At 39.2% G+C, this 72089-nt stretch overlaps 1 protein-coding gene across 1 annotated transcript; it reads right to left on the reverse strand.

Moving 5' to 3' along the window:
* Positions 1–13107: 13107 nt before the first annotated feature.
* On the reverse strand, positions 13108–57308 carry ARSJ (arylsulfatase family member J; the record flags this gene model as incomplete). The annotated part of the gene is made up of 2 exons (XM_080344155.1): positions 13108–14509; positions 56932–57308. 2 exons carry the CDS (start codon positions 57306–57308, stop codon positions 13108–13110), a joined length of 1779 nt encoding a protein of 592 aa, XP_080200281.1.
* Positions 57309–72089: the final 14781 nt, after the last annotated feature.

The raw sequence follows: 72089 nt of genomic DNA on the forward strand, positions 1-72089 counted from the left end.
CTAAACCTTCTCAGGACTCTTTTAAAAGCTGTACGAAACATTTAGTGTAGATACACTTTCTGTACAAACACTTTGTAGAGGGAAATCATACAGGGAAAAAAACTCCCCGCAGGCTGATGTAACAGTGGCAATGAGTACAAAGATGAGAGGCTTTGGGAGATGGCATCTAAGGTCTGCGAGATACGCACAGAGTTTTGCACAATCACCACGTGAAATTACAGGGCAAGCAGATCAACACAATTCAAAGGCGAGAGAGAAGCGTTGTGATGGTCAAGCACTTTCAAAGGGTGCAGGAAGGATTCTCTGCCTTCTAGCAAGCATAATTCAAATTAAGGCAATTTGCCCTATGAGAAGGTCTGTAAAGAAGCCCATGTAGGTATATCCATCTATATTCTGTGTGGAAGGGAGGAAAAAACTATTGCAATGTTACTATAAAACACCTTTCCATCACTGTAGAAGAGATCATGGATATGATGTATTGGTTTAATTACACCGGTGCAAAATCACATCAGCAAATTACACTGATACAAAATATACATTTAGAATGGGTCTAACAAGTACAGTCTAACTGATCACGAGGGAAGAGTGGAGAAATTCCTCTCCTTTTATTTAATGCAAGCATATTATGTATGCCTTGGCTGGATGAACATCTGCAGAATGGCAGTGAGCTATATAAAACAAGAAAAACCTCCCATTTTCATTTCTTTTGATGCTTATTTTAAAACAATATTGTTTTTAATTTAAGAATTTTATGAGACTATTTGAATAAAGTGCATTTGGGTAAAAGTTACTCTGGTCATTCTGGAGAGAAAATATCTTCAAGAAGATAAAAAGGTAACCTAGCACCCTTCTAAACTTGCAAAACCTTTGAGGAGAATGAGCTAAACGCTTTCTTTTTCATAAGCAGTGCTATGTGTGGGCCTGCATTGTGATGACATGCAACAACAGCTGATGACGAGAAGGGATGGGAACCAAAAATTGCAGGGGTAAAGTTATGAGGAGAAGACCAGCACATACCATAGGATTTCAATGAGGAGTGTTCAAATACCTCCCCACCTCAGTGGATCTTGGATGAAGAAATAAATGCAGCTGTCTCTGGAAACACAGCAGAAACTTTTGTAACATCAGTTAACAGTGTTTACCTAAGTCCATTTTTCACTGACTCATCTCCACACTGTGTTGCTGCAAGTTGGCCTCTGCTCAGAAAGACAGCTTGGCAGGAAAAAGATTCCTCTGCTTGCTCAAGCTCTTCTTACTGACTAGCAAGGGTCAAGTTCTTTAGCGAAGACTGAAAACGTGCCAAGAAGCGTAACTCTGTTTTTCTCTTCTTTCTTGGTCATAAAAAGGAGTTGCTGCCCTGCGTCACAGAAGATGCAAGTTAGGACAGTACTATGATTTGGACTGGGTAGGCAGAGGAGAAAAGTACATGCTGGACGCAAAAGGCATGCTGGCCAAGGCAGCTAGAAGAAACCAAATGGAGAATGGATTGCTGACAATATGAATGGAAAGGAAGCCACTCTACCAGAGGAAGGGAAAGGAGATCAAAGCTCCACAGAGTAACTTACCACTAGTAAGGACTTCCCCTGACACCCCAGCCCAGAGCTCTGTTTCCTTCTCCATTCCCCCCATTTAATTTAAAATAAAAAGAATGACTTCACTCTTTCTTTGGAAAAAAAAAAAAATCTACAAAGCACTTTAATGACAAATCCTTACTGAGATGAGTAATTCTTTTTTGGAGAAGGCACCTGAAGTAGGAGTTTTTGTGTTTGGTCTCAATTTATGCACACCTTCATGGGCAACACATAAAGAATTACAATATGATCTGAAGGCTAGACCATGAAATTATAAAAACAGATTAGAAAGACGGTGCACGCTTTTAATGATCTGGGTAATTAAACATTGGAACAATTTAGCAGGATTTGGGCGGATTTTCCATATGGTTTAACATGTTTGTACTTAGACTGCTTCATAACATGGTATCTTGTAACAAATTTATAAACACAGTTTGGTAACAGATTTTTGCTTAAACTTGAAGCAAATGCATAGATAGATTCAAAATCATTAATACGAAGGCTAATAAAAAAAATTCAATAAGACTATCAGCCACTCTTATAATCCCATCCCCATTTGAAATAATACAGGGAGATTTTGAGCAATCTCCAAAAGGCCAGATTGGGTTAGAAAAGAAGAAAATAAAAATAATATTCATAAGAGATTTATAATTAAAGCCCAAGATTCATTTCCGTTTGAAACAGATGGTCAGGCAAAGGCATTCTGGATAATTTAGCAAAAGCCTGTGCTTCAACTAGCTAACAAAAGCACCGATTTAATCTTCCATCTAGTTGCACAGGATAACCTGTTTATGGCGTATTACGGATCAGGAAATATCTGCATTGCTTAAAAACTAACATGCTTACAGGACCAGTGCAGATCCAGAATTATGAAGAGCGTTACTGCTTTTAATGAAAATAAATTAAAATTGCAAGTGAAGAGAAAGACAAACAAGACATTAAATTCTAAGTAAAGAATGAGAGATTGAGGGCTGAGTGAATCCAGGGAAACCTAATGTGATTATAGTGAATGGTAGAGACTTAAAAAATCACTGAGATGTTGCAGCAGAAGTAGTGTTGGGTAAATGTAGTACATTTGACAGACAATAAGAAGTTTTTCTTTATTTGTTTAAGGTAAACTAAGGAACCTTAATATGACACAGTTATAGTATTACATTGATAAATCTCAACAACAGCAACACGAACATACTTTTGTACCTTGTGAAGTCTTCTATCTCAGAAGAAAATGCAGAGGAGAGTCATTGACATGTCTTTTCCTCTGGGAATAAAAGCCAGTGTTAGTAACATTGCACCTATCGTGTTCTTTCTTCCATCTACTCTCTCCGTAATACACAAATTGCAATTACCTTAGTAATTCACAAAATGCCCACTTAAGCCAGTAAGTATTAACAATATCTCACCTGGAACTCTAAACAGCAGTAACTGTGATAACTACAAACTCTCTGTCCTGCCTGTTTTCATTATTAAAGCTGTTCATGTTTTCCAGCAGTACTGATGCCATTGCAGTGCAACTCTACTTTTGTTCAGATTTTCAGAAAGTACTTGGTGGAAGAAAAAAGAAATCTCTTTTGGGAAATCACATCACTAGGCAATTACAGTCTGAATACATTCTGGAATTAGATGACAGTTTTACAAATATCTTTGATACTGTCCTAGGGAAAAAAAATTACTCATCTTGTATGACGCAGCAAAATATTTTAACATGCAAGTCATCAAGTCCACCTGAGTCTCCTCCCAACTGAACTGTGAGCACAGGTAGGAGCTGATCTTGGAATGTGACCTTCGCCTCCCCAGCCCATTGGGATGGTAGTGAGAACATCCAAGTCTGCTCTTCATCTCCAAACCCAGTATGCAACAGCTAAACTAAGCCTTCAAGAGGCTACCATGGTACTACTGCCCACTGATTGAACTGCAGCTGCCACAAAACTCCAGTAGAGCACACCTGATGAACTGTTTGAGGAATGAGGACCTTATGGTTTAAACATTAAGCTCCAATTCAGGATATCAGGGCTTTTGCCAGCCCTTGCCAATGACTCCCTCTGTTATCTTGGAACAGCCTGTGAGTTATTTTCTATACATAAAACAGGGACAGAAATAATGCCCTGCACTGAAAACTGTGATGGTAGATTTAGTACATGTACAGAAACAGCTCAAAATCAAGAGTGTTAAGTAAAATACTGAAAGAAATAACTAGGCATTTATATCACGGTACTGTATCAATCAGATGGAGTGAGTTTCACCGTTCAGCAGTGGTAAAGCAGCAGGTTGTAATCAGAACCAGGAAAATCACCATGAGGATTTGTCTGTGGCGATGGAAATGGAATAGCTGTTGTATGCATTGATTACTCACCTAGATGATCTTCAACATGTTCTGTGGGGAAAATGCAACCACTAAAACACTTCAGTTCTGCATGCTACCATGAAGGTTGTATCTGAATAAATACGATATTTCTGATTTAAATAAGTGTGCTTTAAACAGTGACTACCCTTGGGAATCACGAAATGTGCAAAAGTGAAAATCCACTCTTTAGAGAAAGACTTCCATATTTTTCCTAAATTGGACATTATAGGCATGGCTGCTGTTAGTATAATTTGGGATATAAAATATAATTAGAGCGCTTATTCTGCATCCTCTTTATTTTATAAGTGTTCAGCCTCTGTTTTGCACAGGGGACTTTTAGAAAAAGGCTGTAGAAGTTGAGACAGAGAACAGAATCAAATACTTTTTACAGGGCAGTTTCAAACTTGATTTAGTTTTGTTTCTTTTTCCCCATATAAGACTAAACAACACCTAAGGGGTAAGAGATTGCCTCACATGAAACAATCAAAATAAACACAGTCCCAGGAGAGTGTGATCCTGAGACTGAGGCAGCAGGGGATGCTCTATGCCCAGGGCAGAGTCTGAGCACTGCAGCTCCCTTCCATCCCACCACATTTAGCCTTTCAAGACTCCTGGATGCCAAACTGTTTTGCTACATGAACCAAGCAAGCAACAGGTTAAAATAACTCAGTACAAGCAGAGCGTGCAGCAAATTGCATTAGGAGTGGCTACCCGGTAGGCCTCCAATGTAGCTGGCAATGAGAAATCATCATTGAAAGAAGGTGCTTTCCTGGCAAGCAGTACTGGGTCCAGCCCTGCAAAATGACTGCAGACAAGATTTGCAGGTGACACAAAGACTGCTGGAGAGGTGTGCAACAAGGAGGAGAGGGCAACCACAAAGTGATGCAGATTACCTGAAAAATTCATGGACTCGGAGAAATTCAGCGTCTTCAACAAAATGTGTTTCACTGAAACTAGCTATGGACTAATAGAGAACACGTGTAATAAGGAATGAAGTTGTACCAGGAGAATGGTTGGAGTGGTGAGAACCCTTAAAACAATTTAAGAGTCACAACAGGCATCCAGTTCAGAGACAGAGGAGCGCTCATTACTTCTAAGGAGGTGGTATTTCTTCCTTTATATGGCTTGAGTGAAACTAGTACTGGAATACTGTATCTGTCCATGTTTTTCACAGTCTACTGAAAGACTGGAGAAGGTGTACAAAAAAGTCTTAGCTCCTATTCAGGAACTGGAGAAAATGACATACAATAATTAGACCCTTAGGACCCCATCTGTTCAGCTTCTAAAAAAAACCCAAAGATTGCAATACAGATGTATAATTGTAAGAGGAAAACACCAGGTGCCAATGGACTCTTTAGTCTTGAGGATAAAGATAACATAAGGCTGGAATCTGTAGCCAGATAAAAAAAATCAAATCAAATTAGAAAGAAGGCACATATATATTTTTAACTCAGATATTAACTGTTGCAAGACCTTTACAAAGGGAAGTAATAGATTCTTCATATCTTTCTGCTTTAAATCAGAGCTGGATGCTTTTCATGAAGTTTAATTAAGTAACAGTTATCTTCTAGTTAAATAGAAATTATTAGCTTTGAGTAATGAGATGGGAATTAAAGAAAATTATAGGAAACAGCCACCTGGCGAGCTTGTCTTTAGCAAGACAATGTATATTTAACAAGTCTACTGTATAAGCAGACAGGACAATGAGAACAGTTATAATTTGTTTATGAATGTAGCTGAATTTAGGATTACATTATATGAAATGCTTTCCTGTGTACCTCTGAGAAACAACTAATAGGAGAAAGACATGACTTGAGCTGAACTTCAAGGACTGTCTTCTAGCACAAGTCCTCATGCTGATCTTTGCTGGCACAGATGAGAAGGAAACAGATGTCAGTGAGATCTCACCCTGATGAATCTGTAATAGAGAAAATCTTCCTCTCATTTTAATATAACCATCCCTCAAATTTAGTCAGTGTGTGGAAGTGAGAAAGTGATTGGAAAGAAAATACAGGAACCAGAATGGGTGCCATGTCATCTAGACTTGCTCATTATCTGGGGATAACTATTTGATCTTGGCATACTCACATGCTAAGAAGTTCAGTGACTTCCCTGTTAATGCCTTGGTAGCTGGGCCTGTGGGAGGCTGAGGAGAACGGTGGGAGGGGAAGCATCACAGCATGTTCCTCCTGACGCAAACCAGGCACTTCTTGTTCTGCTTGTGCTGCTGTACAACGCAGGGGGGGTTCTAAGCAGACTTTCACATCCGATGTTGAAAGCAAAATTAGTCATTTAGCCTTTTTCCTTTCAAAGAGAAGGAAAAAAAAAAAATCTACTGGCAGTAAAAATGTCAAAGAAATCATGTTTAAAGACAAAAGGTTGTGAGTTGCTGAAGTCATCCGGGCTGAAGGCCAGGGCTGTGTGCTCCCTCTGTATCTCTGCAAACTCTTCCTTGTGGAGATTAACATTTATTAACTGCAGATACTTTGCTCTGCTGCCCAAACAGAATGGAGATGATGTACATGTACTTTTCAAATCCTCAATAGCTACCCACATAATAATAAGAGATCAATTATTTAAATATATTAGGAATAGGTCTAAGAGACTGTTTAGCGATTACTTGAGAGGCTCAACAATTTGGTAAACAATACTGACCAAAAAGCTCCAATATACTCTTTCTCAACACTAACTATGTTCAGTCCATCCAGAGTGATAAGAAACCTGCTACCAAAAACCCAAATAAAACTGGAACGAATCACTATAAAAAAGGTATGTTGTCAGAGAAAGACTTCAGAGGGTTGCTCAAAGAGAAGACATTACTAGTTACACCCTTGGCCTTTAAGTTTTGCCAATATTTAGAGCTTTGAAGTTTGGGATTTTTTTAAAGGAAAAACAGATTATGAAAGATGAAGTATTTATTTAATGGCATTCAGTTCACCCTCCCAAAATCTTCCTTTTAAGCAACTTGCAACTTTCTTCATTCCATGTACCATACCAGTCACAGCTTGGGGCTCTTCATCTTCTCACAGGGCCATGTTTCGCCTCCTTCTCTAGCCATCTCAAAGAACAAAAATATATCTTGGCTATCCAAAAGGAATGAATCAGTCTATCACATTAGATTTTGGCAAATCTCTCCAAATATAGTGGATTCTGATACTAGTGATGTTCTTTTCCAAACTGCATACCATATACTTATAATGAAGAACCATTCTTACTTTTAGAGCCCCTTTGACTTTCTCCTGCATGCAGCTGTGTACTGGCTAATCTTAACCAGCAGAAGCAAAGCTGCATTTAAAGGAGGAATAAACATGGTCTTACCTAGTAATTCTCAAGAGTGATCTTTGTAAGCAAGCCTAGGGAATAGTAAAAAACTTCGCAGCCTGCACTAATTTTAGGTGATTAAATACTTGACTTTTTCTGAGACTCTCGTGTATAAGAAATTTTAAAAATATATTTTTCAGGCTATGTCAGTATGACATTTCAGGACCCTGCTCTTCGCTTGTTATGGAAATCCACAATAACAGTCATTAATCAGTTCTGTTACTTCAGTCACAAGCCAAACTTCAGCAGCGTTGCTCTGATTATAATTGAAATTAATGGAATTCATGAAATAACTTTGAATTATATTATGGGTTATACCTTTGTTGCAACTTTAATTCAAATCCAGGCACTTAATTAAATCTTCTTTCACGCTCTTAACTGTATTTGTATCTACTACTATTAACTCACTTGGCAGAGGTGAAAACAAGCATAATTCAGGGAAAGAGAATGTTTTCTGTTTTCACAGTGGCCTGCCTTTTACACAACCTCTCCACTTCATCAAGACCTTGACATGTTCCACAGAAATGGAGTACGTTATTGAGCACTCTGCTGAACACAACAGAACAGAACGCTGAAGTGAAGCTTCTGTTATCTAACTGCTAAATTAAATCTTATGCTCTTTTCTGTCTGTGGGAAAATGCATTCTCTGCCTGTTCTTGGAAATGAGAACATAGAAGAGTGAGAGCATAAAAAGAGAAGTTACTGCTGTCCTGAAAGTACAGCTTATTAAGTCAGTAGTCAACAGGAATATTGTATATTGCAGTTTCTTTCTCTGAGCTAATGTTATCTTTTGGAAAAGCGGACCTAGTACAATATACAGTATATGCACTACGAAGTAAACTATATTTAACTTGCTTTGCATCAACATCGCTGGTGAATATCTACTGATTTTAAAGCAAGATGACAAAAGGAACCTGTAGTCTCTATATGTTACATACTGAAAATTACCACGGAGCTTTTCTAGGACTTATGTATAATGCAAAATTGTCAAAAAAGGTACAATCCTTTGTTCATAGATCTCCACTTCTGAAAAAAATCCTATAAAACACACCATATGTTATTTTCTTCCTTTATTTTTCTTTCTTCAGGTATTTTCTGAACCGTCATTAGAGTAGAAGCTGGTAGACACAGCACCCCCATTTGCACTCATGATTGCCGCTAGGAGGAATTCAGTATCTCCTTGTAGTTTAAGAAGAATTCAGCCATCCTCGTTTTTCTTCTGTCTAATGGCATTTTGGAAACTACTCTTATTCTTTACCATCAACCAAATCTGAAGATACTTCAACTGAAAGACATTTTAACAGCAAGTCCATCCCTAGTTTATTCCCTAAATGCTGCAGTCTAATATCTGACCTTATATGACGTAACTTTTGCTGCCATCTTGCTTTCTGTTGCAAAAAGCTCATGCTTTATATAAAAGGTAACTTTCAAAATATGGATGGATATGTAAAAGTGGGAGCGCTGGTTGCTGTATGTGCAGCACATGAAACATAGAGAAAGAAAAAGAAGCTTGTTCTGTGCAGTGAGATCACAGAAACCTGAGTTTCAATGCTGTCTAGATACCTCAGACAACCCGTTACATACAATCCTGAACAGATGGAAACATGAGTGCTTTCAGCAGCTTGAAATCAGGACCCAATTACTTCCAGAAGACAGAGAAAGTTGCTGGGTCTAATGGCTTAATTCACTTTCAAAAAAGCCTCATATCCCAGCAATAGAAGAACCTTTTGGATATCTTCAGACACAAATGGCTCCTTTAGTTATGATAACTCACATTCCATGCCAGAGCTTCACAACCACGTGGACTTTTCTTCATACATTACAACATGATCCACAGATAAAGACTGCCATTTCAGATTTACTTACCGTTCTTGGCACTTCCTTCCACTAGTCTGTATCTGTAGCCAGGAGAGTGTTTTGTCTCCAACTTCATGTCAAACTATGTAATAACAACAACAAAAAACTAACAAGATAAAACTATCTAACCATTAGAAAAGTAATTCAAAGGTCTTTAGAATAAAATTGAGAAAGCCTGAAAAGAACAACACAGGTATTTTTCACACTTACAAGATTTTAAAAGCCATTCAGCATGATGTACTACATTCAGGGAGCACAGACCACAAGGCAAAGCTTTCTTGCTTCTGTTTTCATTTCTAGTCTTTTCTTTCTCAAGTTTTTCTTTCTTCCTCTCTTCCCTGGAGCAATCCTTCTCACTCTTTGGGTTGCCTTGGTGTAGAAAAGATGATCCAGGATCACAGCTATCAATAGCACATGGAAAAGGAAGAAATATTGTCTCCCTGCTCAGGCTGGTCCTCCCAAAGGTGTAGATGTCACTAAGAGCAGATCAGAGAGTTACTATCAGATTTGCTTTTGTCTTGTACCCATAATAGCATACAGGGAACAGAATTCATGAGATAATAAATAAATCCTCTCCCCACCCAGTCTTTTTTTTGGATCCCTTAAAAATACGGGTAGAGAGACCCGTTACTGATTTAAACCATATATCAATTAGTTTTCGAGATTGCCGTTGCACAAATGTATCAGCCTGAGTGAAGCAGAAACTCCCTCCATGTCTGCCCAGAAATGATGAGGACTGCTGGTTTTCTTTCAGAATACAGGACTGTGGTTTCAGTAAGCCTAGTAGCCTTTTTTGAACCGTTTGCAGTGTTTACCTTTCACACCTTCCCAAAGATTAGACATGTTACACACTCTACGACATAAATAACCTGTGAAATCCTGTTGTGGGAATGTATGTACTGCTTAGAACTCTGTAAACAGAAAGTCGGGTTTGAGAGCTTTATGGTGCCATCAAAAGCTAGAGCCCACTGTATTGCTGGATTGAAAAGAGAAGTAATGTGTGAAAGTAGACAGGAAAATTGCAACACAGCACTTTCACATCAAGATCTTTTCACAAAATATTCAGGAAGGCTTCCAAATTGTGGGTAATTTCAAACCCACTGTGAATCCACTCTTTGCCCTATGCCAGATCAGAGTACTGATTTTAAGGGCATCAGCCTAAAAGCCAGTGCAGCCTTAGAAAACGTACTCCCATTGTGTACTCTACAAACACTTACTCTAATGGCACACTTATTTAATATACCAGGCACGGAAGAACTGATCCACTGTTCTGCTTTCCACCAATTACTTTCAAGGACTCCCATTTTGCCTGAGAAAGAACAGATATAAATAATTATAGAATAAAATGCTGTCAGAGAATAAAGCTGTCTGCTTGCTTCAGTCCAATAAAAGCCAAAGCCACGGTAAAACTTTTGTGGAAAAGAGTGGTCACCGATGCTATGAGGATAACACTATTACAGTGCCTTTATTTCGATTATGCCAAAATAAACTAAAGAAAATCTCAGTCCTTTTTTTAATGTACAGTTTAGCTTACACATCTAATTTTGACCTTTTCTAAATGACCTCTGAAATTCGGAAAAGTTACTATTTATTTCTAATGCTGAACTCAGTGTGCAACTCAAGTATTTCAAACATAAACAATGATTTATGTGTTAAGTTGTATACTAGACAGTATGTTTCAAAACCAGATCTTGCTTCTGTGACTTCTCTCCTAACATTCATTACTGAAATGTAGGATTCTTCCCCAGACTAGAAAAGGAACATCATAAAAAGTCATCATTTCTACATTTGCCCAATTTGTAAATACACTTTTGCATTAATAGCTGATCCAAACTAACTTGAGAAGTCTCACCTTTTCTCAAAGACAGAAAAGATAGGTATTTTGTCAGACATTAATTTTATACACCACACTTGGGAGTACAATATCTCAAGATGTTATTATAATTTCTTTTAAGGACACCATGGTACGTTTGGAAAAAGTCAGAGAACAGTTGAGATCCTGGTTACTCCTGGAGCAGTTCTGTATCTTCAGTAAAGCCAGACAGATTCCTAAGGAAATCCATTAGTCCTCTTGAGGACTGCACAGCGTGAGAAAGAACAGTGACAACATTCAACACTTATGCAGATACGCATCATCCTTTTACAAATATTATTTATAGGTAATGATTCAATAAGTCCATTTCTGTTTTCTCCTCAATATGATCATTACAAAAGTAACTCTATAAGATGACTAACTTGTTTCTAAGTGTTCATTCATGACAGCTTTATTCTGATTTATAGCTGCAAATATGCAATTTAGTAGTTTTTGGTGGTATGTGTCTGCAGTTAATTTCTTTTCAAAAAAGGTCAAGGGGTGTTGGAGTGCTGGACATGGTTCAGATTTTATGAATGTTTAATTTTTCACCTGTAATCCATTTATATAAATGTAATTTCTGCATCAAGCGAGATGTAATTGAAAAGCATGCTTATTTTAAATTTTACCAAAGTATGTTATAGCTATTTAACAAACAAATCATCAATTTTACTTAACAGAATTCATCTTGAAACTTATATGTGCATATATATTGTATCACTTCTTACAGATCGCCAAGAATATGCAATCGGTACATCCATTAGTCATCCATGCAGACACGCTGCAAACCGGTAGTGTGAACCACTCTCACATTATATACATAATGGAAGAATAAATTCTGATTCAGAAGCAAAATGTCAATAAAATCATCCCTGCACCAAAAATAATAGTAATTAAAAAGCTCACTGAGTTCTTTGAAAATAAACAAGGACAGAATTGCTGTCTAGGAAGAAAAAAAAAAAAAAAAGGCAGACTACTTTTATGAATGCCATAAAAATAAACTATTTTAATAGATACATAAATAAAACGTTTAAAGTATAATTTTTCCCCCAAACATAAAGATGGCCTCGCTTCTGTACAGAAACTGAACAATATTCACGTGACTACTAAATTAAATAATCACTTTGTTACATTCAAAATAATTGGAGGCAAATACATAATGACACGATGCACCTGAATCGTTCTCATCCTAGCAGTGTATACAGTATTTTATTGTTTTACAGTACTCTGAGGATATGGATTTGATAAATAAAAATCTGAATGACAGAGTGGAAATATAATTAAAAATCAAAGGAAAAAGAATCCAAACAACCCTTGCACCCAAACAGGTACTTTGCATCACCTCTTAATTGAAGTTTCAATGGAAGAGAAATAAGTATTGTTCTGGGAAATAAATTACATACTTTATGTATTGCAGAACAGTTATCTTAATGTGTTTAAATATTACATTCACTTAGGTGATGTGTTTTTGTCTATACCTATGATAAATTCTATATGGTGTCGGCTAGCTCTTCATGTGTGTTGAATAACAGCCTTCAGGATTTACGACAAGTGGGGGGAGCTTAGCACAGCCAGGAAATCTTTAAAATATTTCTGATTTATGTAAGGCAGACAGAGTCTAATTCGAAGCAGCTTTCCTCCTATCATGTCCCCCTCCCCAGCACCCCAAATGTTACTGTGATGGCTTCATGTTTTTGCTGTGTTTGTATCAAAGTATCATAGGTTGGTGACTAACATGCTCTGACCCACAGAGGTTCTCAGGTTTTGTTTGTCCTTTCTCTCTATGAATCACCTGTCAATTTGAGAACATTTACCCTTAACATACCCATACTCTCCAAATATCCCAACTGATTTCGGCAAGGAAGCCCCATCTCTCCATCAAAAACAGTATTACTGAAGTTGGGAGTTATTTCCATTGTCATCGGGAATGTAGCTGTGATGGGTGAGCACCATTCCTCCTGCAGAGGAGAAAGTTTGTCATGTGGACATTTACATACACTCAAGGCAGAGTGTTGAGTTATCTTGTGTTGGTGAAATCAGGGAAGAAATTAGAAGGTGACAACTTCCATCCATAGTGCAGAGACAGCATTTCTAGTAAATTCTCTCAGAAGTTCAAGGAAGTTGGACCAAGCTGACTTAGACTTGGCAAAAGAGTGTGTTTGAGTCTATCCACCAGCAAGACGTGAACGGCAGTGTAATGATGGCCCTTTTTTCCGATTTGCCTTTTTCTTATTCTTGTTCTTCTTTTGCTTATTCGCACCTTTACTTTTATCCGATTTCTTTTTCTTTTCATCCTCCTTAAACCATGGACCCCAGACTCCTCCATTCAGCTTTGGGTTACTCCGAGGGTCCTTAGGTGGGTATCGAACAGGAACCGCAGTCTTATTGAACTGTGAAAGCCTCCGCAACAACTGCTTCACTACATCTGGATACTTTGCAGAGAGGTCCACTCGCTCATATGGGTCGGCGGTTATGTTGAAAAGCCACACTGTTTTGCCAGCTGTCCAAGAAACGCGTTCATTGTGCCAGCGGTTGGGGCCTGCGTTACTGAAGGCCTGTGGAGGGACCCAGTCGCTATATCCTGGATTTCCCGTCAGTAGTTTCCAATTATTCACTCTGATGGCGGATTGAATTGCGGTGTTCCAGATCCCATAGCCAGCTGCCCAGGACCCGTTTTTGGCTTTGGTGTAAATCGGGTCAATGTTGTGTAGGATGTCCACCCGTGGAGAACGCCTGCCTTCACTAATGGTTTCCCATATATCGTAGCCATCCAGCTGGATATCTTCATCGATCTGCCCTTCCGCCAGTGTGATCAGAGTGGGGAACCAGTCTGTGATGTGCACAAGCTCCTTACACACAGACCCTTTGTTTTTCAGAAGGGGACTATGGACAAACCCAACAGCGCGGATACCTCCTTCCCAGTAGGTCCCTTTGCTTCCTCGGAGAGGCCAGTTACTTCCTCCAGCCATTGGCTGCCCACCATTATCTGAAGAATATATGATAATGCTGTTGTCATAGTAACCATACTTCTTTAAAGCAAGGGTTACGTTGTTTATGGCTTCATCCAAACAAGCTAGCATGGCAGCATATCTTCTCCTGTTGATGTTATTTATAGATCGATAATGTTCAAAATACTTGCCTGGTGCCTGAAGAGGTGAATGAACAGCTTGGTAAGCAATATATAAGAATATGGGTTTGCTGGGGTTATGGGAAGCTAAGATTTGTTGTACTTTCTGTGTGTACATCTGTGTCGAATAGATGCCGTTGTCATGATCCCAGGCCGCGTTGTCATTTTCATACAGGTCGTAGCCACATATCCCAGGGCTGTCACATTTGAAGTGAGTGTAATAGTCGCCGCTGCCTAAGAGCGAGCCGAAGAAAGTGTCAAATCCTCTCTGCGTGGGCATGCATTCTCTGCGGTAAAACCCCAAGTGCCATTTGCCAACCATGTGTGTTGAATAGCCAACCTCCTTCAGCTTCTGAGGTAGCGTGACGTTATCCAGAGGTAAGCAGTTGGGCTGGGTGGGCCGTATAATGGAGTGCTGGAGGCCGGTGTGTATCTGGTACCTGGAGGCAGGGAGGAGACAGACATACACATCAGGCAGCAGGAGGAAAAAATGCTCAGGCCCTTACATGTGGACAGCCACGTGCATAACTATAACAGAAAAAAACTCCTATTCATGAAGCCATTTTCTCTGGAAAGATTCTGAAGTGCCTGTGTCAAAAACTAACAAGGTCATACTATCCGGCATCTGTTTGCCTTCACAAGCGTTCAGGAGCAGTTGCCTCACCTCCTTTGGCCAGTGGGTAACACCACTGAACAAGAAACGAGGCACAGAAGGATCACACCCTCCTCTCCTTGCTGGCCTCATGCTTAATGTTTTAGTTTCCTTGTAGTTGTGAGCAATGTCAAAGCATCTCTGAGACAATGTGCTGCGTGTGAACCACTATTTGGGCACTACTATTTTACAGCTAGCAGTCAAACTCCTGGACCTTTCCACTATCACTTCTGTATAATACAAACCCTGGAAAGCAGAACGATTGTGTTGTTTTTCCTGAGCATGAACAAGTACTCGTCCCTGACTCAGGACCAGCTCTCACAGTGTGCACAAAGCCCCATGGGTTGATTTCTGGTCATCCATCACACGATATGCATACGGTCTATGATTTAGCAGAGATATTACTAACACTATAACAACTGAGTCAGTCGGCGTGCACATGATGGGACATGGCTCTGCTCTCTCCTGGAACACCTACAGTCCCACGCTCTGGCATTTATCTCCTGAGTAAGAGCCATATGTATACGTGTACAGCAAGTAGCCCAGCCAAAGCTCAAAGACCCATCTACAGTTACAGTGAAAGACGTTTATGAGCGATCACTCAAAAGGAAGTGATAATTTCATCAGTGGATCTCTTGTTCAGACATCATTTTTTGTCCTTGCCTACCTGTTTGACAAAATGTTTCCCTCCCTGAAATGAGTTAGTCAAAACACCTATACATGCAGGAGCGCAGATATTTTGAGGTACTTTTTTTTCCTTCACAGAAAGCTTTCACGTGTCCCCATTTCACAATGACTATAGAAAACTATGTGGATAAATACATCTTTTACAATGCCTCATAATTTGCTAGTGGTAAACACATCTACAGCATATAAATATGCTGGACTTTGAACATGCAACAACAGTATATTTAAAAGATAGGATAATAAATTCTGCAGTGCAGTACAGTCTATGTGTAAAGAATACATATGGCTTCCATATGATTAGAAAATGAATCCAGCATGGGCAGTAGTAAGTATCAAAGATCAAGGACAAATCCATTTATATCAGTTTGATACTAAAAAATCAAATGTAACAGCACACTGTCAAGCAAAGACGACTTCTCCCTGAATATAGGAATAGATTAGCTGAAGAGAACGGCTGGGTCCACCATTCCTGTGAATCTTCCTCAAAAATACTTTTTAACTAATTTGTGGTAGTAGAAGTTTGGGTTTCCTGACACATTCTGCTAGTATTGCCAACCTGATTGGCAACCTGAGCTATCTAGAAAATTAAAAACATTAGGCTCTGCCTGTCCATAAATAACTTCAAGTCTGCTTTTATATGATGTCTTCCTGGCCAAGATCTTAGAAGGCACCATAGATGCCTTTAATGGCTGCCAATCTGTAATAATTGTGCAACTCCCATTTTATTCTTAAACTTATTTTCACAGAACCAGAAGCTCTAGTCTAACTAATTTATTGCAGAAGCTTTGGGTGTTGCTCTCCTCTGCTTTCAGCCAGCCTGTACTCAGTACACTGCAGCGCTGCTGCTTTTCTTTGTCTCTCTGGCACTTTTTCAGAGCATTGTTTCTATCTGTTACCAGTTTGTGGATCTGGAGCCCTGCCATCCAATTGTCCCCAAACTCAGAAGCTGGTGCCGACACAGGAGATACTGCAGTTATTAAAGCATACTCTCAAATTTACGGGTTTCTGTGATCTGCACTTTGCTCTTATGAAAGAAATGTCATGCACGCACAAACACCCACATCTCTCCCATGATTCAAGTATAACTTTATTCTCCTTTTAAAACTGGTAAACTACAATGAGGACACCACGCTGACTAATGGCAGCGCCCCACACTGCAGTTCACTTCATCTTTGAGAGTCCTCGGGCAACTATGTTCACAAGACATTTAATTTCCTTCCTGTTCTCATTCCTCTGTCTTGTTAAAACCTTTCAGTAAACTCCCCTTATTTGATCTGACTGAAAATGTCCCTGCCCCATCGTGCTGTTTTAGTCAATAGCTTCTGCTGTCTTAAACCTTGACAGCCTCCTCTATCTTGAGATCAACACCCAATCCCAGCTGGACAGTTTCTTCCCTGATAAGTTAATTTTGCTTGAAGTCAGAATTTTCTCTAAAGTGATGTTGCAATAGGGATCCTTCCACCCTTCTTCTCAACACAGAAGCTGAGCCTGGGGGGAAACAGGCAAAAGAATTTGCAACACACTGAAAACAAGTTTGCCTGTTGGCAAAGCCTACAGAGAAAGTACGATATTCATACAAAGTTAATTCTCATAAAGAATTCATAAACAAGATGTAGATTCCCTAGCTAGGGCTTTATCAATTATATATCCAAGCATGAAATTACTACACTGTTAATCTGACAAATACTGAACGAAACAATATCAAGAATTAGCCTCAGTTACACATATTCTTCTTGGGAAAAATATTTGGCATAGAGAACCACGTCTTGTTTCAGCAGCGCCCGCAGGAACTGACTCGATGCGCTGGCCACAATGCACACACAGCAGTCCTGCTCAGATCCTGCGCGGCTGCCTTTTTTCATGAGACGGGTGTGTTTCCCATATGTGTGTGTGTGTATGCTATTTCTGGCATAGTTATGCTTCTGAATATACATATACGCATACGTACGAGCAGATACGTAGAAAAGGATCTGCAAAATAATCAATTACACGTAAAATATTTCAACCAAAGAAATGTCTCAAAGAAATGTCAACCTATAGTTCTCAGAATAATCTTCACTATTACAAAAAATGGTCAAGATTTGTTCACTTTTCTGTGCCACGTGCCTTCCTAATTGATCCATCATGTGCCAATATCACTTTTTCCAGTGAAAGTATTTTGTTTTCAAAGGACTTGCAGACCATTCATGGGAAAACAAAGTAATCTGAGCAAAGCAGTGATTGTATGGAACTGAACGGCATTAATAGCAGTAGGAAAAGCGTCTCGACATTCCTGTTTTGAAACTGTATTTAGACTGTGCAAGGGAAGAAAAAACAAGGCAAAACAAGGCAAATAAGAGGCAGATTACGATTTTGGGGGAGTTCTTTAGAAGATAAACTCATGAGCTCACTAATTGCCATGAACGTCTGTGAAATACATTCTATAGATTTCAACACTTTCTACCACAAGACTAGCTAATTCCTGAGAATAAATTGATTGAATTTAATCTCAAATGCAGAAAGCAAGTTATGATCATGAAAGTCTGGAATCCATTATTATAATTACAATACTAAAGAGTTAAATATAAGCAAATGCTGACAGGCCACAGAATATCATTTTATAGGTTTTTTAGACTTTGACTTGTATGGATAGTATTTACATAAAGGTAATAGACTGATACTATGCTGTATAAAGTACAGGGATCCAAGACTTTTGAATACTTTATACGTATGTACTATGATCTCTTTCTCTCTGCCTCTTCAAGTTTCTAGATCATGTTTGTCTCTATTTAACACCTGAAATTTACAATTTGGAGAACAAGGACCAAAGTAAAAATTATGTGAAATGTTCAGCTAATCATATGCATATCGAAAATTAATTTATCCTCACTGCACGAGGATGGCTCTTGTTTGCACATTTTCTACTCATTTCTATTTTACTGGTGTGGAAGTTGTCCAAGTGTTTACACTGTGATAACCGTTCCAGCAAAGGCAGCTGTTTAATGCCAGGTGACAGTTACAGCACTTTGTTTACTTGTTTGTAGTGGAAACTTTAAAGCAACGGACTCCCAGAGGGAGTATCTTGATGACTTCACGGGTCCTTTGCTTCTTGGATGCTGAGAGAAATATTTCAGAGGTTTCTTAAATAAATAAACAAATAAATCCTCTATCCTGAGTCTTAGCTCACAACACTGCTTTCCAACATGATTTCCCTTCCTTTCTCAATCTGGAAAGACACAAAGCTAAACCAGTGGCTTTTACACGGCTCCTACCTTCAGTCTCAAGGTGGAGAGACCATTAAGTTGTTAAGGGTCAACTGCACATTCAGGAGCCAGTGCCTTTGTGGATGTAAATCACCACAGGGACACTAAAGTCAATTTGACCTGAGCTTGAGGAATACATTAACATTTGGAGGCTTAATTTCCCACTTCTGATGTCTCTAGTTTCCCAGTTGGGATCTGGAGAGCAAATCAAAGTAGAGAAGTCGGTCAATGACAGTAATCTTTGCACATTTTCACTGCTATTCCCCTGAAGAAGAGTTTTCCTTAAAAAATGTTTACCTAAGGGATTTTCTATTGAATATTTTCCCCCTTAACTTCGGGGTGGGTTCTCCACTGAGAAAGAAACTGGGATGTTTCTAATTTTGTAATGTGCATGTACAAAACTATTGATTTTAAGCTTTCATATTTTTAAAATACTGCATTAATTTTCTTCAAACTGAGATTCTTTTCAGGCTCACTGAAGATTAACAAAGAAGCACAGTTTGAAGTTTCTAATTTCAGGAACTTTTTCTAGCACAGTTTTACTTAGGTACATGTGAAAAATATACTTTTATTATGCTTGCATAGCTCAGGATATGCTGAAGAAATGTTCTCATTTTTTAAAAATAATTAACTCTAGCCTAGGACTTAGAAAATATTTTAAATAAAAAAATAATTTGCCAGAAGGAGTTGCAAATGGAGTGATAGCACTGAATTATGCATATTACATTAATTAAAGAATCATTATTGATGATTATAAATCTCCTTGTTAAAAATAATAAAATATAGCAAGTAAGACACTAGTCTATAAAGCAGGTGTAGGAACTGCTAAAGAAAGTCTATGGCATCTTACCTGAAGCTGTCTGTATAACACAACAGCTTGAAAAATAGCTACTCAAGGTGAATACAGAATATAGAAAGCGGTGACATTTTTTGCTTGGAGATTCCTCAGAAGTTGAAGTTATTGGGGAGAAACAAAATCCAGTACCTCACTTGCTGCCAAAAAATGATTAGAAGTGTGACTCCACGACCAGTTAGAGAAAATAGACATAATGAAGACTTCTTTACAGTGGATTAGAGGCTTTGAGATGGGGTCAACAAACCCTAATAATTGGAGGAAGCTATTACTTTGGGCAGGTATTTTTACTCTACCTCAAACTGTTTTGAGCTCTGTAAGATGCTCATAGGGAAGCAGGAGCTGTGTAGAAGGTCTTCTGCTTTCAGCCTTCCAAACAGGCTGGTGAAGAGCATGGCAGAGATATGCAATATTCCTGGATCAGACATGGACCAACATGAAAGAAACACACAAAAATGATTTTGCATTAGAAATACTTGCCATAAAACCTTTTTATGCTGAATCTGCTGAGGTTTTTAAAACTAGAATCAAAGGGTACAGTTGGAAAAGGGGCAGATTGCTACATGAGACACTGGGGCAGAGAGATAGAGCTAAGCTGATTTAAATGAGATGCAAATAAACGTATCACAGCCTGACATGAACTGCTGCAAAGCAGTCAGTGAGTATCAATTCGTAGTCCCTTCGGACTGATGACAATGAAAGCCATCGCCTGTAGCCACAGCGCTTCTTTCTCATTTTGTGTTAAGTAAATTTGCTGATAAGCAAAGTGATTTCTAAATTTTCACGCCTTTCTTATTTTCAGTCTTTCCCTAGCTTAGAGACCAGTGACCAGTCTTGCCTCTGCTAATTTCCACTTACCGCGCTTCTGTGAGAGGCAAAGCAGGCAGCTGGCATCTCAGCATTTGTTACGGCAGCCAGTTTGAACATATGTTCTAGACAACATATGTGTTAACCACATTTCTTCAGTTTTGATGGTCCATGTCAACTGCGTACTGTTCCATGTGACATGTTGTCTAAATGCTACCACCAAAGTTTTTGTTTCTGAGAAGACTATATTGCATGAAAACCATCTTAAGGAGCCTTGAGCTTATACCATATAAGTTACAGTTCATCTTTCAAAAAATAGCAGCTAAGCAGCAGTGTTTTTTTCTGCCCTAAGTTCCGGACACTTGGTTCCAAAGTAAAGTTACAGCTAAGGCTTCAGTTCAACATACATTTTAAATAGGAATGTGATTTCAGCCAGGTAGCTGGCTGAAACAGGACCAAAGTAAGCAACTGAAGTTTGTGCCATGAGCGTGAGTGATGCTATAGGTATGGAAATAACTCTCCAGTCAGCTGTGTAGCATTTTATCCTGGTTAAAATTCTGAACAACACTAGGGAGTGAAGGAAATGCCTCACAGATAAGAACATGATTTGTCACAAAATGTACTCTTTTGCTGAACAATATAAATTAAGTGTAGAAAGGATGTAGTGGCTTATGCTGCTGATTTTTTTTACCTGCTTAAGATTATGGATAAGATATTCTGTATATCTACAGTATTGTCTCAGTGGTTTGAATTAGACAAGAAATACATTTATTGATATGTACAAATGGTACTACAGCTAGCCAGTTACTTCTCTGAGATGGCGGATGCGTGAATTACAGAAGGAAATCTCCTTGCAGAAAAAAGAGGAGCAAAGATTTATTCCCAGAATATGGAGACAGTTCATCATTGGGATATGAGTTATGGCTGGAGGGTTCAAATGAGCTCTGCTGCAGCAAAGAACATACAGAATGCTGTGCCACAGCCTGACCAATACCATCTAATTTATTTTTAAATTTGAGAGACACAAAGACTGTCCATTTTCCAGAGCAGACATGATCCCTCCGGTCCCCATAGTCCTGGTTCTCAACTATTCAACTGACGGAATGCAGAAAGCTCACCACATGCATGTCATTGCCTCAAGTTTCCCACTTTCCTTGGGAAAGAACCAGAGTCATACAAGCAGGGAAGCCTGAGGGAATCTGAATAGGCTCCTCAGAGCATTTTCTCTGCTCAAGTCTCCTATCAACATTAAATGTATGCTATAAAAATCTCTACGAATCTGCTCTATCATTTAACCTTTTTTATCTTCTGGCTTGTAACTTTAAGATTTTTTGGGGGGGAGGCAGGTATTGAATGTATTTCCTTCTCTGATCCATCTACAACACTAAAGACTAAATGTGAACTCAAAACCCTTGCAGACTTTCACTGTGTCAACCCACACAAAGCAAAACTGGAGTTTTCACACACTGACATACATACACACACATTCACTTCACCTTCAGCTGTATTCCTTGAACTTCTATGTCCTTATAAATCAGAGCAGAAAGACACCCACTTCTAAACCAAGTGTTTACCTAAAAAGTCTAACTCCAATTTACTGTTTTATCACTCTGGTAGTGCTACTGCAAACAATTCTCTTGAAAGATTCTCAATTTTGCCCTACTTTAAATTGGTTTTGGGGGGTCCTGATGGGTTTTTTATGGTTTTAAAAAAGCTAAGGCTCTTCCATCAAATACGGGGAAAAAAAAGTAGTGATTTATTTGTAGACTAATAATGTTACAGTTTTTGTTCCAATTACCTTTTTTCAAGGACCTACGGGAGTTGAGGTGTCCTCTTTTAACCGAATGCCATTTGGAATTTGATGCATTAATACAAACCAGGAATCACTTGAAAATTCTGATCTCATGCAAGCCCTGACATTTGGTCATTTCAATAATGTTCTTACACCACTTTATAACTTTTTGTGTATTTTTATCCCCTGGCACCTAGAAATGTCACTCACAATGACATTAACAAAAATAAACATTTATCAATAGCGAGAATCAGAGGGACTTCCAGTGGGCTCCTTGTGGTGGTTCGGAAGTCCCAGTACAGTGATGGACCCCACTGCTCAAAAGCTGAAGAACCAAGCCAGAAAATGCATATTTTTTATATTCTGACCAATTTTGTGTCTCATGGATATGCAACAATTCTACTCTTTTATCTTCTCCATGTCCTGCTGACATAACTGTCACCCGAAAAGTGAGCCAGAGCTTGGTGAACAGCAGGAAAGAAACTTGTCTCTAATGCTGCTAGCTTTGAAGGAATAATAGCTGACTATAGAACCAAGCTGGGAGAGAAAAGAAACAGAAACCTTCATCTGTGTTTCCTCAGCGTTACTCTTACTGGTTGCAAAGGGCGGTTAGTGCAGGAAAAAATAAATTCATATAATGAAGCTCAAGCAGAAGTTTCATCTTTAAATCACCCCACAAATTAAGTTGTAATTAGTATTTGTATACACTAATTCCTAATTTTTACAAAACGTTATGAAACTGGCAGCATATCCACTACTAACCTTTCCTGTCATTGAGACAGTTTATCTGCTCAAATGGGAGGACAAAAAGGAAAAAGGAGCACGTGGGAGTTGGCAGCAGCTGGAATGCACATGTGTATATGCAGCTATTGTTTTCTTTGCCTCAAGTTCACTGCAGCTGTGGAAACAGAGCACAACGTTTCCAACTTTATCACTGAATGTTATTCATTTAGAAAAAAGGGGAAAAAAATTGCGATTCCATAATCAGCGCTCTCGGTTTCATGTCCACATGTAAGTGACATGAAAAGAAAACCATTTGACTAAATGCTTTGCATGCCAACCACAAATCCAGACATTGCCACCAAATTCTGGGCTCTCAGCAAAAATAGATCCCATCGGATATTAAACTTAATCACCATGTTACTGGGAAAAGAAATGCACCGCTGTGACTTCAGGAGGATGCTGGAGCTACAGTTGCAAGAAGTTCACATGAATAGACTATCCCTGCATATTCCTCTGAAGTTAAGGCAAGAAAATAGCAAAGCAAAAGCAATTCATGAGTAAGAGGTGAATTTTTTTAGTCCCGCTTCAGTTGTTTTTGCAGAAGGAAAAGCAGAAGAGAATGACATAAATGGGGTCTAAAAGCCATAAATTGGTGTGCAGAAGATTTCACTCCCTTGAGTACTTCAAAAACTGGTCTACGGAACCTGTTGCAAGCATTGCATGAAGCTGGAGAAGAACGGACTGTCAGAACAGGGACATGGCACCAGTTTGGAAAGGTTGTTCTCTGTGCTGCAACATCTAACTCCTGAGCATTGAAAGTGTGTTCAAGGAGTCTGTATTTTAACCTGTGTGTTCACTGCTGCACTTGAGAGATACCATCTCAGAAACTATTAATGTCCTGGTGTAGCCATTGCTACAGACAGGGTAAATGTCAATGGTTCAATGTCTCATCGAAGCATTCTTCCCACAAGAATACATTAATTGGAAATAAATCAGGCAATTTTTACATGACCAGAAAAACAAAAATGCTATATACAGGTGCAAAATATCTTTCAGCTGCAAATCTCAAGTTTGCAACTTGTAATTCTGTGATAGTTTAGGAAAATTAATCGTCATATAAGAAGAATTTATTCAGTGGATGTACTTAAGAGACATGAAAGGTATTCATCATATGCTTGCCTTCCATAAGAAGACATCTTTATTAAAATGATATACCTGATAGCAGTCCTTAAGGTAGAAGGCAGTTATTTTCTTGCCATTCACTTTAATTGAAGTACACGCTTTGACTATTTATTCGTATTTCTGAATGAATATTGTCTTCATGTATTATTCATGTATCCAGTACTTAGAGTCTATATCAAATCTAAATGCTGTAAAATGACCTTGAATGGACAGCAAGGATGACTGAGAACAAAATGACAATGTGTAAAATACAGGTTAACAACTACCATACCATGTTTTTATGTGATATCATTTGAGAGAGATAATTGCTTTTTAATTAAAGAGCATTATGACATTGAAAAACAAACAAACAAACAAACAGGATTATTCAGAGCTTCATAGACATCTCAAGTGTTTTAGATACCTCCACACAACATCCAAAATTTGTGAAAGCTAACATTTTCTATTAACCACTGAACAACTACATAAACATACAATTCCTAAGCATGACATGGGAGAACGTCATAGTTTCATTGCTTTACTGAACTTAAGTATCCTATAGGCCCTTAATTTTCTTTTGAAACCTTAGATTAGTCTTTAAGACTCTGATCTAAAATTAGAAATAAGCTATTATTGAAAGTATGCTAATCAAGTGGTAACGTCCACAATTTCTCTTCAGTATTTACAATATTCCCATTTCCCTGCTCTGTTACTTGTCTCAACCTCAACCATCTCAAAGCACCTATTAGACAAGAGACCCGATTCTAGGCCACTTAAATAGAAGGATCAATTCTATCCATTTCAATTGAATACTCTTTCAGATAAATATTTGCCATTCATTCTGAATGCTGATTAAGAAATATTCTTGGATTATTATTTCTGTTTTATCTCAGCTTTGCTATTCTATTTGTTCTGCCTAATGCCTTCTATTCTAGAACATTATTGTAAAACATGTACATTTGCACCAGAAGGAAATTATCTCTTCCTGCAACTGTCACATATCACATAGCAAGATATCCACCTAGAGCAATGTGATATAGCTGAGCATTTATGTTTAACGTTCAGTTACAAATTTCTAGACACATCAGTTGCACATTAAATGATAAACTGTTACTCAAAACTGAATATGGGAGATTGTGCAATCCACGTAATCCACTTACACAACAGAACTTCAGGTTTTACAGATTGCTATGTTCACCCAGGTGCCTCCTGTTTAAGATCTTTAACACCAAGATTCTTCTCAGCAAGATAAAGATGCCATTCGCTCTTGTCTCTACAGGTATCCTGGGGCAGACACAGGCCAGAAATCATTTTGTGCCACTCCAGAACTAGTTTTAGAACTGAAGTAATTTCCTGAGAAAAGCTACAGCCCTGATAATACGAAGAACAGTTTTATCTGGATTGAAGAAAGGAACGCACTGTGACTTTTCAATAACATGGATCGTTTCCTGGGCTGACATTAACTGGCAACAGCAGTGGCACTGACTCATTAGTAAAAGGAATAACTTTGACTTGAAATAGAGGGCTGGGAGCCAAGAAACACACTCGCTTCTGGGTTCTACATAGTTTGCAGCCTGAGCATTGTAGCTGACCTCTAATTCTTTTGTCCTTCTGACACTTCCATATTATTTTTCTAGTCTTTTGTGTTCCTCATTCCTTCAAGTAGGGATGGTACTATGTCCCTTGTACAACGCAGCTTATGCTCAAAAAGAGCTTTTTAGTCTTCAGATAAAAAACACTGGTGGAATGCAAAGGAGCATCACCCTGATGCTAAAACCAGTTTGTAACTGGATTTGTTAAAACACAGCACTTAGAAGCGGCTACTTATTTACAGCAATTGCGGGTAGTTATGTATGAATTCTGTCACATATTGCTGCCTCTGAACTAGATCCTACTTCCTCATTAGATTCAGATTGTTGTTAGTGCTACTGGATTTTCTTTTCTACTTCCTGATTCACTTGAGAAATATTGTACTAAAACCCATTTTTCAGAACTGGCCACAACATGCAAGTCCATTTTTGATTGAGACACTGGCTGTTGTTGAAGACACTGTGTGCAGTTCCCAAAGAAATGATGCATTAAGATAATGAAATATTATATTAACTCTGGTCCCAGATGAAAGGTTTCTGATTGACAACATGAGGAAATGACATATCTTTGTTTATTCACAGGGGAGACTCAACATGGAAATCAAATGCTTTTGCTGCCATTATCTGAGTGTATGTAGACGTAGGTGTGCTTTTGTAGCAGAGGCAGGAAGGAGTGGGGAGCAGTGTTTCAGTGCTGTCAGTCATTTATGTGACAATTTTTAACTAACACATCAGAGATACTGCATAATACGGCATAAAAAAGGAAAGTAAAATGTCTGTATTCAATGCAAAATGTCTTTCTTACTTTAGGGATTTTCAAATTTCTGGAAAGCAATAAAAGTGTGAAGACAAATGGAACTCTCTTCCAACGTACTCTTAAATTCTCTGGTCAGTTTCTCTCTTAAAAGCTCCATGTGTTGGAACTGAAATGGAGCAAAACAACTTCAGCAGGTACCATGTCCAGCTCACTGCAACCTGGCCCCTGTAACCAGGGAAAATGCTACAAAGGCCCTAAGATTGAGCTTGCACAGCTGTCTCTGCTCATCGCAAGGCAGCGTAAAGCCAGGAGTTTAGTACTTCATTGGGTTGTTTTCTACTCCTGTACCAAATCGATTCAAGTTGCTATCTTTGCACTCTGCTCAAATTAGGCAAAGACTAGGGAAAATATAAGGCTGCTCTGTAGACCTGGAGTGGAGTACGATAAGAAAGCTCTCCTTTTGGTAATTAATGGCAGCCCACACATTTGATGGTTGCAAGATGCCAGAGTGTGGGGTGCCAAGAAGTCCCCTCCCACCATCCTGCTACACTTTTCCTTTCTCCAGTCTCCTACACCACAGAAAAGAACTATGGCTAATAAAGGACTGAAGTTAACAGCACATCTGCTTCTAGGCCTCCACGCGACTGAATAATGAAGTGATTTGGACAAATGCTTCTTTATTTCCCTCCTAAATCCGGCTTAGCAAAACAAGTAGCACTATCCTGGAGGTCAGTGCTGCACTCGCTAATCCTTTCTAATGATCAGTAATTTCTCATTTATACTGCTTCTCAGTAACATCTTGCTTTACTGCTTGCATTGCAGAACTGTCCAAAAGCCTAACAGAAACTGAGACCACAGTGCAAAAGGCCTGGAAATAAAACGGAGGAGGAGACAGGGTTTGAGTGGAAATATGTGCCTAATAATTGTTAGTCCAACATAAATCTAGAAACCATGTCACTTACATGTATAGCAATTATCATAGAATCATTTCAGTTGGAAGAGACCCTCAGGATCATGGAGTCCAACCGTAACCCAACCTAACTCTAGCACTAAACCATGTCCCTGAGAACCTCGTCTAAACACCGTTTAAACTCCTCCAGGGATGGCGACTCCACCACTGCCCTGCACAGCCTGTTCCAATGCCTGACAACCCTTTCTGTGAAGAATTTTTTCCTAATATCCAACCTAAACCTCTCCTGGCGCAACCTGAAGCCATTTCCTCTTGTCTCATCAGTTGTTAACTAGGAGAAGAGACCAACCCCCTCCCTGCTCCAACCTCCTTTCAGGCAGCTGCAGACAGTGATCAGGTCTCCCCTCAGCTCCTGTTCTCCAGGCTGAACAGCCCCAGCTCCCTCAGCCGCTCCTCATCACACTTGTGCTCCAGACCCCTCACCAGCTTCGGCGCCTCCTTTGCGCTCTTGTATTTCAATATCCTGCTTATGATGAGGGGCCCAAAACTGAACATGGGATTCAAGGTGGGGCCTCACCAGCATTGAGTACAGTGTCTAAAACCAGACAAAGCATACATGAAATATTTGCAAAAAAATATTAATATACTAATGAAACCATGCCTTATTTAAGATGTTACTAGGTGATCTTGATCCCAGACAAAATACTACAAGAACGACTCAGGTAATGGAGTGAGCTGGATAAGCATAAGTGAGGTGTAAATCGGACACACAAAGTTTTGGCAGTATGCATTCATTGTATCAAACAATTAAATCCTACTACCTTCATGGAACCTATGTATCAATGCCGACAACCTTATATGCCTGTCTTCTGTGGGACTTTTTCCCCCCCTACCTGAAAACATTTGCTTGATACAGTGATATTAGCATTACATACCCTGTGAAAAGTGATTTAAGGACTGATATCCTCTTCAAAATGTAGATCCTTCGTACTGAGGTAGGAGGTATACTATCCTATACGTATAATATTCTATACTATATTATGAAAGAACTTCAAGGCAAACAGTAACTTAGCAGAGGTGGATGGGATTATCAGCCTAGTTCAGTAATCAAAACTAAGGATGAATTTTTCACCGACTTTACAGGGCCCTCATTCAGATCTTATTTTGGTACTTCGGACCCAGCTGCCCTTTCCATACTCTAAGGCACTCAAATGGGTCACTACCACACGGACACTTGATACTAACCCATTTTGTTCTACAGTCAAACCAAAAGGGGCTCGTACCTTTCATATTTATCTCGTTCAGCTGGATGCTGTCCTTATTCTTGAGGTGACTACGTCCCACCCATGTATATTACAAAGAAAGAATAAGCATAAATTATGGTGTTGTGTTACTAATTGATTGCATAGATTCTCATAGCCCATGAATTTCTTTCACTAACTAATAGCTGAAAGACAAAATCAATATAATATTGTAAATTTAAAACAATCATGAAAAATTGAAGTAATTTAAATTGTGATCTTTTAGAATATGAGGCATTTACTTTTCTAAGATTTCTTTTGGCACTGTGAGAAAGAAAACCCTTTTAAAAATTAAAAATAAAAGGCAGAAGTAGTGATTGAGAAACATGAATTGTTAAGGAGAAAGGAAACACATTTAGCATTTATCAAAGTGTTTGTTTCATTAAATAGTTGTAGAGCTCTGACTCAGGAAGATCCCTTTGTAGAGATTGACCTTCCACACCTGCTTAAATTGCTTGGAGACGGAAGAGCTCTCTTGAACTGGATGGATTTAAACAACTGCCTGTTCTTGAACTGATGCTTAAGTGCACTTCCAGTCTTTGCAAGATCACAGGAATTTTAGAAACCAGTCTATAAACGTTTTTCAAGTGAAGAGACAAATAGGTGATTACTGGGATTCTCCAAAACATGTCTGTAAATCTCCACAAAATCAATATGAGTGAGAGCAACTAAAAAAAGACCACTGATTCCCAATCTGCATTATTAAGCTTCCTTTAAAACAATCTGGTCCTTCAAGATTTTTCTGTAACCCTTGGACTCCAGCCAGGGCAACTGAATTTGTTAAGGTGAGTACAAACTTATATATACCCATATGTGCGTGGGGAGGCCTAATATGACATCTAAGTCCTTAGAGCAGCATGGCAGCTTTTTGATTAGAAGCAAATATGTACACTGCCCAAAATGCTTATTTTGACAAAGGCGATCAGTAAATTGTTCTCTATTTTGACTTGTAATCTTCTTGCCCCAATAGAACTGCATATCGTATAAGTAAATACATAAATGATGTAGTCCTCCCCTCCATTTTTTTTCTTTTGCAAAAGGGAAATTTAAAGGACATATTCTGTTTTCTCAAAGGTTCAAAACCAAAATAATCATCATCACAGAAAAGCAACTCCTATACATTTGGTCTTCAACCTTAGAGTTTCTTGGGGGAGTCAAGCGTTTGTTGAAAAAGACAACAGTAAGACCGTAACCTATCACCCCTTTTCAAGCATGATTAAATACTCCAAACGTTACTAAATCAGTGGCAAATAACTTGTGACTTTCAAATCACTTATGTGCTTTCAAGGTTGTGAAATCACGGATTTCAGTGTTTAATCATGACGGCAATAACTTCAGAATTAATAAAATGCTGTAATGCCATACAAATGAAGCATCATCATTTAGAGTCTGTTCTTATTTTCAACATTCATCTCTGTGTGAGGAGAGCAATACTGGAGTTGTGGGGATTGTAAAGGGAAAAGAGGGAAGGAGAAGAAAGGAGAATCAAGCATCCTTCATATCTGTAATGAATAAGAAGACAAAATATTTCTTTCCTCTTCAAGACCCAAGAGAGCTAAAGGAGGAGAAAATCAGCACAACTGAACTCATGCACAGTAATTTGATGACATTACATAGTATTGTCTGCATTATGACTATGCAATACCACACGGAGCTGATGAGTTGTGACAAGACCACAGAGCTATCTTCATTTGAGGGAACGTGAAGATGTTAACAAAACTGCCGAATATCAGAACATCACATCTGTTCCGTTTTGTTTGTATGAGACTTTTCCATTCACTAAACAAATCTGTCTTCTCAGCGTAGCTCTAATGGGTCACATAGGAGGGAAGCAATCCAGAAAAAGCTGTAAACCCTTCAGGGAGCCTGTCAGCTAACTCAGTAACAAATTCTTATCTATATTTTCCTATTAGTAATAACAATATATAACTAATTTACACAGCTTTTCCTTTTCACTCTCAAAGTGTCTCACAAAGCAGATAAATCAACATCCCTGTTTTAAATATATGCACTCCAAGATACAGAAAAATGAAGCATCTCACAGAAGTAACCCAGCACCAAAGGCATAACTGTAGAAAGAGCCCTGATCTTCCCAGTCTCAGCCTGAGGCTCCACAATGGCCTAAGAAAAGTCCATGATTAAGTTCAGGGCTCCAGAGATGGAAAACAAGAAAGCTCTTTAAAATGCAGCCACACACAAGGAAAGGTTAGAAAAGCAAGAACACAGTAGGATGCGTTGTGCTACCTGATTTCCAGTTACAAGCTAGATCAAGTTTTTGTCTTGACAATTTTCTCTACAGATTTTTATCCATCTACATTAACCAAACCTGAAACTTCCTGTACTGCATTTCCTTGCTATAGAGAACTTGAGCTTATTAAGCCATTGCCTACTTTGCAAATACTGCTTGAGAGCAATGGACATATCAAGGATCAATTAAACAGGTTTCTCACAAGAGTGGGTGCACACTTTAAAACACATTTTCAACTTGTTCTGCAACTTAACCATGCTGCCTAAGTGCACCAGTTCTTCACTAACTGTCCCAGTTGACTTGTTCAATATTCAGCACATCATATATTTTGAATTCTGGCAATTCGGCTTCACGACTTTAAAATTCCTCAACAGTTCATTTTATGCCCAGTTTTTCTTGAGCGGTGCTCTATAAATTGCAGGACCAACTTCTTAGCTTTTACTGCATTAAAATCAAACGACTCCTTTTCAAAACCAGGCTCACATATGTGCATTCAAAATCAAAATACTAAAGAGTCAGCAGCAATAAAACAGGATAGCAGCAGCAGATCTGTAAAGCCTTAGCTAGCACTTGTGGTGAGCTAAGAATGTGGGCTACACATGCATTTTGGCTGCAACTTGGGAAAATGAAGTTCCTTCTATCTTTCTAATGCAATCTCTTTAACCAACAGAGCAGTATTGAAGTACTGACAGTCATCTGGGGAAACAGCATCAATCTCTCCTGGTAAGAATGGCAAATGCTGCACCACATTAGCATGAAGGGAGATGAAAGAAAGAAGGGAAAGATGAAAAATCCATGGCAAACACATTAGAATCCAAGTAGAACATCGATATTTCATCCAGTTATTAAGATTACCTGAAACTTTAAGTTAGGCCTTTCATTACTTTTTGCACACTTTTCTTTCACAACTTTCAGTAACTAATATTATAGCCATAAGGCCAGTAGTATGTATTGTTATGTAAGTGCAGTATTTTAAAAACAAATAGCTATTTATCTAAAATCAAAAATAATTTGAAAAGCATCTAATGTAGACATGACGAGCTACCATGAACTAGCTAGCAGACAACATCATTACTTCTTAGGCTTTTACTGCCTGGAAGTTAAGCTTTCTTTTCTGCTTTGGGCGTGGGGTTTTGTTTGGTTGTTGTTGTTATTTTGGCTGTGGTGGTATTGTTGTTGTGGTTTTTATTTTGGTCAATTGTGGTTTAGTGTCTTTCAAGTTTAAACAGTCCAATAAGTTTTCTGATGTTGCTTCCTTCCTGCCCCTTTTTCATTTGCAGATTGCATTATCATGCAGAAAAAAAATCCTGTGGCAAACAAGTTTTATGTATTTAGTCACAATAAGTGTGGCTTGGAAATGAAGTATCCATCTAGGAACAACAGAATAGAAAAGAACTGAATTATTATATTTAGAGACGACATACACCCTGGGGCAGCTGCACAAAAGCCATAGCTAGACACACTTCCTCTTGAAATGTGTACATTAGGTTTGCTGGTAGGATATGAAAGTTTTATGATGGCTCTTCAGTTCTTTAGTATGTTACATAAGCTCCCTTTCCCCTTTGCTTTCATAACAGTACATAAATATTTTACAAACTATGGGTCTTTGAACTGTGTTTCTCTGACCCATTGACTGATTCTCATTTGTCTCTTTGAAATCGTATCTCATACGCTATGAGAAATTCATCATCCTTGTTTGCCAAAAAAGCTCCAACAAAAAACCACAACAGTAATTCTGTTTGCTGCCAATGCTGTGGGTCAAATTGAAGGACAATCAATTTGCGCTTAATATCAAGGTTGCATGAAGACAATTGTATTCTGACATATTCAAAGCAATAAAGTTCAAATAGCTTTTAATTCATTCTTTATAAACCTTGAGCTAGACACTCCCAAAAACACAATTAAAAGAGGAATAAAGGAAGAATATCCTGTCTTTCAAAGTGGAGTAAAGTAAATGCCGTTTTCCACTAGAAGAATAAAAACATGGCTGTATACATCTATTTATCTTATTGCACATCTGGAATTACAGGTGACAGTGAAACTCAGGCTATTCTGAGGCTATTCCAGGCTAACATTCATTGCTTCATAAAGTGCATGAGATTTTGTAGTGTTATGGAAAAAATAAATATCTAATGCAAGGCATTTTATACAGTCTATCGAAGTAACTCAGTCCAACGTAGCTAAATAGGTCCGCATCAACTACAGTTTCTACAATCCTCCAAACTTGTCAAGTTCAGAAAAAGTGTCTTTCTTTTTCCCCCTCCAGTTTTTCCCATCTGTCTTCATCCTCTGTGGGATGAAGGAAAAAACCCCATGCTTGAAATTACAGTCAATTGCAATTCTAGAATCTAACCTCGTATGTTTGCTTTGACAAGGAAATATGTAGTTTTCTTCTGAGATTACCTGCATTTCCTGTACAAGACCTGAAATAGATGTTCAAACTGTTTCACGGTTGAAATCAGAATTAAGTCTTCAGCTTCACTATGATTTAGAGCGCTTGCTTATGAATAAATCTCCTTTTTATTTTATTTGCTCTGGAAAAATCTCTCATCAGTATTCGTTCTGAGCATATAAATATCCTTTGCATCAGCTACATTAAGGGATTTTATGAGCTGGAATAAAATCCTCACTGGGTCACTGGGGTCCCCAGACCCAAACTAATACAGGCTTCACAGATTTCAGCTATTGGAAGTTCTGATCTTGCCTTCTGCTCTGGTTTATATGGTGTTCTTCTGCATTAACGTCCCTGTTCTGCCTGCGTTCAGCTATTTAACTTTCTGCAAGGCTTCAGGGAACCAGTGCATCTTCCATAGGTTTCCCACATTTCATATAGCCTATCAGTAGATAATCAGGATGGATATTCATGTTGCTATCTTCTTGCATGTGAGTCTTCTCTAGCACACTAAAAGCACTTTTCAAAAGTCAGAGTAATTAAATCTGGTCAGCTTTCTGGTGAAATAATATTTCCATCAAAAATTTTTCCTTAGAAAACCCAGTGAAACCCAATCTTTTAATAGAAACAATACCACCAAAAGTTTAAACTCAAAAATATCTTAAAGAGACACATGTCAGCCTTTATCATTAGCGCTGTGGCCTGAGATCTGAGGCAGCCCACATCTCTATCAGTTTTTCTTTTTAACACATTCACTGAACAGGGTCTCAAGCTACACTGCACTATTGCTCTGCAGACTCAGTCTCTAGGTCAAAGAACAGTGCAGCATTTTTAATGAGGAAATGGAGAGATTCATTATTCTAACAGCTGCAGGACTTAGGAGGGATATTGGGCAGACAGGGTCAAGTTCCTGCGTCCAGGTTCCTGATTCCAATCACAGTCTCAAAACCAGGTTCTTCAATGTTAAAATGCACCCCCCCACCACCTGAAACTCTTGTTTTTCTCTTGCTCTCATGCATCAGTACAACATGGCACCAGATTTCACTCATCCACCTGTTTTTCTGCTGCTTTTCTAGCTGAAAAAAAAGTTTTTCTATTGAGACAGGAAAAATGAAACACAATAAGAATCTCACAATGTTAAAAATTTCAAGTGCATGGCTATTACAGAGCTCTTGATTAGCCTATAGATGGAAAAGAAAGATTTAAATTAGGTTGCTGAACAAGCAGAATCATGCAAAGCATACTATACCTTTGAATAAAACCCCAAACGCGTATACGCTATTTCACGCTCTCACCAGAAAGAATGATTTCTCCCACTCACTCCCTCAGGAATGTGCTTACAAAATTCCACTTCTCCTGACTCAGTAACTCCTGCTTCAAAATTCTTCCCAATTATGGCCATGTTTTCAGCTGCTTGTTTAAAAAGCGTTTGATGACCTTTTATTACCTGCTGATAGTTTATTTTCTAGAAAAGAAACCAAAAAAATGAAACATCTCTACATTGCACTTTTCCATGCTGGCAGCTAAAGGAGCAAAATACTGATTTGGGAAACATGGATTTGTGTCAAACTTCAAGACTTGGGACAAAGTACATAAGATTCAGCCCCTCTAACAAACAGCGGCATGCTCTAGAGATATTACTCTCTCTACTCTTCCCCAGAGGTTGCCCACCCCAGATAAAATTTGCTTTAGTCCTAGCAGAAACATATCTTAAATGATAGTTGAAGCTGATGTTCCAGACTGTGGTCCAGTTTAGCAAAGACAAAATTACATTCCCTTTTCCTCCCTCTAGCACCTGGGCAGTGACCTGGACTTCAGGAATGGGACACATTTGAGCAATGCAAAAGTACCTTAAGCCACACAGCTAAGCTAAAATGAACTCGCCCACCACAGTTCTTCGTTTTATCAAACCAGAATAATTAATTCAGTTATCCTCCTCTCAGAGTACTGTGAAGCCAAACCTATTAATGTCTCTGAAGCTGTGTGAAATCCTTTGACAGAAGCAGCTATGGAGGACCAAAACTGTAATGTCTGTTTCAGACCAAAGTAGCTGCGGTTTCCACGCTTCAGTGACTTTCTCAAATGTCTGTGATGACAATTACAGATACTGGATTTCTTGTCCTTTACCCCTCTGAAAACAGCTTTCAAAAATTCCTAGTGTGAGTCCAGGTTGAGAGGGCATGTTACAAGGGAGAACAACAGACAGAAGAGGGAATCAGGACCATCTTTGCTATTTTTTCCCTTTTCCAGTTTACCCACATCACCCACCAGCATGTTGGGGAGGGCAGCCTGTCCCCCCCGGTCCCAGCACCCCAGCCCACAGCAGAAGTTTTGCTCTTGGCCCACCAGCAGCAGGTTGTCCTCCTGCTTCACTTGCTCTTGCATTATCAGCCACCTACACCACTGAAGACATGGTTTCCTTCCTTCCTCGCTTCCTTAAATAATGGATTGACGAGGTGCAAATTTAGAAGCAAGTGGTATCAGCAAACACTGCCTGTGAACATCTTTTTTCTTAAAGACTAACGACTGTGTGCCATACATAGTAAATAGGCTAAATCATCTATTTCAGTAAAGGGAAGCAATCTGTTCTCTCCCTGTCATGTTTTCTGGCCTGCCAATCTCCAGTTGTACCATGCAAATGCAGAACACTCCATTTTTTCACCAGCATCCTCAGTCCCAACAGGGGACAGAAAACAGGAGGGGACACACAGTTCAGATGCATTCAGTTTTGTTTGTGTGCATTTCTCTGTTTTTCATGTATTATCTGTCTTCAAGTGCCTATCGGTTACCTAAATAGGCTGTCTGGGATTATTTAGATATGTTTAACTAAACAACTAATTTAAAAAACCCACATTAATGTTTCTAAATGTTATAACAAATGATGGTTTTAATGGAATTACATTTTATGTTTAACAAATTATTTCTATTTTAATAAGTCATATATTTTTCATTAACCATGCAAAATCATGTGTACTAAATACAATTTCATAAATAATAGCTTCACTGGCTCTTAAGTTTACTTTATCTAGCTATCAAAACAAAGAAATACTGATGTAACAACACACTAATGGAAAAATGATATTTCTGAAATGTACACCAAATACTAGGAAGAGTGCAGTCATTAACTAAGAAAATCAGCAAATCATCTAAATAAAACTTCATCTCTGGAAATGAATGAAGTTTTACCTCTGGCAAAGGTCATTTGCTTTCTTTGTTTCTTGTGTGTGCGATGCAAGAGATGGATTCCATGTACTTGATGTTATCAGCGCACTGAGCTGTATCTTTGGCTCTCTACCAGATTTTAAGGCTGTCCTAAGCATCTGAAGAGTCATGGTGAGTGTAGAAAACATAAATGTCTCCTATATGGCTTTACCTCACCTTCTTCCCCTTCTTTCTGCAGGCATGGAGAGGATATTGCCACAACAGGAGGTGGCACAGGCTGAACATGTTCCATTCCTTGTCCCTGCCACTGCCTGAGCATCAGTTGCTCCATGGAATGGGAACACGGAGGAAAACATGAAGCACACTTCCCCACAGGAATTGCATATGTTGACTCAGCATGACCCATACAGCCAGCATGAGGTGGGACAGAGAAGTACAGTCACTGGCTGTCTTTGGCAAAAATAAAATAAAAAAATAATAAAATAAATCTTAACAATTACATTTTTGAACTGCAAGAACCGCTAAAATAAGTCCTTGCTTATACTGATTTATATTTACAGTAAACTCTTCTAGAGTTCACTTCCATGGGATCTCTTTCCTTTGCTAAGGTTTCCTGAAAGAAATGATTGAAATTTATGATATAAAGTCTTCAGTGTTTGGGCCATTTGCATAAAATATTTTAGTATACTTTTAAAGGATGTGAAGTTGAATTTATGCTTGGTGTCTAGTTCATTTAGACTCAGAAATTGAATACTTTCCAATATGAAGTCACTAACTAGTCTGCACTGGACCACTGTAAACCCGGAGTATTTCCACTCACGTCAATGCAATTGATGTTAAGTGATTAATTGTAAAGGGCAATGTGTTTTGATGCATTGGAGGTATTGGGGTGAGAAAAATGAGAAAAACCCCAACCTGTTAAAGCATGGTTGTTAAATCCCAAGGTGCTGAAAGATTCCTTTGAAAATAAAACACTTTATGCAGGAAAATATTTTGTTTGGATCAGTATACTATAGACAGACAGTTTCTGAACAGCATTACCAGCTGATAAGCCTAGAGCAGACGGCAGAGGGGAAATATTTTAATTCCATCCCTGCCTGGCCAGTGTTGTACCAGCACCAACTGTCTGAGACAGTTTTGCAGTGTGGTAATATTTGCAAGTGTTTCCTTCAAAACCATGCGGAATTTAATTCCAAGTACAGAAGACTGTTTTGATATAATCTGCTACCAAACAGAGTAGATTCTGACCATGCTTGTTCCATTTGCTAAATTCAAAAGTTCCCACATGCAAGCCAAGAGAATTAGGCTAGACAAGGAGCTAGGATTTTTTTTTCCAAGCCAACTACTCTGGCCATGTACATTTGTTGCCAGAAGATTGAAAGTTCAAGTGAGAGAGCAAATTTATTTTCCATAGAAGAACAGTGGTAGAGAAAATGAAAACTTTTATGTCTCCCTTGCTAATATTTTTCTAGATACCAAAACTTTACTTGGCATTCGGTATTCCATTATTTTCCCTTTTAAACTGCACACAAGATAGTTCTTTTAAAAACTACTTCCATCATTTGGTGTGAATCATTTTATAACTAGAACTCTTCTGCCGTAATTTTGATTTGGATGATGATTCCTCATAGAGTAGTTGCACTTTACAAAAATTAGGTCAGGCAATACATTAAGAAGGCCAACAGACATCTATTCTACAGACTGTTCTATCATCACTGAATGAAAATGATAGTATTTCTTTTTAGTAGCAATGTATTTTTGAGCGTGGAAGCTTTTCTTCTAGGAACCCTTTTTAAAGGGCTAGGTATGTTTACAGCACTTATTATTTTGAATAGTGAAATTTAGAATCCTCAGTGTTTTCTTCTGAAAATTATGAGTAAAACTGAATTTTCCTAAATTACAGTACTGTGAAGAGAATCTGCCATTCACAAGGACGTTTTATCACAGTTAAAGAAACAAAGACAACAAAAAACGCTGATATAATAAACATAGGAACCCCTGGCTGCACAACAGACATTGCCATCTCTAGAAATGCTAGTTTAAATGAAGAAACCAATTATTTCTCTTTTTTTGGTGATGATTTCAATCTAGTAAGGGATTATTTTTCCTACCTTAATCATAACCCATGTTCTTTTGACAGGAAGAGACAAAACTCTTATGCACCATTAAGGACATGCATGGTTTACTTCTGAAACCAAAATCCAATTCGCTGATAATAAGTGACAATTCCATTTTGCTGGACATGATTCAAAAGAAAATAAAGGTCACATTGCTAATAAAACTAGGTATTAGCCATAGTAGGGGAAACACCTGGAACATGCCTGACTGGCCATCTCAAATCTTTAAAACCTAATGAGGCCCCAACAGTAATTTTGTAGAAAATGTCCTTGCTGTTAAACACCATATATCTGCTTCAAGAGACCTGAAAGCTTCAAAAGGTCTTTTAAGAAAATGCCTTCATCCATTAATTTCCATTAATTAATGATATTGGTCTTTCCTCAGCAGAGAAACAAAGTAATAAGAATACTAAAGAGTACAAGCGTACTCGTATTGTTGAATACAGCAGCTGTACCTGCATTTAGCCTTCCGGCCTCGCATAAGATTTATGACCACCTCGATTTGCAACACAGACAATTTTTTGTGAAGAAATATACTCAAGCAACTTCATCATGAAGGTGTACGAGCCACAAGGCTCAGGGCCACCTATGGAGAAATTATGACTTGTAAAATACAAATCCTTCCTCACTCGCTGTGGGAAGTACCCAGCTGAGATTCCAAGCAGGACAGCCCAGTATCCTGGCGTGTACCAGCCTTGTTCTGCCAGCTTCAAAACAACTCGGCTACAGAGAAGGTTCTGTCCACTCATTTTGGTAACTGTTCCCCTCATTCCTTCAGAAAAATATAGGGGAGGAAAAAAAAAAAAATCAGACAATCAATCTATTTCTATCTTAATTTCCTACCTACAGATGACATCCAGTAAAATTCTAGTATAGCAAGATACGCAGACAATGGCAAGATGATTAAGGGAGTGGAGCATCTCCCTTATGAAGAAAGGCTGAGGGAGCTGGGTCTCTTTAGTATGGAGAAGAGGAGACTGACCTTATTAATGTTTATAAATATATAAAGGGTGAGTGTCAGGAGGATGGAGCCAGGCTCTTCTCGGTGGCAAACAATGATAGGACAAGGGGTAATGAGATCAAGCTGGAACACAAGAGGTTCCACTTAAATTTGAGAATAAACTTCTTCTCAGTGAGGGTGACAGACACTGGAACAGGCTGCCCAGGGAGGTTGTGGAGTCTCCTTCTCTGGAGACATTCAAACCCACCTGGACATGTTCCTGTGCGACCTCACCTGGGCGTTCCTGCTCCAGCAGGGGGATTGGACTGGATGATCTTTTGAGGTCCCTTCTAATCCCAAACATATTGTGATACTGTGATACTGTAATTTGACATTGTAATGCCAAAACCTGAGATAATTCTTTTGTTTGATAAACCAGAAACACAAAGAGAGAGTAAAAAAAACCTTGAAAACCAAAACAAACAAAACAAATACCCGAGACTTCTAAGATGAAGCATTTTGAATAAATATATGTAAGCTACAGCCTTTCTCATTCTTAAAATACATCCTTTAGGAAGACATAAAAGCAATTGGGTTAATTACCTTTTTGCAACTATTTTAATATTGTTTATGAATACATATTTTTAAGGTGAAATTTATACCTAGTAAACTTAATTATCTGTGCAGACCGTGAATTTGTGCTAGTAGAGCTGCTGCACTGCATTTTGGAGAGGAGAGTTGAAATGCACAATGAACTTGAATTAGAGGAATAGCCTGGACTTAACGGAAGGCGACTCACTGACAAGTGCAAAGTAGCACTGTCAGGTTGGAATAATTAACTGCACAAACTTCTTTTCCTCACAGGAAACATAAATAGAGATCTGGGGCTTGCTGTTAACTCAATCTGAAGATGAGTCAGCCATGACCTGACACTGTGAGAAACAGCATAATCTTATGGGGATGTATAAAAGTGATTGGTTAAGTAGAACATATGACATCGTGTTTAAAGTCAGGTAATGCAACAGCTGACAATGTTTTTTCAGGTCTGTTAGAGGAAAATGAAATGTATTTTCTTCATATACAAACATGCAAAGTAGAGAGGGAACAAGCCTCAAACTTAGTTCATTTCCTACCATGCTTTGGGGTGGCATGAGTGCACTTCGACCTGCACCAGAACGTGGGTGTTCTAACAGGAACAAGCCCATAAGGATAATCATCTTGTTTTAATTTGAAGATCACAGCCTAACTAGTAAAAATAGTACAAGATCTGTTGTTCTTGTGACATTTTCTACCCACCAGCAGCGGAAAAAAAGAGTCATACGCTCTTTGATACACAGATGCTTTGGCCAGATTTTCTGCTGAGGTAAATTCATGCCAGTAAAAGAGTTGATGTACTGCCTTCCAATTACTCAACAGCAAAAATATTTTAGAAACTGAGATTTAGGACAAAATCTTGAGGCAGTACTGGTCAAACCTCAGCTGGAACATTGTGTCCGGTTCTGGATGTCACTTTCCACAAAAAATAGGCCCAAATATAAAAAGCCCAGAAGAGAACATTAAGAGTCCTTGGAGGTACACAAACTAAGATCTATGTGGAAAAATGGAAATAACTGATTTTGCTCAGGCTAGAAAAGGGAAGAGCGGGGACATGATAATAGACTTTAGACGCACAGGAGATTTATCACCTTTTTGTAGCAAATTAAGTTCTTCACTTGGGAACTGCCAAGAGATCATAGGCTTAAACTGCAGCAAGAAACATGGAAGTTAGACAATTTAAAAACTATACAACTGAAATTACAGCTAAGACTGCCTGGGGAAATTATGGGAATCTTTGTTGAAGACTTTTAAGAACAAGTTATTTCCACATATTTTAATAATATTACTGTTACCATTTCCTAAGGGAGGATGGACCAGGTAATTTATTATGATTTCTTAAATCTCTGTTTTCTGGAGGTACCTGTATGGATGCAAAGCAGAAAATGCCAGTTTGTTCTCTCCATTCCTAACTGGCCAGAAGCACGGCGGCTTCAGTTCAGAAGATGTATAGAAGCATTAAAAGAGCAGGAGCTGTGCCTAAGCCAGTCAGTCCAGCCGAGATTCTCTCAATCATAGCCCGCTCTGCTGTGCAGCAAAAGTGACTATCACAGCTCCACAGAGAAGAGCTGAGAAAAGCCAGCCTGAGCAGCACAGGGTTTAATTTGTTCCTTTAGCACAAAGACAGCAAGTTCCTCCCCGCTACTGGAACGCTGGCAAAGCCTGAAAGAGCCGGGTCCAGCAAAGCCATCGTGAAGAGGGGCTGAACCCAGGACACTGCAGATTTAAACTGAACATCTGCTTTACTGAAAACACCTTGTTCTCGTATCAGATTGCAAACCAAAGGGTAACAAATTTCCCTACGCTGCTAAGACAAACTGGTAGTAGCAGAGAACTAAATTCCAGGACTTGTAGTAAATCAGTGCAGCATGGTTTGGTTTGAATAAAGAAGGGTGAACTTAAAAGGTAAACAATCTTGCCTATATATCATATCACATCACATATCTTATCTTGTCATATCTAATTAGAACCCCCTGAACTGTTTCCAAGTGCCTTAGGTTTGTTTTCTTTTTCAAACATTCCTAGGATTAGCACAGCCCTTGTGAAGTGCCTTTTCCTCCCTGTTAGTATTATCTTTTCTCTTCCAGTTTTCAAATACTACACTGATAGAAAGCTACAGGGTGAAAACCAAATATTTATTAGAAAATATCCTGTGACAGCAGGCTTTTAAACTGTTTTAAAAAATATTTTCAGAACTGTGCAAGGAGTATTATCCATGATACTCCTTAAAGTGTATTTATTACTGTGATCAACTATAATTAATCCAGCCTTAAAATATTGAGATAAGGCAAGTATAAATATTCTTACCTTACAGATACAAAAGCTGTACACATGCATGCTAGTAACTGATTAACATGAACACAAATTCTGATTGCGTCTGAAAGATACATCAAGCTTGCTATTCAGCCAAAAATTACCTAAAGAACGAGAAAGAGAATTAAAGGATGATACAATTCTTTCTTGCGGAGAAGAGTTGCTTTGGCTCCCACTTCACTTGGTGTCGGAGACAGGATAGGGAGAAAATGAAGAAAATGGATTTAAGTCTGGGCAGCCAAATTGACTGGCCTTGGAAGCAGACAGAAGACTCCAAAAGGACAACCTGGTGGGCCGGTATCCAGGAAAGACTGGAAGATGTTTGGGAGGTTGCAAAAGTTTAAAACTGACTCTGTCACAATCTGAAAAGCTCATTTTTTTGGTTGTTTTGGTTGTTTTTGTTGTTGTTTTTGTTTGTTCATTTGTTTGGTTTCAGTTTTTTAGTTTTTGAATGTTTTTCACAATAGTGTGAAAAAGGTCAAAAAGGCATCCTGAAGGATGAGAGGGGAAGTGCTGCACAGAGAACCAGTATTACTATGGACGTAATAGTTTCCTATGTGTTTCCCCTACAAGGATGGGAGATTGTGAAGAAACTGGGAACTGGCTCAAGCTAATAAATATTGATTAAATTTCAGAAACCTCCCCTGCTCCAAACCTGAAACAGCACTGTCATAAGAAGGTTCACTGATGCAGATGTGCAAACTGAAACTTGGATGAGTTATGCTGTCTGCCTGCAGCCTTAAAGTCAATCCAAGAGAGACTGAGGCCAGGACACATGTGGTAATCCTTGTACTGCGCTATAGCTGCTATTTCACTTCTCCCCAGCCCCAGTAAATAAACCTGCCATTGTCCTCTTGAAAGCATTTCATCCAGCAGAACTCTGCAATATGGCTCGATTTGATATTTCTCTAGCTGTCAGAAAGCGTGCATGGTAAGGCTCAAAGAATTTTATTCAGCACATTTTATTCACAGGGAGAGCAGTCATATATGTATTTAACTAAGTTATTTTGAGTCATCTCCTCAGACGTGTCCATATATCTCCGATGACTATATCTATATCTATGGTTATACAGGGTTCCAGCTTAGGTGCTTTCATTTGCATGTAAGTTAGATGCCAGAAGTAGATTATGTGCGATGGCTTGATTATTTTTTAAGGGGTGAACTTTACAAAAACGTTGCTTTTCATTGTGCCAGCCATATTCTTTTCAACTATCACTGGTTTTGTTACACAAATCTTTGTATTATGAATACCAAAATATGTTTGGCATGAATACCTGAATTTGAAAACATTCAAGATGACTTTTTTCCATTTGTGTGTTTCATATACTTTAAATCAACAACTATAACATGGGAACATGTCTCAGGCTGCGGCTTTAAGAAAAACAAAGCAAAATAGCCCACAAACTTAATTTTGCCTTAGTTAAGCTGATTCACTATAGTTAATGGTAGCAAAATATATGTTTTTGTTACTGAAGTGGGCAGGTATGACTCAGTTACGTAAAGGATGCATGTCGAATAATAAAAGTGTCATCTTGACATGACAGTTTTTCAGATTCAAAAGCACTATAAGCACGGAAAAGCTACATCTATACAAACAAAACCATTAAATTTGCTTACTGGTAAAGATCATGCCTAGTTAAGAAACGCAGTGTCGGAGATAACAGCATCAACTCAGACTATTAAGCTCTGGTGCACTTCAAGGTCACATTGAGTAGCCGCAGGCAGAGTATCAAAAGGATGCTGAAGAAAGGCACTTGTAGTAACAACACAGATAAGAGCCTGGAGGTTAGTACAGAAGACATGAACACACTACTTGAGCTATGTTTCCGCAGTGGAAAATAGCCAATGTTTTGCATGGCAGAACTATAATGTACTATATAGAAAGCTCTGAGCTCAAAGCAAGCAGAAGCATTTCTACTGAAAACTATGAAAATATTTGACTCCTCCAAATGGAGGCTAAAAAACCTCCTGCTGCTGGGCTCCAGTCTGCAACCAGCTCAACTCTGGCAAGGTTCATTCTGCAAAGCCGTATTACGACCAGGTAAAACAGTGACAAAATTTCAAATTGATACAAGGAACGTGAAAACAGAAGCTGGTAACAATGGACACCCAATATATAAACCATGTAATTGTCTCAGATGGCAAAAACATTACAAAAATTGAAATCAACAGATAACCTTAAAACTCCTACACGCAGCTTCACTGTGGGAAGCACATTACTGCCAAAGGTTATAAAATGAGATCTATGAGAGAGTAAAGCCTGAACAAGGCTGTAATGGTGCCAAACCATATTACCTAAGCTCTTAATCATTACATAAGACTGCATCATTCACAGCATATATACCTAGTATCACCAAGATGGCCAAATATTCCTCAGTCTACCACAGGAGCTCATTTTTTAAAATCTTAAACGAAGCCTTACAGGCAATGTATTAATAAAAGGGCCAAAACTGTATAGTTACAAAATTAAGAACCAAGGAAATGTTGTCTTCCTTCTGTACTGTATACACAGTCGAATTCTCATCCTATTAAAATGAATTTGATATTATAACAGCAGCAACAACGAAGTTAAGAAGACAGAAATAAATCTGACAAATTGTACAGCAGCTTCAGTGACTTACATACCTGATGCATGTAAGTCTCTATCTTAGTAATGTACATACTTCCTACATAGATCTGGTAAAAGTACAAGCAACTGTTCAGAACTGAGATACAATGCTAAAGTTAGTGGTGTTATATTCTTACCAGTATGCTGTGTTCTTAAAGAAACAAGATTTTAACAGGGCTGTGATAACAATGACTCAGGAGACAGTGCTCAGGCTGGTTAAGAGGGCCAGCAACCCAACAGGCGAACACCCCAAATACTTTATTTTTTGCCTAGAATACTTCTATAGGGGGAGATGCAACACAGAAGTAAATTGCTGCTTCTCCCTCACCACATGTCCCGCCAGGAATATTTATTGTGTCAAATTAGAACCACAAGATAATTTAACCTGGACGTAACTTGTGGAGGTCATTTGGTCCAAAACCCTACAAAAGCAGGGCTAATTCCAAGCTAAACCAGGCTGCTAGGACACTCTCCAGTTTGCTTTAAATTTCTCCAAGAATGGAGATGGCACAACCTTTCTGAGCAGCCTGATCCGGCCTTGACGTGACCAGTGCCCAACGCCTTTCATCCCTTCCCTGGGCACCTTTGAAAGAGCCGGTTCTGCCTCCGTTGTTCCTCCCAGGAGGCGGCTGAAGACGGGGACAAGATCCCCCTCAGCATCACCTTCCGCACAGTAACAAACGCGGCTCTCACAGCCTCGCCTTGTGCATCAGGCAGTGAGATAACCGAAGAAAAGCATCCTGCAGGACAGTAAATTCTAGGAGACTGCAAATCAGGAGGACTTTGAAATGAAATCAGCAAACATACCACAATAGCCCTCTCTGAAGTCTCTTGAAAACAGGACCATGCAACAGTTAAGGAAGGAGCTGCCATTACGCTGTGATCATTAATAAATTCACCAAACTAATTTAATCAGTTGGTCTTTAAAAAGAAACAATCTGTTTTTAAGAGATTAATGCAAATATGAAAAAGTTCATGAAACAGTTTTCCTAAATTTACTAAAACTGATAGCCTGTTAAAGCTAGAGAATGATTCCCTAACAACAGTCTATATTCCAGTTTCTTGACTACTTAGCAATATTTTCTTATTTCCAGGAGGAAATAAACAATAAAAAAGAGTTGATGAAGTCAGTGTGTCCCTGCTATGTAATGTAAGTTGGCATGAGGCCTAATTAGACAACCTCCAGAGGTCCCTCAAATCCAGTTTTCTATGATTCTATGATACATAACAACTAAAACTAAGTATTTAAATAGAGATAATATTGTTTTGACAAAATGTATTAAATTCAGAGGCACAATTTGTGTGGTAACAGCATATCTATTACAGTATATTTAGTCTAAAGATCCTACATTCTACCCTGAGACCAGTTTTCTCCATCCAGCTTCATATTTTCCTCAAATTGTAATATTTCTTCAAATCTGTAATTTTCTTCGAAACAGAAGGGCACTCATTTCTTATAAGAGCTTATTATCACAGAGATTGCCTCTACAATAGTACTTTGGTACTTACTTATGTTCTGTAAATGTTAAGAAAAATTATATAAAGTTATCTCATAATGGTACAATATTCTCTATCAGGGAACATGTAGAAATGAAAAGAAAGGTGGACTGAATCTGAAAATGGACACAAGAGATTTATCTAGAAAACAGATAACATTCCGACAAATGGATGCATTGATATTAAAAATGTACTGCGGAAAGCTACATTGATATTTCTTTTTTTTTCCCAAAACATAAAAGTAAAAGAAAAGTCAGAGAAGTTTAGTTAGAATCTCACATTTCTCTATAATCGGATTTAAATGTCACTAAGAAATAAGGACACTGTCTTGCTTTTAGTAGTACGTATCAGGTATTTTTAATTATTAGAAGAAATATGTTTGATTCTTTTGAATATCTGAGTGTCCAACAATGGGCAATTTCAGTTTTCCACTGTCCATCATGGAAACTTCCTGTATGCCATCACTCCATGCCATGATACAACAAACACATAAGAGCAAGAGAAGCTGATAGCATTAATAAATCATATATTGAAACACCATGATCACGTGGCTTGCTATGCACAAAATGACAGCCAGATCACGCAACATGTAAAACAGAAGCTGGGAACTGATAACTGAGTAAGATGTGTTGCAAAGTCTGTCTTAATGTCATAAGCAAACTGAGACATCAGGGAGCTCATGCCCTCTTCTACGGAGCTGCTGAGGATGGTGACTTTAAGCAGGATTAAGATTTGTGGAATCGTTTTCTGTACTTTTTAAATACTATTTCGAGCTTTCAAATATTGGAATAAACATTGTGCTTTAATGATCAAATACTTTTCTACTATTAATTACAAGCCTTTTAAAGGAGGCATTGGACTGCTCTTTCCTCCAACGCGCAGAATGGGAATGCACCTTCGGTGCCTCAGATGACAACCACAACCTCTCCACGTTCCTCCCTCCTCTGCGTGCGAGGACCCCCCAGGTCACACACTCCTCAGCAGCCTTCGCCCTCCCCCGGTGTGAGATGCAGCTCATGTGGAGATCACAACATCCATCCACACACACTGCATGCCAGGACAGGGACAAAGCTGCCGTGGCACAAATGGCTTCATTAATCAAGCATTTAAGGAAAGTTAGGTATAAGTCTGGTTCCTATATATTCGTCTTCTGACGTTAGCTTGAAAATAAAGGTTCTGGGGTCACAGTATACTTATGATATTAATAATGTCTAATGCTTATGATCTGATACAATCTCTTTATGTATGCATAAAGTAAGAGAACTTCATGTGTAAAGCACATTAAAAAGTATTCCCAAAGTTGTTGTCTAGCTCTAGCAGTGCTTCCCTCCACCTTCCCCAACCCAGAGCTTGACGGTATGGTGATAACAGCCTAAATTAATAAGCAAGTGATAGCTGACACAGCTAATGTATTACAATTGCAGTTGAACTAGAATGATGAAACATGTTTAACCTCTTATTATGAGCCAGCAGGTAAAATCAAGTTCCCTATTTAAAATTTTTCAGTTTTGTCACAGACCCCAAAAATTCAAAAGCTATTTTAGTCAAACTTCAATGGTTAAAACACGTTTTATATTAATATTTTAAATTTGTTACCCATTAGTGTTTCCTTGATTTCTTTCTGAACTCCTCCTGTTGCATTTCAGCTTACCCAATTTACATTTACAGAGACAAAATGAGGTCACCAGCCAGATCTACTCACTTTTAAATAAGAAAACTAATAAGCTGAGCAGCTATTATGAAAAGACTACAGTTGTATAGAAAGCAAACATATCCTACACAGGATCATTTATACACAGGTGCAATCTTCACTTATGTTGCGCTATTTATATTAATCTAGTAAACTAATGCTGGTGAAATTACCTTATTCATTCTTAAGCATACATTCTAAAACTAAGTAAACTCACCTCAGGGTAGAAAACCTGACTATGAATCAATAACAAAACAATGCAAAAAATGCAGGGACGGTACAGGGAAACCTCAAAGAATTACAGCGAGGAATGAATGAGAAAGCACAAGCTCCTCATACCACAAGAAACTGCACTAGTCTGGAGTAGAATAAGAAAACATCAGTGTCATGTATCACGCACTGAAGAGGCAATTGCTCATGCGTGTCTAACAGTATCCACTAGTAAACATCAGTATTTTAGATTTTTAATGGCAATTACCAGATTCTACAACAAATTAAGAACTTCTCATATAAAAAGGAATGAACGCTGACTACTATAACACAAGAAAAAAAATCCAGCTCCCAGAAATTTGAAATAGATTATTACGTTAGTTTGTGGAAAAGATAAATAAATTTTTTAAAAAAAGTAACCACAAGCTGCATAAATCCAATGGTTTAGTTTTCAACCTCTCATCTTTCTTCACATGTGGTAATACAAAATAAATTCTTACACTTTTCATTTCTCATATTTTACTATAATCTTATGTACCTGTCCACATATTAATGAAAAGGTACTCTAAGGATATAAAATATTATTATAAGAATGTCCTCAATTCTATAAGCACGGCTTTGCTAAACACACACAAAAATTAGAGGCACATTTGAAATGGATTCAAGAATGATCAAACATTTTATAAGTCTAAACATCTCCATTACCTTAAAACAATACTGTGTTAACATATGCAAAAGTCTCCGATTCAACAAATCAAATACAAAATTGATTAAAAACCAAAAGTGCAGAAAAACTCACAAAAAGAGAGTAGACAGACCTTTCCCTTCTTCTGACGATTAGTTCATAAGTCCAACGAATCTTTCTATGAAATGTAAAGTATTTTAATGAAAACGTGAATTTAATTTGTCCAAATTTTAAGTCCCATCTAACTTGATTGTCTTGGAGACATTATTTGGGTATTATGATGAAGTCTAAATCCTTTGACATGAAAGTAAACTCCATCTTTTTACTATACAGTTTTATTTCAAGATACCTATTGCAGTTTCCAGTCTTGATTCACTTAAAGGGTCTCAAGAAGGAAAAGTAGCATTCAAAACTGGGAGCTGTTGTAACAGGAGTCCACCACTATCGTTTATTCAAGTTATTGTCACTGGCAGCAATATGCATCATCAATTACAAAGCAAACCAATCAGGAACAATGCTGAATGAGAAAAATTCCTTAATTATTTTAAATCTAACTTTTCCATGGAATATAATTTGTCTTTTACAGTTAAAACAAAAACCAAACAAACACACACCAACCACAAACAAAACAAATAAACAAAAAATCCCCAACAAACCAATAGGCTAAAAGTCTACAACTTAAACTCCTCTGAGTACTGACAATTTCCTATCAAAGATTTTGTAAATTTATTTCCAACTGAGTTTCTTTAGCTTCACTTTGCATAAATCGGACAATGAAAAAAAAGTCAATCAGTTTCCCTTATCTAGTTAGTTACACATATCAGATAATGCTGTTTGTCTTATAAACAGTGGACCTAAACTATCAAGCCATATTCTTAAATGTTACCAGAAAGTGGTGCAAGAAAAAAAATATCACGACCTGTACTACTACCCTTTGCTACTTCCTCCATGTTTTTCCTTTTTTAATCTCTATTTTTTGTATGTAGTTTCCAACTCTTTCCTCCAAACGTTCCTTTGCATAGTGTGTTCGTAATTATGGTGATATGAACAGATTTCTTACAGCTTAAGACCATAGAGCAGTTCAGTAACTGGATCTAATTTTCTGTACAATGAGCAGAGGAGAGGACAGAACAAAACAAGAAATGGAAGTCCTTGCATTTAATGATTTATTCATTCTCTGTGTATGCTGCATATATATGTATATTTTTATATATATGGACAATGTCATCCTAAGCAAAAGACAGAACAAGAACATCGAAAAAAGATACCTCAACATCTTTGGCAGAAGACCCATAAATTATCCTGAAAGAAGTCAGCAGAAGTAAATAATTACACACTGCAAGAGTTACAAAGGCCTAGGGGGAAAAAATCTTGAAATTTTTCAGAGACAGTGAGGATATGGAAAGCAGGACTTCCTAGGGCTAAACTGAAAGTTTCACATAGACTATCTTCTCTCAGAATGAACGCTGAAATCATTCCTAGTGTTTAAAAATATTTTATGAACACTCTCCTTCAGGACGCCTTCTGTAGTTAATATGTACTTCAAATGAGCCACAGATGAATACGAGTTGGAAGAGAAGCCATCCAGTTCAATGCTTTTCCCCAAGACAGATTCAACTACATTATGTCATTCCTGACATATTTCTCTTGTCTGTTCTTAATGACTTCCAATGAAGAAACTCAGCAATTTCCCAAAGCCAGCTATTCCAGTGTTTCACAATCTTTAGCAGTGGAAAGTTTTCCCTATTATCTAACTGGCATATTTTGCCTCTACTCAAGAAAGCCCCTCGTGTCTTGTACCATCCCTCATGACACTGAAAATACATTATGCCCGTTCCCTTTGCATAACTCTTAAAATAGTGAAAACTTATGATGTCCCTTCTCATTTTTCTCTTCTTTAGACTAAACAATTCCATTTCTTCTGATCTTTTATCCACAGTTATCTTTCTGAGATATCTGATCACTCTTATCTGGACACCATCCAATTATGCACACTGCTCTTGGAGAGCAGATGCCCAAGTTTGGGAACAAGTGCTCCAGCTATAGAGCAAAAGGGCAGCTTCAAATATCTGCTACACTCCCCTGTTTATACAAACTAATATGATGTTTGACTTTTTGTAACAGCATGACATTGCTGACTTCTTATTCAGTACACAATTCACTATAATTCCAGCTACTTTTCTAAAGAACTGCTGTCTAAGCAGTTGTTCACCATCCTCTGCTTGGAAAGTTATTCGTGCTCCAGCATAATATTGTCTATTTGTCACTGCTGACTTTAATTCTCCTTTTTTTCAGATTATTTTTCTAATTTGTCAAGATGATTTCCAATATCAATACAGCCTAATGCTGGCAGCTCCTCCTATCTTAGTGGCATATTTAACCAGAACATTTTATTTCATCATCCAGGTTCTTAATGGAAACACTGATCAGAATCAAACTGAGGACCAATGACTGTCAAGTCTCTATTTCAGAGCAGATAAAGTATCAGACCATTTCTTGATACTTAGGGCTGATGTTGTGCAGTCCTTCATATTTTGTTAACTACAAAATAAGGAATATATGTAATGGAGTGTTACATACATTTCCCAGTATTTATTCTCTAGTATAATAAATGTCTTCAGAACATGCGTTGTAATGTTAGATTTCTCTCTGCACAACTAGATTCCTCATCTTAACTGTCCATGTGGCGACAAACACCGTGGCCACAGGGTTGCCTGGCACCCCTCTCCTTTGGACTTTCCCCTCTGCAAGGAAGGCTGAGAGTGCATGGCCCAGAGTTCTTCCTCTGCTTGATAGTCCCCAAACCAGTTGGGTACTGCTGGTTTGTTCCAGGCACAGGAAGGCTCAAGATCCCATCAAGTCTCTGAGACACTTCATTTCAACTCAGAGCATAGAAATTAACATCCCAGTCAACACCACTGTACTGGATTCTTCTCAGAGCAACCTGTCAAAAGTGCAGTTTGGACCACTATGCATCCAGGAGGCAGGAAAAGAGAAAGCTTACCAAGAAGTTTGAACCCCCTGAATACAATCTTTCTGCTTGCTTGGAAGTCAGCTGCACTGCTTTGAATTCAAAGTACTGGAAACTGTCCTCTATTCTATTTCTGTTTGTCAAAATAAATTAGTTTGCTGAAACGTTGTCATTTTTTATGGTGAACTATGTATTGTTACACAGGGATGCCTACAAGAGAATGCATACTAAGTATATAAATAGCCACATATATTTATAAATGTGTAATATTTCTATAATTAGACAACATAGATGTAATTATTTTTATTAAAAACCACTTTGATTGTGCTTACTGATTATACAATCCATTTCTGTCTGCTTTGGATGAGCAAATCCTCAGTATTTCATTTTATCACAGGGAAAAAATGATATATTTCCCCAGATGTTCAACATTTCTCAACATCTTCCATGTCCACATTCCGTCCATCATGCAAAGCTCATTTTTGAGATTAATTTAGTGCTTCCATGATTCATAAGTGTTCACTGTAAAATGGCGTTCAGATTCCTTAGTGACCTGTAACCCTGGCTGTGTATCGGTTTCAACAAACAGAGATCCCTACTCTTGCACAAGTCAGGAACCTTCCTGTGGCCCAAAGGCATTCCAGGGTATATAATGGTCCTAAGGCTATAAGTCTGATGATCAGCAGAAAAGTGGGAGCCTAGAAGAGGAAGTCATTGTCTGCTGCCTACATAATATGCCATAAATTTAGGGAGTCATTATGTCTAGATTCCTTCTTATCAGTCAGTCTTATTTCTCAAATTCCTTTGCTAAATTAAGTATTGCTCCAGCAAATACAACTACATTGCATAACACCATCTATAGAATTGGGTCAGCTGCCCCAGCAGATGTTCATCTAAGCTTATAGCCTTTTTGTCTCAAAGGAATACTCCTCCTTTCAGTCATAATCTTTCAAAATTTAAAAAACACCCTCTGGAAAACTGTCAATACACTGATTATGCTCAATAATCTTTCCTTTTAAAAGGAGATAACTCTTCATTGTGATGTAACTTAATAAATTATCTAAACAAGAAATACCACAGCTGACCATAACAAACCAATCTTCTACCCTCTCCCTCATCCCAATCAACTCTCATCCACACACATGCACAATACTTCACACGCGTATAATCTTAGACTTTCTTAGCACATGACATGACCTGTATTGTTCAATAAATCCAGTTCTTTTTAAACTGTACTACCACATGAGTCTACAAGATTATTCATACAATTAAAAGTAATCACGGCCATTAAGTGCACAGATACACCAAACCCAATAAGCACTTGGCCAGCAAGCTGCTGGGTGCAAGCTGAGTATCCTTGTGCATTCTTAACCCCTTTTCCTAGGGAAAGAACTTGAAGACCTGAAGTCTGAGCCATTATTTTTATGGTCATAAAAATAAACTTCTCATAAACGCGTGTCTTTTTCTTTTCTTTCAAAACACAAGGATGAGTTTAAAAGTAGTCTTTTAGTTTAGCTGTGTTCTGTACCATATTCATGACTCTCTGTATCTGAAGAATACTTCAGCATGGTTGATGTATGTACATGTGCAAATTTCTTCTCACCTACCTCAGTGCCTGTGTAAGATAGTTGTCACCTCAGCACTGGTTTAAAGCTGGATAACCCAAGCCATTCTGCTTAAATTATTTAGCTTATTGAGGCATGCCTACTACTTTCAAGGAGAAACGAACAAGAGCAAAGAACTACATCACACAATACAATTAGTCTGGAGGACAACTTGTGTTCATTCACATCCTTTGGAAGAAGGAAAAAAAAAAGCCAAACACGCCTACAGTCTTTCTGCCATTTATCAGCAGGTCAATAACCTCTCCAGTATATGCAGGCCACTGCCCTGCTCAAATCAGCACAAAGCAACAATAGAGATGAGTCTCCAAAACGCACTGATTATCAAATTTTCAAAGCAGCTGTAGGGGCTGCGGCAGGAACCGCAGGAGCAGCACAATCCAGAGCCAACTCTCTCACCCGGGTCGGTCCCGCGACTGCAGTTGTGCAGCTGCAGAGCGAGGGCTGAGCTGCTTCCCGAGAGCCGCCCCTCTGACCTCCCCGTCGGGACAGCACATCACGTGTGGCTCCGAGCCCACTGGCTCACACTTCTTCTCTGCTCCCAAGATTCAGCTCAGCTGCAACCCCCTCCCCACACCCATAAATAAAGCACGAAATAGAAAAAAAGCTGTGGAAGCCAGCCTTGCTATTAGCCTAAAAGCAGCGACTTTTGATGGAGTGCACGGAGAAAGAGGTAATGCTGGCGGAAAGCAAGAAATGAAAGTGGGCCAAAGCCTCAAGCACAGGACATGAGAAAGCAAAGAGAGGGAAGGAAAAGTGGTCAGAAAGACCGGCTTACCAGCTGTTATGCTGTGGTACAGCATGAAGGGGAAAAAAGAGCCAACTCTACCCCTCCCTTCTAACATGTCACCTCCAACCTCTTTCCCTAGCACAGGACAGCTACCAAAAGAAGGGTCCCTTTACTACCACAAGCCTTAGAGGGACTGCCTGGAGACCTCTGAAGAATTTGGAGCATTTGAAGTCTCTTTGCCTGGAGTCTAAGTTCCAGCTGGCAACATGAGTCAGTGCTCCCTAATGAGTCTAGTTTACACAAGCCCCTCTGTTTCTCATAGATCAATCAGGTGATGTTTGGCACACGCTAAGTGTGGTATGTGTATTAAGAGGCATGGAGCATCCAGGTGGTCCTTCAGTGGTTGAGCAGGCTTTTAGCCTTGAACTAACATATTCTGGAATTCAAGATATAACAGCACTTCTCCTGAATTAGAAGTTTCTGAGTCTTGGTGTTTTAATTAAGATATCTCAACTAAGAAAGCATTGAAAGTAGTTATCACAAGCATTTATCTCCAGACAGAAGGGATAATAGTATCCTCTAGATCTGCCTTGTTAATATTCTACCCAAACCTACTAACTCCCCACAATTACCATCCTTATTTCCCAGTCATGCAAGGCAGTCCTTTCTATCTGCTGCTCCTTTTTTCCCAAAATAGAACAACATGAAAAAAACTGCAGACTAAGAAAATATAAATGAAGTATAAGCAAATTTCTTTTTTCCTCTAAAAGGTTCCAAAACCAAAGTAGGCAGACTTGCAGAACCATTTCCGCCTGATGAGCTGATGAAAAGACCAGGGTTCCTCAGAACATGCCTACCTTTTACTCTTAGTATATAGTTACACACAAACTGGTCCATATTTAGCAAAGGACTAAAAAAGCGAGTTACCGTTATCCCTTACGTTACTCTTTTTGTGTGTTTAGACAACCTCTACAGTCTCCAAGAGCCGACACAGCACCCTGGTTCCCCTGGAACCCAGTCATCCCATTCCTCCAGCTGCCGCATGAGTCATTGTTGTGCAGCATGACATTCCCTTTGTAAAGTGCTGGTTACCAAACCAGTGTCCTCAGAAAGCTGGCTGGCTACACGCTGCTGGCGCGGGTCCTCGCTTCCAACTGCTGCATGGCCTTAGAGACAACCAAGATGCATTAAACACTATCCTGATACACATTTCCCTTGTAAGCTGTTACTTAAGTTGCTGCAGGGCAACTATGTTCTTGTGAATGAGTGAGTAGATACCTCAAAATAACTTCTCTTCTAAGACACAGTCCACATAAAAAAAAAAAAGAAGAAAAAGAAAAAACACACACAAAACCAAAAAATCCCCAAACCTAACAAAAACAAACAAAAACCTCCCAACAACAAAAAAACGCAAACAATCAAAAAATAACACATGTTGGGAAGTCTTACTCTAGAAATTATGTCAGCTCCCTGTGAAAATTTCCCTGCTCCAGCAAGTCTGGGAACTAGACCGAGACCAGGAATTATCTCCAGCTCTACCATATGGAGATGCAAGAGACCAGGCCAGTTGCTTGTTTTATTTAAACATGTGTTTCTTTTACCAGCAATATTAACATTGCCTTGTTCCTGTTTATACTTAAGGAAAGGAGAAAATAAACTAAGTAACTTTTTCCCTCTCATTTTGTTTTGCTCTTTTAAGAGTTCCCTGTTCCTGTCAAAGTGAGTTAAGCTAAACAGAAACAAGGCGGTTTTGTTACAGAGTAAATGTGTCCACACTTGGAGTTCTCTGGGAACCATTCCTACAATTCAAATGCATCACCCCCAACCCCGATCCTTATTAACCTTCAGATGTAAGAAGACCTTTAGGTTGGGTTAACTGCTTATTTGCTTAACAAACCACAATAAAGCACAATTTACCAGAGACAGCAAAGTGCGCAATACAAACCCACTGCTTTTACCATTTTGGTGTGGCGCCTATTTTAGCAGCTTAAAAGTTTCTAATAGTTTATAAAGCAGCAATTGCATCATGACAAGCGCAGTGCTGCAGCTCAGAGAATCCTGAGAGAGAGTTTGGATTCCTTGCACTGATCTACACGTGACACACTGGAGAATCCTCTCAAATTCACTGTAACCCTCAGCAAGAACTCATATTAAGCAAAGGTTCAGTGAGATTTGTCATCCAATGTGCTGGCTGTAATGAATATACTGGAGAAACCGTAAAGTTTTCAGTTCCCTAACACGGATTCCTCCTGTAAGTCACTCTGAAATCACACAGAAAACCTAAGCTGATTGCTTCCCAATAATAGCAACATTACTTGACAACCAGCACGTATGTTAGTAATGCAGTAAATGTAAATGTCCTACAGCACTTCACAGCAGGAGTAGCTCACAGTGCTGAATCCTTATTGGCTCACAAAGCGTAAGTTTTTATTTCACTGTTTTAAACATATTAGAAAGTCCGTTTTGTCCCAGGTTTTTAAGTGAATCAGAAAGGCACCTCTCTGCCTACAGGATAAAACAGAGGTGTACTTAGCCAGGTTCAAGCCATGCTCTTTTCAACAGGGACAGCGCTTAAACTGGTGAAGTGAACGATGAAGTGGTAAACTTACTTTCCAGTGATAAACTGGCTTCTGGATGGTGTGCACATAGGCTGAACGTAATAGTTCTCCAGTTTAACCCCTTCAGCAGCTAGCTTGTCCAGAGTGGGCGTCCTGATCTCCGATCCGTGATACCCTACGTCTCTGAATCCCTGATCGTCAGCCAGGATGAAGATGATGTGAGGCTGCGAGCTGGGGACGCCTGTCCCCAGCTCCTCTCCCAGCCCGGTCCTTGTCACCTCTGTCACTCCGGGGCCGAGTCCGAGGCTGTCCCAGGACAGGTAGCCGTAAGTGAGAAGGCTGAGCACCGAGAGGCCGGCCAGCACCCCCACGGCCAGCATTTTCCCCTTGCAGAGGCGGCGAGGCCAGTTGCACCCACCGCGGGCCATTCACCTGGGCTGGAGCAAGAGCGAGACAGAAAACTAATAATAAAAAGAAAAACCAAAAACCACAACAAACCGAAGGAGTCTCTGAGGCGCGACTGGGGACCGTCAGGGGTCTCGCCGGGCGGGGGAGCGGAGGGGAACCCCTCTCATCGCAGCCACCACCAACTTCAACAACTTCAACCGCTGCTGCGGGAGAAGCGCCGGAGGCCGCTCTGCCCGGTGCTGGAGCCGGTGCCGGTCGGGTGGGCAGGGCCCCGCCGGGGGTCACAGCATCCTCGGCCCGCCTCCGGCCCCGCGCCGGGGCGCCGCTGCCTGCCCGTCCCGGGGCCGGTGCCCATGGCGGAGCGAGTCAGGGCACCCCGGCGCAGCGCGGCCCGCGGGACGGGACGGGACGGGTCGGGCCGCCTCCCCCGCCCACCCGCGCCCCCCTGGCCCGCGCAGCGCCCTCCGCCCGCCCCCTCCGGCGCTGCCGGGCTGCTCCGTTCCTCGCCCCTCCCCGCGGCTCCCGGCGGCTCCTGGTGCACGGGCTGGCGGCCCCTCCAGGGGCAGGGGCACCCCGGCTCCAGGGGCAGGGGCACCCCGGCCCCAGGAGGCAGCCGGAGCTGCTCCCCGCTGCCCGCCCCCTCTGCAAACCCATCTGCTGCCCGCGCCTCCCCTCTGGCCAGCTCCCCCCGCAACTTCTTTCTTCCCTCCCCTCCCGGCCTCTCCTCCTTTCTCCCCTCACTCCGCACCTCCCCCCCTTCCTCGCCCAGCCCAGGGGCGCCCCCCGCCCCTTCTCGGCCAGCGGCCCCCGCTCGGATGCTGCTGTTTCCCCCGCTGCTCCGCGCATTTGGGAGGCGAAGTCCCCCCGGGGCAGCTCGGCGGGGCACCGCCCGCTGTCATCTCCCTCGCTGCAAAGGGCAGCCCTTTCTGCCGGCGAGTCCCATGTCTCCTTCCCAAAGCTAGGTGGTCATTTTGCCCTTCGCTCCTCCACCACCCGAAATACGGGTTGTTTTAAGTGTTTCTGAAATCGCCACAAACATCTGGAAGGTATGAATGTACTGGATTTCTTTTCAGCCACAAACCAATCACAAATCCCAAACCCTCGAATTCTGGTAAGGCTGTGGCAAATGTAAGGAATGCGACCTTTCAAAGTACTATCATTTTTAAAAATTTGGGTTAAAGTATGAATGTGCTGCAGCTGCAAAATACAACTTCACCCTAGTCCTGAAAGACATCAAAACAAGCAGAAACTTACATTCATGCATGATTACGCTAAACTGAAGTAAATGTGCAGGTTTGACCTGTCTAACATGAGTCATCATGACAGGAACAACTTTTACTCAAACTAGATTTTATAAAGCATTAACTCTTAACCAGCCACTTGGACAAAATCCTACAGCTAGTGCACCTCAGCCCTTGGAAGCTCCAGCTGCTCCCTGTGAACAGCTGGGCTGGCTGGTATGCCCCTGCATGAACCCTTCTGTCTTGATTCTTAAAAGGTGATGGATTCTAGTACTGAAAGTTCAGTAGGCTCTTAAACATCTGTTCTGCTCCCCATGGCTCTGCATAACGCCGCCTCAAACAGTTTCCTCTCAAACACAATATTTTTAGATGGGGTGGGTCTTCTCTCATGGAGCACAACTTCCCTTGTGCACATCATGTCTTTCACTTGTGCACTTCTAATGAAAAGTTCCAAACATCAACCTTATCGTACCAGAACATAAGGGGCAGCATGACGGTCAATTTAATGGCCCCGAGTTAACATTCTTCTCTCCAGTACACCTTCCAGTGGATGCTTCAAAGAACCTTCCATGCGTTAAATGGACAGAGCAGACGTGAGAAGCAGCTGCTTAACTGAGATCCATAGTGTGTGTATTGGTGTTGAATGTTGGCTTATGTACTTCAATTCCCTTCAATAACATTTTGTAATGCAAGTGTCTGTATTTTGCCTGCCCGGATGTCTGCTGTAATTCAGTTCATAACAGCACTTGGTGTCCTTGTTCTGGGAAGAAAAAATAATGCTGTCCTGAGGGAAATTCGAGTCAACTCTAACTGATTTTGTGCAACCTAATGTGAAAAAAGATGTCCCCACTCTAAAATTACCACTGAAAAAGAGCTATTTAGAAAGAACTAAGCATTGTGCTGCAGTTCACAATGCTGCAGCAGGAAGAACACAGGAGTAAAAGTGGATTTAGTGACTTTAATGTGCTACCTAAGGACTTGTGCAGGCTGGAAAGTGATACTAACAAAGTTACATCTGCATTGTAAAACCTACAAAGCTTAACTTCTGAGGTAGAACATCTTCTGAAATCAGAGGAAATTTACAGCATGTTAATGACAAAGTTACATCTGCATTGTAAAACCTACAAAGCTTAACTTCTGAGGTAGAACATCTTCTGAAATCAGAGGAAATTTACAGCATGTTAACTCAAGCTCTGTAAAAAACCAAAACCACCCAAACAAACAAAAAAGAAAAACCAAGCTTCAGAACCTTAAACTGAAGAAACCCTTAAATTTTCCTATACTGCAATTACATTCACTTTAAAAGAATTCTGTATTCACATTTTTTAGTCCTGCTTCTCTCTCACTTTTACAAGACCAAAAGAATATATATAGCAACCTAAAACTATAAATGGTAAAACACAAATTGGATTATTAATGCCATATTGCCTTTAACCCACCTACTGCAAAATGTCCTTATAATATAAGCTGTAATAGAACCGTGGACTCAGACAAACATTAGAGCATGGCACTAAACATCTGATCAAATGTATGCATACTTTCTGGTAGTTAAATATATTTTTAATCAATTCTTTTTTGGTTTGTTTTAAAAAATATCACACACCAGCTATTACACCTATGGTATAATTCATGCCTTATGATATCCACATACCTGTGACTAGCCATATATGATTTTGCTTATAAAATCAAAATATTTCCAACACATCCAAAATACTCAGATTGGTAGGAGGCTGGCTAAAGGGGATCATTCCTGAGTAGGTGACCAATGTCAGTAAGCAGAACTACAGAATCATCTAAACGAGAGCTTGAAATTAAGATTTTTTTTGAATAGTAGAAAAAAATAATGCAGATGCAAGAGAGTTTTTCTCCCTAAAGAGCACAGCTATTAGTGGAAAGCAGGAGAACATAGCCTGCAATTTTCCAGGGCTGTCCCGTTAGCATTACCAAACCCTGTTAGTCAGCACCCAACTGCAAATGAAAACGTGTCTGTCAGCCATCTATGAACTTGGCTTTCTTTCCTTACGGACCTGACAAAAATTCCCTTTTTTTTCCAATTTTGTGAAAACAAAAGTAGGCTTATGTCAGCAAAATATTCTGCTAACCTATAAGTACAGAGGCCTTGGAAGATAACGTGCTATTAATATTCCACCTAAGAAAATACTTGTAGACACTCAGGAGCTGCAAGCATGGTTTATACAGCCCATTCAGGATGCTCAGTGAAAGGAACAGAACAGCTGTGAAAGCCGGAAGAAGCGTTTTTCCCTTAGGGGAAAAAACACAGAACCTTCATTGGTATTTAAACTTGAGTGCAGTGAATACATTAATTCAAATATACAGTCGTTAAAACTGAATTTATTATACCATTAGGAAATGATATATTTTTAGTACTTGTTATGTAGTCTCTGTGTGTTGACACCATAAAATTAACTCAATTAAACATGTGCAGAGAGGATGACTCTAGTTGAAGGCTCATCTATAGTTATTGTCCGTCAAGGCAGGGCTGTTAAACATTCCCTTTTCTAGTTGTTTCAGTTCAGGCCGAGATCTAACCTTTCTGTTTCTGAGACATACATATCTGACACACAAAAATAAGCCCAAGAAGATAGCAGCTTCATAAAGTTAAGTACAGCTGAAAAATTAAATGAGGCTGTTCCTTCAAAGCCAATCATGACAGAGACCAAAGAGTCAGTACCAGCATGGACAGCAAAGAATTAGTCTGGTTGAATGAGTTTCTGTCCGAAGCCTCAGCTCTGAGGAATTGCCCCTGGGAGGTGAGACTCAGAGGGATGTCTCCGAGTCACAGCTCCGCTCCTGTTCCCTCCATGTTGCCAAGCCGCCTGCGGCTGGACTGAGTCAGGTTCAGGGAATGGGGAATCTAAAGGGTTGTTTTGAAACAAGCAAGCAAGCAACCAACCAACCAACACCCACAACTGTTTTAAAAAGGAGACACACCCTGGGGGAACGCAGATAAAAATATTTTTCCAAAAAGGAGAAAAACACACGTTGTATTTTCTTTCTGTGCCCTACCTAGCCCTGTCTGCCAGCTGGTGCAGAAGTGAGATGCTCCTCTGGTGCAGGAGGCGACTGGCACACAGCTCCAGCGTGAGCAGCATGCAAAGCTGGTAGATGCAGCCTCTCATTCCGTGTGCCAGTACATGTCCTGAGAGGGAATCTGCCCACGAGTTCAAGAGGAGCTGAAATAATAACAGTAAATGAGGTCTTGGGAGGACAGTTTGTAGAAAAAAATAGATTCCAGTACTAACAGTCCTACGATAATACTATAACTGTTCTTCTAACACTTAGTTCTGTCTTAAAAGGGTAATTCTTACTAGGTTGGGACTACATGTTTCTTCTTACCTTCCAGTCAGAGCTGTCAGGTACTACAAAAGAAAGGTTTTGATTCAGGATGTGCATCCCAGTGCTCTTCCTGGTTATGCCTGAGGCCAGAAAACTTTGTCTGCCTAAAGAACAGCTTTTTGAACTGTTATTTTTAGCTTAATAGCTACAACTGTAGTAAGAGCAAAGCGGGCTTTGGCCTACACACAGAGACAATATTCTTCCTATTTCCAAGAGGAGGAAATGTAACCAGGCGTTTCCTTTTACCCCAGTTAATTTTTTGCATGCCACTGACCTCAGCGTACCTTCCTGTTGGGAAAGGCAAAAAATCAGGACTTCACTGCGTGCTCTTTCCCAGGTGGATGCTATGCTTTTGCCAGGCACTCATCACTGGAAACAGCGTATTATGAACATGAATAAAAACCTGGTGAGTCATGGGACTTACATCATTCCCTTTGCCTTCGTCGGGGGACCCTGGTAATTAATTTACAGATGTGCTACTTGTGAATTATCAGATTCCACCCATGGCTTATTCCCTGGTTTATGATGACATAACCAGAATTTTGCTGTTAGCTTATTCTATATTTAACACAGATTTTCCTCAATACCCTGCTGTATTTCATAGGCAAAGGTCCAGATTCTGATCTCAGTTGCCTGTGGTGATGTAAATGTGCAGCTACTCAACTGATGCCAATAAGGTCACTCTGGAAATTTAGAACTTGACCTTAGATACAGGTCTCGTGGCAGTCCCTGTAATGACTGAAACAACAAAACCTTCGGGGCTGATAGTTGCCTTGCTAGAGGATTCTCCTATTCCCAGTTACATAATGTTAATTATCCCTAAAGAAACAGAACCAAGTGTTCAAATCTGTATAGTCCTACTGCTTCTGGAAACAGCAATGGGATGATATATTGTCTCGTGTGCTTCCTTAGGAAAAGGGGGGCATTTTAGTAGCAGATGCAAGGGAAAGCCCTTACTGAAAAAAGGATCACACAGTTCTCAGTGTTACTGGAGATGCTGTAACCCCTCTCAACTTGAAGTGGCTGTCTCACTATGTGGTAGATTCACTTACCAGTTATGAACCCCAGTCTGCAAAGGAGCTGCATTTATACATTTACACCATCCATTCATAGCTAGGGCTTCTCACTTGTAATGGCAAAAAGGAATTTTGCTGCACCGAGGATGGGCAGTGAGACCCTTACCCATTTTTCTGAGTGCCATCCTGGGAACCTCTCAGGACTGAAAAAGGAACAAGCTTTATAGACCCAGTTTGGTGGTTTGTCACACCCATGCCTGTGCGTGGCCATGGCCCCCATCTCTGATACTGCCAACAACATGTGTTAAGTCCATGGGAAGTGTCCTTGGACAGGCAGATTCTTTGGCTTGCCACCAATACAAGTACTGTTGGTGGGCTTCTGCTGCAACAACGCTAGTTCTCAGTTAAGGTTTGCCCTTAACCTCATACAAATGTAGACACAAAATCTCCTTTGATTTTTTTTTAATGCTACAGTCTGGATGTTAGTGAGTGAGGGGCGTGGACATTTTCCTGGTTTTACTGAGTTTCTGAAGAGCCAAATAGTTTTAATAGATTACAGTGCACTTCTGGAGGCTGCCACGGCCATCAGGATGTTAATGCTTTGAAGCTTTGGTACGCTATTGTTAACATCTCTTTCTCGGAGAACATCTATAATCTTCAATACAGTTTCCTTGCCATGAATACTACAGAACAAATAGTCTCATTTGTTCCTAGATCACAGGTTCTTATATATGAGGTCCTTGCCTTGTTTAAAACTTGTCTTAATATGAGTACAATTACAAAGGCCAGAGCAAGAGAACTGGGGCAGGGCATGACCTTATAATGCAACAGAAATCTAGAAAATTTAAACAGGATGGATCTTTTCAGAATAACTAAAGTATTACAGTGGAGAGAAAGCTTTCCCTTTGTAAAAAAAAAAATCCAACATTTATAGTTTATGAGGCATAATACCACAACCTTCTGCAAGTGTTTTACCAACTGCCTGCCATTCACAAAACTGCACAGTTTTTCCAGACAACAGTAAAGCTGAAAATACAAGACGGTCAAAAGGATACAACCACAGCAAAATATAATTCTAAGTATTGCTTTTGTCCTCGTGAAGTATTTGATTTCAAGGTTATGGTGCACAGCTGCAACAAAGCTGCTCCTTTCTAATGTGAGCTTGAAGAGGGAGATGCTTTTAACTTGGAATGGTGCATGGTCTTCAGAAGGAGGAATGCTAATGAAGTGCTTGTAAGGATGTTTTAAATACTTGTTAAATATTAGAAATGGCATTTGGATGACTCACTACTATACAAAATACAAGCTTCAGGTCATGCATAGAGAACTTCACACATTATAATGTCAGAGATTACTTTGGTAATGAGTTTAAATTATACTTTATAATGATTGGCAATTAAAACAAATGTAAATACGTTTTTAGAATGTCTTCTAATTCTACCAGCTGTGCCTGACCAAAAGGGAGTTTACAACATAATTATAACAAGCACATACACATATGTTTGCATACACTTATAAGCGCTTCCTATAGTTACTGTCCTGTACTCGCCTAGAGGGCAATGGGAAAGATTTATCACAGATATGTCTTCATTCTTCGTTTCCATAGTCTAATGTTACAGTTTTGTAAGTGACTCTCCTTTGTTCTTTTGGAAATATAGCCAATAATGGTTTGATCCTTTCAGATATGTTTTAAAACAACAGCAACAAATATTCTGGCACAACCCACATCTAGTTTGATATTTATAGTTTTGTCCTGCCCCAAAATGTTTTAGTGGTTGTTAACCTCTTTGGAATCTACAATATTTTCATGCTATGCAGCTGCTGGAACTCCTGTTAAAGAAGATATTGGCTTCAGAGCCTCTACAAATGTCCCTTTTCTTTGAGGAATGGCCACAAACTGCTATGAGCCTATATTTGCTGCAATTTCTCAAGTTGCACAATGCTGCATTGTGTTTTCTTCTATTGCTAGTTTTTACTAGGCAGACTGCTACATGTTGAATGGTGCTAAGATAACTATGTGCCAGTTGTTTCTTTGAGTACTTTTGTTTCCTTCTCCAGCCTCATCTGTACAGTCTTTGATATACCCACTGGACAGGAGATAGCATTTCTGCTGCTAAGCCTGGAATTACATGCACGCTGACTGACACACCAGCCTGTGAGTGTCACTTGTCTCACCCACTGTGGCCGCAGGAACTGCTTTGCCCCCTTTCTGTCCTGCCTGTACCTGGCTGCCAATATTCAACAACAGAACTGATGACATTCTTTCCCTCTTCCCCGTTTAATTCAAAATGACTGACCAGTCAAAAATGTGCCAGGCAAGGCAAGCACAAATGGAATGATAATGTCTCCTAGAATGTTTGCTAAAGAAAAGCAATGCGATTTGGTTTGTTGTTACTGCAGCCTGGAAAGACGGACGACAACCAGAATGTGACAAGTCAGAGGCTACAATTTTTTAGCACAACTAGAGCAGGGCAACAGCAGTGAAACAATATTTCATAGGTACGACTTTTAAATTTTCATAAATGATGCAGAACACCAGGACTGGTCAGGTGAATTCCAATAGTCAAGTAAAGCTTATAAAGAAATTTATAAATAGACAATGATTGGATATATGTAACAGATTGCCTATTGAACAAGTGGACTTAGAGCAGAAGATAAACAGGTTTAAACTTTCTTCCTCTTATGCCTTTGTTACTCCACTATCCCTACATAATTATCCTTCTTATGCCCTACTGCCCCAAAAGAGCGTTTCTAATAAGGATTTGATTGAATATAATAGTGCTGTATCACACAAAAGCCCCAGTGCAGAACAAATTGTCCAGTGTTGACATTTCATTCAGTGCAAAATTAAAATAATTGTGGCTGACCTGAAGCATACACTGTTAGATTACTTCAGTGTTATTGAGGTACCATGGATGCTTAAAAGGTAATAATGTAGTCAAAGAAACAAACAAAAAAATAACCCTATGTACTTGACAGTGGTTGCAGAATGCAGTTTATACCAAGAAAAATACCTTAACATAACATGCACTAAGTTGTCACGATATGTCAAAAAGACAGTAGTCATTAATGGAGAAGGCTGAGCTCTAGAATACAAGGTCTGACAACAAGCACACATGTTTTAGGAGATCCTGAAGGTCTGCATAACAGCAAAAGGAACTCGAGATATTATTAAATATAGGACTGCTTGAAATTCTGTATTTTATCTTTTTTTTCCTATTGGTTTCTCTGGTTGTGAAAAAACAATGTGGAAAATGCCATTCTAAAGATCCAGTTGCAACCATCAGAGTTGTGCTAGGCTTCATTTTGTACTATATAGATTGCTTAAAACACAGCAGTTGGGTTAATTTGCATTGAGTTCCTTGATATTAAGCTAACACTGGAAAATACACTGACTCACAAAAAAAACCAGAAAGAGTAGACGGAAGCATAAGTAGTTGCCTATGTTTACATCCACTATGTGCTAGGAGAACATAATGCCAACCAATGATACCTGCATTGAATTTAAAGTATGCGATTTTCAAAAGCTTAAATTAATAATGACTCTTATTTTCTTCAGACTTGCACTCTCACAACCACAGTTCTTCACAGCACTCTGGAATCACCTGCCTGCCTATTTCATAATACTGACAATATGGTTTCCCTTGCGTATCTTTTTTTCAGTCTGGCAACTCGTTCTGTGAAACATCAGACTGCTTCTTTGCTTCCTATGCAAATGGCTAAAAATTCTGAGTTAATTTGACGTAAGAAATAATTTATCTTTTAAATTAGTGCATCTGCTTCCATACTGATGATAGAGTGAGCACATATGGGCAAGTGTCTTCTGAACAATGGGATAGATTAATTTTTATTTTATCTACATGGAAGATTAAGTAAAAAATTCTTGGAGTATGCTAAAAATGACAGAACAGTTACTGGGCTCTCGCTCCCAGGATGTATTACTCAAAAGAACCATACTTGACCAAGTGATTTCTTTCATCCACTTATCAACTATTTTACTAGAGTTGTTGCAAGTGGAGGGAAAAACAAACAAACCAACCAACCAAAACAAACTCTGCAACTTTTTTGCTATTGGCAGGTCAGGATCCATATGAATTAACAGGACAGTAGTATTCAAACTCACTAAAATCTTGCAGTCATTCAGAATATTATCTTTTGAATACACAAGACTGATCATGGGCCACAACAATTTGTTGAACAAAAACATCTGTTCTGCATTCTGATGATCAACTGAGTGTACAAAGATAGAGAGTTAAAAACAATACTGAATTTCTCATTGATATTTTTCTGATTTTTTCTAAGCTAGGAGACAACTGAGCAGTGGAATTGTGTGAAATGCTTACATTTCTTGCCACTTCTTATCTCATCCCCTTTCTTCAAGGGTAGGTGGAACGATCTCCTCACTACACTCTTGCCAAAGGGAGCTGGGAGCTCCCTGGGGCTGAATGGGGCTGGGAGCGACCACATTAAATGGCTGAATGAAATTAAGATAGATGTATCGAGCAGGACAAGTTGTCATTTTTCTGAGACTTGTTTGCTTATTTCAACATCAAACTGTTGACATCACCAACTATAAATATTGGGAGGAGGTCAATAAAGAAATCACAAAGAGATAATAGGTTTCACAAGAAAATTCTCTTGAGTTGCTAATAGCATTTCTTCCCCTATTTCCTTTCTCAATAAAAAAATGCAAACAAAGTCAAACCCAACAGAACACAAAAAAAACCCCAACAAAACACCCAACAACAACAAAAACCCCAAACCAACCAATTTCCTCCCCTCTCCCCCTGTAAAACCCTAACACCTCACTCCTTCAACCAGACCACTTAGTTGAGCTGGTTTCTAGTTCAGAATTATTAACTGCTAGGATGTCATTACTGTAGAAGAGTGTTAAGAAATATATTATAAATGTAATCTGTGTATTTCAGTAATTGGAGCTATTCACACACTGAACAAAAGGACTAAACTCGAAAGCAGAACTAACCAGTCAAATCAGAAAAAACACTAACTGCATTCCTTCTGGAGGCACCGGTGAAAGCAGTGAAGCTTGATCTGGCCTATTCCTTATCTACCTAGAGCTGGGAACAAATGCCTCTTGTCTGAAAAATGGGCTCCTTCCAGCAACCAGCCGTTCCGGGATTTCCTGAGTTAGAAGTTGTGTCACAATCAATAATTGAAATGGAAATTAAACAGTTTTATATTGAACCTGTTCATATTTTTGATTTTATAGCCACCTTTGGCACAAGTGTCACAGTGGACAGAAAAGCAATTTCCAAATCTCTTTTATGTTGTCTTGTGTTGCTAAGTCTGTTATGAATAATGGTGGCACGTGCCTTTTTTGATACAGACATTATTTTTTCTGGAATCTAGGATGAAATCACCAGTTCTCTAAACTTAACACAGCAGTTATATGTGTAAGTGACATTTAACCATTTGTCGGATTCAGATACAAGTCTGGAACCCTTCTTAAAAAATCCCCCTGAGCAACACTACAAATCACTTCAGCAGAACTACTGTATATTTCACGTCATAGAGCATCAGGTGACGGAATAACTAATTTGGCAGAAAATAGGTGTTGCTTAGGAATCAAAAGGTAATAAATGAATGCATTAATTAAGTTATACTACAAAAGCCAACTAGAATGAAATTCAGTGTAACTTTGTATCACACAGAAATGTAAAATCTGTAGGCAGCAGTGTATTCCGAACACTAGGATAATAAAAAAATTGCTGATTAAGTTCAATTAGTGATTAAAAAGCATAAAATGTGACCTCTTGGATTCTACAGAGGACAATAAGTTCCAGTCAAATTGCTGTATAAGAGCATGTCATGCAAATTAGAGCCTCAAGGCACTATCACAGTGTAAGTAATAACAATCAGCTTAAATTTTGCAGGTAGGAGGTTTCTATCACTTCCTTTGGGAATTCATGAGCATTCAGAAAGTTAGCGATAGCTCCATACATTAAACAGGATTTCAGCTTGGCCTGGATGATTGCCAAAATTTATGAAAACATACCATTCCCTGCTTTCCCAAACTGGAAATGTAATAAAATAAGAATTTTCTCAGAACCTTTTACAGTGTTCTGCTTTGCTAATATCGCACATAGCACTGCTTGGATTAATTAACTACAACTCGAGCGCTGTCCCATGCTCATGGATGAAGCCCCACGGATTCTCTCTTCCTAACAGCGCCATCCCCGCCTCCAAATTCCTGTCAAGCATGTTTAATGACTCGCATCAGGCTGTCTTTTCAATTACACGCAAGCCTTTTGAAACACCTCCACAAGTAACCAAAGACTGCAAGGAAAGAGGAAACTTAAATCCCATTTCAGGAAGATCACTGAAAGAAAGCTTTACTACACAAACAAATTCGAGATTCATCAGCATGGTCTGTTATCTTGCCCTCTCACCTCAGCACAGATCAGTTCTTATCTATTTTCTTTAACTGCTCCTTCCTTCGCCCTGTTTCCAAGCAAGCAGTATTGTACAAGACTCATTTATACACCAGCCAGCTCCTGTGAGAGGACTCCAGACAGACACAGTCCTGCAATAAAATCAAGCTGCTCTCCCAGGTGGGTTAGCATTTCCTCCACCACAGATAGGGAGTAATTGAAATGAAAACCTCCTGTTTCCTTGCTTTCCCATTTGGGATGAATTACCCATGCAGATACTTCATTGGCCGCTCTGTACTCCTGACAGTATCATTAAGCTTAGCTCCACCAGGGACGAATCTTTTCATACACTGAACAGTAATACTTTTATGTTACCTAGTGAGTTTTGCGGTGTTGCATGTTACATAGGGAAGCAAATACCTATCCTGTGCAGAAAAAGTAATGGGCAGAGCGTTCAAAGCAAACATTGTTAGATGTCTGTATGTGTTTCTACAGAGCAACCATTTCCTTTTCTTTCAGAAGTACCTGAAAGACAGAACAGACATCAATTTCTTCACCATTTCTTTAGAGTCCAGAATAAACAGCTGAATTTCTGCCACAGACTGCAGATGAGTCAAAATTCTGTGCAGACATCCTTGTGTGAACAGATCGACAACTTCAGGTTGCTTCCCAAACGCAGTCTTCGGAAAAATATATCATTTTACAGTGTGCAACTAAAGGCATGCTGCTCCACAGAGCCCACAGATATGAGGAATGTATTTTGACTAAGGAATGGTTGATTAGTCCGGAAAAAGCCTGAAGTGAAATCCATTTAAGTGTGTGGAAATGGTCCTCTCTCTGGTGAGCTGTGCATGAAGCCCTTGGAATGACACAAGCCACCACAGCATCACGATCCTGCAGCTGTTGAAACAATCGCCACAGCTCACAGGGAATTGCACTTCTTTTGTGTTCTCAGTTCCCCAGTGATATGCCTTATAAATGTGGTGAAATAGAAACGATTGCCATATGCAAAGGAAAAAGAGGAGGAAAAAATCCTGAGAAACTGTCATTTCCTTAACCCAATGTCAGCAGTTTCAGCTGGTAGGTTGATGTTTACGTGTATGTATATGTATGTATGCACACACACAAAAGTTTTAACACAAATTAAAAAATATATGGATATAGAACAGTAGTTTCTGTTGATTTTTGATGTTCTGTATTCCAAAGTTTATTCCAATCACACTACAAGACCAATAATTCCTGCTACCATAAAACCTCAGAAATTTGGACATAGTAATGGCACTTGTGGTCTAAACTTCCACTATTGTAATTATCATAAATTAAAAACATAAACTGTATTTTGTGCACTAGAATTGTAGTGTGAAATATAATAATCAAGGAGGAATGTTTAAGTCTTTTGTTCTGACTTGCAGACATGTTTACTTATAAGTGCATTAAAGTTGTATCCCTCTGCTGGTTTTGAGAAAAGGGATATTAAGATACAAGCTGTCTGTCACTACAGGAAATTACTTCAAATATTATCTCTAAGGTAAAGAATAATACATGTATTCATGGACATTTGTAATACTGCCAAAGCTCTATGCCTTCAGATCAGGGGTGAGGCATCTAATTTTCAAGGGATTTGAAAAAATATTTTTGTGTAATACATTTTGGATCCTACGTCTTCTGAATTTTGAGTTGTTAATGCATTGTATTTTAACCTTTTATGAAAGAAAGAAAGAAAGCTAGAAAAAGGAATTCTACATTTCTTTGTTCACTCACACTCAGGTTTGAGTCTGTAAGTAAATTTTCAACGATAAAACTTTAAAAGCCACTAGTACAGCATTTAGCTGTATTTCACCTTCTGTTTGCATTTCTCTGTGGACTTTTGTTAATAGAAATAGTTATCAGAAGTGAAACCCAAATACGATAGTCAGTATTAATGATAAAAATCTACACCTATTTTACATAGAAGCAAAGTATTAAGTTTAGAACAATCAAGGAAGAAATAGAAGAAAAGTTGTATGATTCACTAGAAGATCTGTAACTGAGTTAAACAATGTAAACCATAAACATTGATTAACTGAATGCACACGTGCCCCAAAATACATTTTGATTTTGCTAGCAGAATACATAGATTAAAAATAGTTCTTAAAATTATTATTTGGATGCTCAAACTCATCTGTAAAAATCACGGTCTGTATACAGGCAAACCACACAAGTTGCTTACTGAAAAACAAAAAGGCTTGTGTATGTTTAATACACAGACTGCCACTGATTAAAGATTGACTTGGCAGCTGTATAAATGTGACTTGAAAACATAAATGTCTGCTAGAGCAGAAACCTGGAGCCAGAAAGGAGCTCCCTTCCAGAATGGCCTTGTTTGCATCCAGCTCCATTGTCCTATTGCTCTCTTCTCTAGTTTTAACTATACTAATGAAGGCATTAATTTCAATTTCTTAGTTTACAATAAACCAGACTGATCTCTTGGTTTAAGCAGACCTCTCACAATTATTAACAATAAAAACCAAATCCTTAGTTCTATTCTTAGATGGCTCATTTCAAATATACCAAACAATTATCCCGTAATTGCAGGCCCTAATTCCACAGACACAGTAACCTGGATGTGCTTGGTGGCTTGGAACAGGAAACATTGTTATTTTTCATATTTTATGACTAATACTGCAGACATCTTAAATCTCAAGTGCAAGGTATTGTGCTGATCAGACTTTGATCTGGAGCTTCAATCCAAGTCTACTGTTTCCAGTGTACAGCATAATACTCAGAAGAAGAGTCCCTTGGGTAATATTTTTGGG

Source organism: Nesoenas mayeri, assembly GCF_963082525.1.
Source record: "Nesoenas mayeri genome assembly, chromosome: 4".
In the NCBI taxonomy this organism is placed as follows: Eukaryota; Metazoa; Chordata; class Aves; order Columbiformes; family Columbidae; genus Nesoenas; species Nesoenas mayeri.